Source organism: Cyprinus carpio, chromosome B2 (assembly GCF_018340385.1).
Source record: "Cyprinus carpio isolate SPL01 chromosome B2, ASM1834038v1, whole genome shotgun sequence".
In the NCBI taxonomy this organism is placed as follows: domain Eukaryota; kingdom Metazoa; phylum Chordata; class Actinopteri; order Cypriniformes; family Cyprinidae; genus Cyprinus; species Cyprinus carpio.
This window is the reverse complement of record NC_056598.1, coordinates 7,270,615-7,342,703: the sequence shown is the minus strand read 5'-3', so window position 1 is coordinate 7,342,703 and position 72,089 is coordinate 7,270,615. Positions and strand designations below refer to the sequence as shown.

The window sequence follows — 72,089 nt, the reverse complement described above, 5'->3', positions numbered from 1 at the left end:
GACTGAAAAATCACCCAAGACCTTTCGCAGCAAATTCATTAATTTTGAAATAGGCTAAAAAAATATTAAGATATAATTTATTCAGTTATATCTATATGTTCAGATGTGTACGGTTATTCCAACACGGGGGAAAAAAAAATAATCTTGATTTGTCTTTTTGTGACTAAGTCAAGTAACTAATCTGTAAGTAACCTAACTGTTCATGAATGAGGTAAAATATGCCAGATTGCTCTTGTTTTTTCAAAGCTGTCTTCATTGTCATCTACTGTAAGTTACTTGGACCACACTCACAGGTAACCAAGAAAGTATTTTTAAAAATGGATTACGTTGGTGATGCATTAAAATGAGCAGGGAACCTTACAAACCACAGTAAGATCAAAAGAAGAACAGAAATGCCCCAGAAACTCAAGTGGTTCCACTTCAACATGATTACTTGCTGTGCCAGCAATCAGACCCCACAGATTCAACTTCTTTAGTCCGCTCACACGGCAGTCAAAGTTGTCGTGATGCAGTCTTCACTTCCCATCGTTCTCCGTCAGTATCCTATTCTCCCGCCCAGGTAACATCGGATCGCACCGCTGTGACAGCACCATCTCATTAATGAGCTCCAGGCCAGGGGAAATGATAAGTGCATGGTGGCATCTGTCTGGGACACTGGGAGCTCACGGGGAGCCTCAAGGTTGTGACACCTCTGTTGTGTGTAGATCTGTCACAACTGTCATCAGAAAGAACATCTGTCAGTTTAAAACAGTGGAGATAGAAATAGAAAGAGATATTACTGTATATTCACCTTGACTATTGTATTTGGGTGATATAACTGCTGGTCATTGTTACAGGACGCAAATGAGACTTAGAAAGCTTCATTAACATGTCAACTTACAGTAAAGGAGTCCTATTATGCGTTTTCACTTTTTCAACTTTAGTTAGTCTGTAATGTTGCTGTTTTAGCATAAAAAAGATCTGCAAAGTTACAAAGCTCAAAGTCCACTTCAAAAGGAGATATTTTATTTAACAGAAATCACTTTTCAAAAACTACAACAAACGACTCATTTGGACTACAACGCATATTTTCCAGAATTTGTGATATCACAAAGATCGACGAATGGGACGAGACCTGGTTGAGCTGCACTAGAAAAGAAGTGTTATCACAATGTCGAAGACACGCTAGTTTTCCCAAGGCAGACAAACTTAGAATGGTTACAATAATCCGGGTTTAAATCGCACTCAAATAGTGTGGGGGAACTATGACGTCACTCTGTAGGTGGATCGGCTGTTAGCATGACACTAGTTCCCTCAACAAAAAGCCTATAGGATTTTTCCATAGGCTTTTGGATTATCGCAAAAAATAAGCTCTGTGTTCAACCATAGTTCATGAAACTTACACATTTTGTCCATCAAGATAATATTCACAAAATAATATAACTTTGATGAATTTTGAAGCCTAAATAAAGGCGGCAGAACTTAAAAGTTAAACTTAGGCTATAAACGAACTATAGCACTACGGTCGCTCGCCTTCAACGTTACCACCACCACACTGCCCACAACTTTTTTCAAACTTATTTTTTACGTGTTCGTGAAAAGGATTTACTCTGTATATTAATTTTAATTCACGCTAAATTAACCTTTTCATATAAACTGGAATAAATACAAAACTAGAGCCAAGTGTCTCATTTCTAAAACTGAAATGAGACATTAATAATAAATAGTATAGTGAATAAATGAAATAATCATAACTGAAGGACATATGAAAGCACGTATTTCTGTACATTTTGAAATAAGGTGCATTAAAAGTCAATAAATCCTTGATTAATATGAATATTTTAATTAAAAACGTGTCTCCACATACTATTCAATAAAATTCTAGTGCATTTAATCTATTAAATAACAGCAGAGTGAGCGAGGTTTTGGATATGGTAAGATTAAACTTATTTTAGAGAAAAAAGTATCACATTTCAGTTTTGTTGGGGTGGGTAAGTTACACAAAATGTTATTTTATCCTTGCTTCTTTGAAATCCTCATATGCTTTCTAACAGCTTTATGTGGCCATAAACATTTAAATCAGTGTGGCTTTAAGCACTATGCATCGTTAAAGTTTCACTTTCACTGTGACTAAGCCATTAAATGTGATGTTTACATGGAATAACCATAATAGTTTACCTTATGAAGCCAGAGTCTATGTATCAGCGGAAAGTATCTTGAGCCTGTGTGAACCACGGACCATTTTAGGGATTTAACCAAAATCCCATTCAAAAATCCCATCGACTCTGGGACGATGGAACCGGAAATGCTAAAATGCTAACTGGCTTCTGGGTTTTTGCCTACAAAGTGACATCATAGTTCAACCACTCTATTGATATGGTAAGGGGCGTGACATTTCCTGACCAGGTGCCGAGTGCTGCCAATCACAACACAGACTGGCCCAGCTAACCAATCACAGCACATTTCGTACAGGAACTATTCGAGCCGTTCATGCCAGACTGGGGAGAGAGGTGTTGTAATAATGTAAAATATGTGAAAAATAATGTGCTTTTTGAACAACCTAGTATAAGAGCCTTTTCTAGTACACCCCCAAAAACAAAATCAAGACTTTGTAAAAGAGCATAGGACCCCATTAAATAAAAAGTTTGCCTAAAACTGAAGTTTAGTCATAATTTGCTCACCCTTGTGTCGTTCCAAATCTCTTTAACTTTTCTTCTATATAAAACTAAAGGCTGTTCTTAAACAAAAACAACAAAATGTAGTATGTATACAAAAAAAATGTACTAGTAATAATAGTGTACTTGAAAGGGTGCTATTTCAATAGTTTTAAATTCTCCCACATTTAGTTCATAAAAGTGTGATGATTTTTTAAGTAATGTCAACAAAATCAGTCAAGTATTTATCTGTTTCTCTGTGGGTTAACAGCACTGTGTAAAAAGTTCACCCTTGTACTATTTATTGTAAACTATTCCATCCCAAAGTTGACTTGTTACTATGAATTTGAGTAAGTTTATATGTAAAAAAGAAAACAAACAAAAAAAAAAAAACAGAAAGTAAAAATACAAATATATCCCAAATATACTTATATACTCAAATATGCTTATTTTTAATGATTTTTCTTTTCTTATTATTAGTTTAAAAGAAGCAACTGAATAAACTCACAAAATGGTGCCACAAAATGGGAAAAGATAGCATAAAAGTATGTGTGCACTATATTTCAAGTTTTCTGTTACTAGATTTGTGAGGGAAAAAAAAACACTATTAGATATGCATATAGACACACAAGAACAAAAAAAAAAGTATTGTTCTAATCAATATGGCTTCAGCACACAAGTCATATACTTTTATAATACTTTATGATGATTTTATTTTATTACATTTTATTAGATGGAAAATACCATGCAGTAAGTTCTTCAACAGTCAGTAATTAAGAATATTTTTTGTTCCACAGAAGAAAGAAAGTCATGCATGTCATGAAGAATAGCTTTAAGTTTGGTAAGTATGTTTCATTTAACCGACTACAGCATGTTCTTTAGCTTTCAAATATGCATAACATAATTGTTCCCTCAACAGAAATGGCTAATTTCTCTCCACTTAGCATAAAGGTCATTACTAATTTGGCTTTGAATATAAAGATATTCAAATCTCGTTATTAGCTACTCTTTGAACATGATATTTTATTTATAATTAGCTGTCAGGATGTGTAAGAATTAGCCGCTGCTCTGTTTTCATTGAGAAGCCTCTCCGGTTCCAAACCAGAAAGTGCTTGAAGGAAACTGACAGTAACTTTAATTAGCACTCTTGTTTGGTGGCTTAGGCAAAACTCCCACCCTGCTTTGCCTGACACTGACTTCATTATGACTCCAGTGTTCCTGCGAGCAACAGGCCGTCAAAGAGCTGAGGGCCAAGGGTTTGGTGTAAGAACGACAAACTGATTTGCGTTTATACCACAAACGTTTTGTATTTTTCATGTCCGAGATGACAGTGTCAGCTTCTCTGTGATGTTGCATTACCATTTCCCGTGTTAGTTTCTCTTTTTTACAAACAAATGGATGTCCTTACATAACCTGCAAAGAGTGCTACAGCAATGAATATTTTATGAATCAATGGTGCTTTTCGTGTCTGTATTGACAGATTTACCCAAATGGTGTCAGAATCCGTTACATTGCACTTCTTAATGATCTTCAGTGGGGTTTGATGGTAAGTAAAGATGATAAAAATCCATCATGTTTGCATACTGTGAATCAAATAATTGACAGCTTCAAGGGATACTTCACCCAAAAATGTAAATTCTGTCATTAATTGCTCACCCTCATGTCATTCCAAACCCATAAGACCTTCGCTCATCTGAACGGAAGTCTTACAGGTTTGGAATGACACAAGGGTGAGCAATTAATGACAGATTTTACATTTTTGGGTGAACAATTCATTTATATTTACCAGGATAAAAACACAGATGAGGAGCTAACCAAAAAGAAACATATTCCACATTTCCCTCAACTTCAAAAATCCTACAACATTTCTAAACACCTTGCTAAAGTGTCCCATCATTCAAAGGTGTAGGCTGCATGATAAAGTAGTATATTAAACTCAGCATGAGGTAGGAGCAGCTATTGAAGTGTGTGCTTCCTCTGAGCCCGGTGGCCCAGATGTTGCTCTACAGTGAGACTGGCATGCTGAGCAGGCAGGTTGTCATCTCTGTTAGAACATGTGGTGAAGGCTCAGTGTGGGGAAATGGGTTTGGGTAAGGGCAGAGCGATGGACTTTCATGTCGGGTAAACTCCTATCAATCCCAGCCTGACTTTTTCATCACCGCATGACTGCCATGCCTCGGGGGTCTGTTTCGACTGGGGCCAATCACACAGAACTCTTGCCAGTCATTTAGGATGGACTGAAAAAAAAAAAAAAGAAAGAAAAAAAAAACAGTCTAGGATGTATGCATGCCTAAGCCAGATTTTTGACTGCTGTGTTATATAGTTCATATATATTGATTTTCTCTGTTTTTTATAATGTCTGAATTATACTATCTGAAATATATTAAAATTGCGAATTATGACATGGTAACATGATCGCAGAGCCTGTGTTCAAAACATCCTACATTTTTAATAAACAAGGTTTCATGGGTTTATTTTGTGATTTTACTGAATAAACCAGCTAGAAATGAGTCTGTGCTAAACAGTGATCCTTCTCCAAATCCAGAGCTTCTGGCAGATCATTGTTGTGCTTCTCGCAGCAAACGGGATGCAGAATTGTAATTAGAATTTCAGGAAGCAGAATTTAAGTGCAATTATATTCATAAAAATTCAGGTAACTGCTGTAACTGTAGTTTTTATTTTTCAGCATGAGTTACTCAGATACAGGTATGTTATCATATACACAATATCTGGAGAATTTCCGAAATATAGCTGTCAGGCTCCTCAATTCCCTGACACCTTCCACCTCGAGGAGAAACACTAGACTGTTGAACTGAGGCTAAATGCAGTAATTAAAGAAACATTTGCACTACTGCCAGTACTTGCCATCTTTATCAATATATGTATAATGCATTGTTTTATTAGTATTTCTTCATACTATACTGTATCAGCAAATTACTATAACAATAATTGTTACCTTAGGTATTCTTACAACATTGCTGCTACCACAGGAAAAATCACATACCACTTTATAATTCCATCGCTTGTATAATTATTATTGCATTGTACACTGTGTATTCTTCAAATGTTCAAAATAAATTAATACTTTTATTTAGCAAGGATGCATTAAATGGATGAAAAGTGACAGTGAGAAGACATTTGTAATGTTACAGAAGGTTTCTGTAACATTTGGAGTTTATTGAGGCAAACTTCACAGTTAATTGTTTGTTAAATGGACCTTAAAATAAAGTGTGACCGATGAGGTTTACATACAATATTTTGATCAATATATTTAGGATCAATAATCAGTCCAAATAAGGCATTATGGCAAGGTTGACTATCTTGTCATTTAGACACTATTTTAATTCATTCACTTGAATTCTTTCTACCTCTTTATAATTTTCTCTCTTATGTCTTATTACATGTATGTTTTCCTCTCAATCACTAATCCACAGCATTGGTGTTTGTATCCTAAATGAACTTTCCAATTAGTTAGCTTTCAGTTTTTATGTCATTTAACGACATTGCAATCATTGAGGTAGTTAATCGAATTCCCATCCTATATTAAGGGCAATGATTAAGGGCTAGATTTAGCATACCCACGTGGGAGCAACTTGATTACATAGCAGCCTTCGTGAATTAGCACCACTAGATTAGCAGGGAGGTCTGTATGTGCTCATCTAGTATCCTCAACCACACAATTATACACTGAACACACTAATTACTCATCCACGCTCTGCAGACTCCCATGATGTCATTGAGTACACTGAGATATGCACTAGGTACTTCATCTATTGGCAGATGAACTTTTTGCTACTGAATGAAGTGAAAATGTTTAATGGCCTTAATTATCTCTTACCGACCATGAAACTGTATTTTCTGTACTGCTTTCTCTTTGTTTCTAAGCCAATGGCAATATTGAGTTTTTTTTCCCTGCTGCAGGTTATTGAGTCACTCACAGCACCATAAAAGATGAGCCATTCTTTCACACATTGTGAGTTTGTTTCTATTGTTTTGGTCGCGTAATGTAAGGAATATTTGTATCGCCACTGGAGTGCTAGAAAAAAAGTCAAACTTTAGGCAAATGCCTGAGGTAGTATTCAGAGAGGTTATAACACATGCCTGAGAAATAAAAGATCAAGGGGGTCTCACAACAGAGATAAAACTATGCTAATTGCACATCAAAAACATAACTAACCATATAATTATGCAAAATAATAATAATCATCATCATCATTAACAAAATAGACTCTTGCTAAAAACTGACAAATTAGGCAGATGCCAACATGACGGACCTACATAACAGCCAGCTGAAACAAGATTGAAACTGAATACTTTACTCACCAAAGCCAGTTTATACTCTCTTGTGAAGAAGAAGTGAGCTTAAATGTACTAGTAGTGTAATTAAAATCTTAAAAGTATATCATTGTACTTGCAGATAATAGCATATAATATGAATGACATAAAAGTGTACATAAAGAGAGTTCACTTTTGTGATTGTTTCTTAACATGTTTAAGTAAAAATTTTAAAAGTACACTTTGTAATAATGTCAAATTAAAAGTTTTTTAAATCAATATGTTTTAACAATCTACTGTCATGCTTTAAAGTACTCTTATTTTGAGGTTGACTAACACAGACATAAAGTACTTGATTATAATTTTAAAGGGATAGTCCACCAAAAAAAATTTATTCTGCCATTAATTACTCACCCTCGTGTCGTTCCAAACCTGTAGGACCTTCGTTCGTCTTCAAAACACAAATTAAGATATTTTTGATGAAGTCCAAGAGCTCTCGGACCCTCCCACAGGCAGCAAGGATCCTTACACAATTAAGGCTCAGAAACGTAGCAAGGACATTGTTAAAATAATCTATGTGAAATCAGTGCTTTTAACCATAACTTTACAAAGCTACGAGAATTCTTTTTGTGCGCAAAGAAAACAAAAATAATTACTTTATTCAACAATTTGTCTCCTCGGCCTCACCCTAAAGCGCCATTTTGGAGAATATCACATACGTAAACAACGTATCCGTGCGGATACATTGTTTACATTGTTTATGCTTTGATCTGAACATAAACAACATATCCGCGTACATATGTTGCATATGTTGTTTACGTGTGTGATACTCACCAAAATGGCACTATAGGGTGAGTGGGTGAACTATCCCTGTAACTGTATTGTAATTCAAACTAAATATAAATATAAATGTACTAAAATGCCTCTTTATCATTACAAATGTGTAATTAACAATATATGTATAAATACATGCTATAAGTTTCAATAGAAATAATTTACAATACATGATTGTCAGTACATTTTAACCATATTCAAAGACAATAAATAATTCTGAACTTGCATAAAGAAACTTAAATCTTACTTAAGTGGGTCAAAAAAAGCACTCTTAAGTTCAGCTAATTGCATTTAATATGCATTTAAACTAAAATGCATTTTTATTTAATTACATGCAACATGCAATTAAGTGTCCAAAAACACGTACACTAAGTTGGCACTTAAGTATATTCATTTTTCACAAGGGCTGAGTGGTAGTTTTGGACCCTTTCTACTGGTATGATATATTAAGATGCACATATGCATCTAAAGGTACTAAAAAGGCCTCCATTCTGCAGCCCGTTATAATGCTGCAAAACGAGGGTGTTTGTAGGATGCAATTATCTTCCAACTGTTTTGTCAGTTTTAAAAGGAATCCATTGAAAAGACATAAGTCCCTTCAGCTGCCTCAGACAAAAGCTGATTCTGTTTTACTTCCCTGCCATTACCATTTTATTAACACATGAGTTAGATTTGATCGTTTTGCTTCTCTTTTTCTCACCATATCATTCGCAAATCCATACTTTGGGTCTGTTTTTTTTTTTTTTACTCTCTTTTTTTGATGAATATATTACCATAAATTTAGTCAAATCCACACATGGATGTCGCTTCTAATGAGGCCACATTACCATTTCAGACAGAGCAGGCGCTGGTTTTATCTTCTGTTCATGGAGACACGCTGCCTCAAAGAGAATGGCAGAAGCGAGCAGTAGAGGCTCTGTCATTCTCAATAAAGCGTGATGGTGTTTATCAGGGAGGATGGTTCCCTTTGACAATTGTTAGCCTTGTGAGCAGAACCCAGATCTCGCACTTTCACCGATGCATGCTGCGGTCAGCTACTGTGGGCTTTTGAGCCACGGCTAGCTGTGTTAGCATGCAGGTGGCAGCGTTTGGGACTTCAGTGTGCTGGAAACAGCAGATTTGAGTTGACCCAGGGTATTGAACACAGGTCTCACCTCAGTTTAAGGGCATTGTGGTTCAAAAGCGTTTTTAACTGTTTTCAGGGTCATCAAATTGTCTGTCAAATCAAAAGAGGGTCTGGATCTGCCCTTGGGCATGAAAAGCCTTTTATCTATATGACATAGTGTTTTGTCTATTAAAGCTTTCTCTCTGAGCACAAGTGCCGCAAAACTGACATTAAAAACATTTCCATAAAATATGCATAATAAAAAAAGACACTGTGATTGTATTTCTACTTTTCTTTTAAAGTAATAATTCATCAGAAACTGATATAGTCATCTTTTGTGAAAAAAAAGAACAAAACAAAACATACTTAGAATACTTAGAATGTAAATAATATGCTTTAAAAGAATATGCTTACATGCAAACTGAATGTAATGCTTTTGGACACTTGATGTATGCATGTTATTTACAATTAAATTAAAATGTATTATAGTTCAAATTTATATTAAATTCAATTAGTTGAACGTAAGAGTGTTATTTTTTATCTTTATATATAATTTAATAATTCTGTTGTCTTTAAAATATGGTTGAAGTGTGCAGTCATAATTCTGACAAGCATTTATGGTAAACCAAATTGTACTTTGATGTCACTTCTGAAATGTGTATGTCATGCATTTAAATGTATTTGTAATTACACATTAGTAATGATGAAGTTCCGATCAGTATATTTAATAAATATTAACTTTAAATGTAATATCAAATAACACACTACAGTTCAAATTAAAGTAAGTATTTTTTATGTGCATTTGTATGTTAGTCAACTCATCAGAATATGCATACTTCTTTAAATCATAAGAGAATATTATTAAAATGTGTTTTAAAATATATGTTTACCCTTTTACTTTTTAAGTAAAACTTTGAATTTTTACATTATTTCAAAGTGTACTAATGTATGACATCCAAAAGCTCCTTTTAGTACTAAGTGCACACTTAATACAATTAAGCACACTTCATTCTCACAAGGGATGCCATTTAATTTAAAGATTTTCAATGAATAATGAATATTCTGTTTCCTAATCAAGCTATTGTATAGAATAAGAAGATATGGAGCATTGTCATGTTGTTTTTTTAATCCTTTTTGAAGACTGAAAGGCTTTGCACTAATTCCTTGTAAATTAAATAGTGTCCAGCACATTTTTCAAAATGTATTTTTTTTGTATTCCTTTTGCAAGTCCTAACTAGTCCCTTCAAATGATTATCATTTATCTCACTACATCTTAGTTATGTAGAAAAACGAAAAACCTAAATCATCAAAATATTCCACCGAGACAAACGTCATTAGGAGCATGCGAGTTGTGACAGATGCTGACACAATGTTTTGTTTCTCATAGCCTTGTCTCAGAGGACTAGTGCCGTGAAATACCATTGCCATAACTGATGTCACCCATATGCGTAATTTAAAAGACTTGCAATATTTCGCGCTACCACAGATGGTAGACAGATGGAGGCGTAGATCAATGACGAGGTCTGTGACTAGTCTCAGATCAGAGAGTCTTGAAAAATGGGACACCTGCACGGGACTCGTTGTTTTCACCCACAGATGAAGATACTTTACACTTTATCACCTTTTAATTATCAGCAGTCTCATGAAAAGCCTCTTTGTCTGTAAATGCTCCACAGAGAACAAGGGTGGCAATGACACCGGAAGGTTCGGCTGTAAATCACTCTCTGAGAAAAGTGAGCAAAATGTCTCTTTGGTGAGATTTTAGGTTGTGAGAGGAAAAGAGGAAACGAAAGGGCAATTCTTAGTGAGGCTCTAAGTGGGCTGGAGAGTCTAGACTATTTTAGGATCAGATTTAATTTTTCATCATGGGTCAAAACCTTTCTGAAGGATAAACTAAAACACCCACTGGCCAGACCGATGGTCAAAGTGTGAATATTTTAAACTCTGTCTGAATAGTTCATACTGGAATGAAAGTTCTGTCATTATTACATTTATCTCAGATCTGTACAACATTGATTTTAAACCAAGGAATGCTTTTAAAATGACAAATTAATGTTAATGAGATAAACTGAATAAAGATAAACTTTTAGGATTGTATATTATGATAACAGTAAAAGTATATTTTACCTTGAAAATATACATTGAAACACTTTTATGATTAGTATTCAAGGTGTATGGAAAATAAGCTATTACTTTTTACTTGATGTTTACACCACATGACATGAGTTTAAATTTTATAGTACTGTTGTACTTTTCCTGGCTACTATAGTATATTCTGGCCACACGATTTTCAATTCTAAGCTTGTCACAAATGATTTTTTTTTAGTAGTCTTGTAGTGATTTTTTTTTTACAATAGTCTTATTTTGGTTTTAAAATCAATTTAAGATTTGAAAAATTGTCTATGTCACAAGATGGAAAAGGGCAGCAGAAGCAAACAATTTTTTTTTTTGTCTTCTTGATTTTTTTTTTACAATAGTCTTAGACGTTGCACTGCCATCTGTCAACATGGTTAAGCACAAGTTTTAAGTAGACGTTGCACTGCCATCTGTCAACATGGTTAAGCACAAGTTTTAAGTAAATTACACTGCTAGTGTGTTTTTGAGAGTGGTCTCCCTTACAACATAGAAAAGAAGCAGCTTGGGCGTCATACTCAAGATTTCCAGTAATCGAATCTTACCACGTGTCTACCGTACCAATGTTAGCGCTCATTTTTTGGCTTCTACAGGCATTTCCTTAGGTACTGATTTTTCATTGTCTCTGCTGGTAGAGCACAATAATAATAGTGATTCATTGTCTAATGTTTGCTCCTTGCATCACCAAAGAACACACGTCATTTCAGCAAAATGCATTGAGTGTTACGAGCATTTTATAACTACAGTACTATTTGTAGAAACTATAAGAGCAGAGTCTTGTGTAAACCAGCATGACTCTTCATAAAAACACTATTTCTTAATGTGTAATACTAGCACCAGTACCATGAAAGAAGAATCTTAAGGGAAAGGTACCCAGCAGGCACATGACGTAAATATAACTTTAGGATGGCACTGAACATGACGTTGGACAGACGTTGCATTTTGGTTGAGAATGAAAATCAGGTTGACGTCAGTAATTGACACCAATTTGACGTTGACCTAACATTGAATTTCGGTTACACAACCTAAAAACAACAAATGTCAACATTAGCTGACGTCGGTATCGGACAATCAAATTAACATTGACATTAAACGTTGAATTGACACACGACATCGCAACCGAATTTAACCAAATATTAACGTCTTATGACATTGTGTGCCTGCTGGGTATGTAAAAGTCTCTGTGAGAGAGACAATATCCACATGTTTTAATGTATTTATTATATCTCCACTATGAAGCAACCTTTTTTTGTCAATATTACAATTCTTGGCAAAACAATCATGCTGATAAAGCTTTCATTGACTCTGACTCAGATTCTGACTGTTGAAAAGTCATGAGTCAAAGAAAGAGCCGATATAAATTATAGCTTTATAAAATATTAAATATTAAAATATTAGCTAAGATATTTAGCAAATGCCAGCTAGTTCCCCTAGCAGAGCAACGACCAGTTCAGTTCATTCTTTATTGTCTCCATAAGAAGAAATGTGTCTTAAGCAATCTTCTCCTTATGGAGACAAAGACAGAAACGAATTTGCTGTCCACTGCGCTCTGTGACAGGACGAATCACTCATGATGACAGGCAGTGCAGAGTAGAGAACTTCTTTCTATATATAACATGCTCTGGTGTCAATCTCTTGCTCTCGCTGCCGGAGCCTCACGTCTAATCACTCCATAATCCCACACGCATAGACCACCTCAAGAACAAATGGCTTTTGTCACTCATTTGGCATACATCAGTTTCCTCATGACAGAATGCTTTTCCCTTAATCCTACCGCTTTGCTAAATGTACTGTAACAAGGGAAAGATGCGAGTCCTAATGCCATTACTTGTGTTCACGCGGTTACACTCACTCTTAGTCCCAGTAGCTCTTTCTAGGGCACAGGAGCCCCTTAAAGTAGTTTTATTTCCTCTACAGAAGAGAGCCAAAGCACTGCCACTAAGCTTCTTATCCCGCTGCCCTGGCCTCACCCCTCGGCTCTCATGATTAGGAGCCAGACAGGAAGTGAAGGGAGAGGGAGGAAGTTTATAAACTGTTGGAGAGAGGTCCATCTGTTAGAGCTGGAGACAGCAACCACCATATGATACCCTATCTTGGGAGAATTGCCCTTCTCTCTGTGGAGATGAGGGTAAAATAGATTATTCAAGGTGTTGTTATATCTTACCATAAAGTATGCATATCCTAAACCAAGAATATTTTAAAGTACATTTTTCACAATAATATCTTTCATTAAAAAAATGACAGAGCACCACAAATAGGTGTGTCTCTGTTGTAAAACCTATAATTAACAATTCGCCTCCTCCGCGTCACCCTTTAGTGCCATTTTGGAGAGTATCACATATGTAAACAACACATGCAACGTATGTAAGTTGATGCGTTGTTTACGTTCAGATCAACGTAAACTGCTGACACACAACAGCATACGTTGTTTGAATATGTGATTCTGTGATACTGATATATGTGTTGGAAAGTTACGGTTGAACTACTGATGTCACATGGAACATTTAAAAAATCAACAATCTACTTTCCACATCCCCGATCCTTTAACGATCCAAGCATCCTATCTGTATATCTGAGGGCTAGAGAGCTCTCGGAATGCATCTAAAATATCTTAATTTGTGTTCCGATGATGAACGAAGGTCTTACAGGTTTTGATAGACATGAGGGTGAATAATTAATGACAGATTTTTTTTATTTTTGGGTGAACTATCCCTTTAATTGCATCACAGAATTCTAATCTACATGAAACCTCATCATAAGTGACTGATTTGGAACACTCTACAAGAGCAGCAACTTCACATGGCCTGCAAAAATAACATTTTGCAGGAGACTCAACTTATTGGTAAGCTAAGCATAAAATGTATCAAATATTAGGTATGAAATGATCTGTGTTGCCAAGTATGTGGTTTTCCTCAGAATTGGGCTGCTTTTACACTGTTTCCACGGGTTGATTTTTAGTCCATGGATTTAAAGCAATCTCTCCCCACCCCCCAGAATGCAATTTTGATAGAGGGGAAATCTGTGGGGGGAAAAAATTTGATTTGGGCCCGGTGTTTTGGGCTAGTTATTATTTGGGTTGGTTTTGTTTTGTTTTGCAGACCTGGCAACCCTGGAAAAAATCCATTTTAATTATACTGTTTTTATTGATGCTTTTCTGTATTGATTGAAATATGAAGTTATTTGTAATTAAACATTTATTTTGCCTCATCAGCAATCTAGATCACTATTATTATAGCCTAGCACAATGTATTTTGTTTGTCTTCTCTGCAAATGATACATGCAATGCTTGTTTAGCAGAGTGAAACTACCAGCACTTAATATTATTATTAAAGTTTAAAATTAAGTTTAATGCATTTTAAGTTTTATACATGAATAAAAAGCTAAATAATATTATAGATATACAAATAATAACATAAGAAACAAATCATACATGTCTATAATTTATATTTATAACTAATATATATTTGACTGAGTTTTGAGTACTGTGGACTAAAAAATAATGTTTTCATTCAGATGTTTAACAAAATGAAACAGAAATATACTACATATTAATGTGTTTAAAGTCACCTGCTAAACTTTCATTTTAACATGCATTGAAATGCTTTTTTAAAAGCTATTATTAAAGTGTGTCTGTACTAAATTGTGCACCCTCCACAGATCTGCAAAAATGTCAGGGAAGAGACTGATGCGGGTCATACGGCAACGTGATCAAAGAGTCAATTTTCTCAGTTCTGAGGGGAAAAAAAAGCATTGTGCACATTGTTATTACTATGTGGAATTAGGACGTTCTGATTTGATCAAAGATGGTACCGAAGTGTAAGAACCACTGCTCATCATCTATGCTTCTACAATGAAGTAAAGCGGGATGTTCAGCACTTGTTACGCAAAGCCCCAAAGCTCTTCAAAGCTATGAAGACAAATGAGAAAAATGAGTGTAGGATTGCAATATATTGTTATTCTGAATCAAAATACACTAAATATATAGATACAATATTAAAGGATCATAGATATTGATATACTTTTGTGTTACCATGCAGATCCCTGCAGATTTCCAACAAACTGCCCACATGCACTCAAGATATTTTGTGTACAGTGTACTCCAATGCTTCACGTATTGCTGCTTGGCCACACACACACACACACACACACACACACACACACACACACACACACACACACACACACACACACACACACACACACACACACACACACAACAGAAGCAAAAAAATAATACAGTGTTTGTTCGGGTTGTTTAGTTTTAAGCTTACTATGGCATCGATAGCTTACCAACTGGATAATAATTTGCCAAAGGGGGAACTGAGCGTCTGGTAAGTCTAATCAGTGACCTGGTTAATTCTACTGTCAGTGCTTAAATCCTCGACCTCATGACATTCAATCGCCCTATATATAGGTCTACTGTTTACATAAACCAAAAAAACCTAAAAAAATGAATAATGACTAAATAAACATAAAATTAAATAAATCATGACTCACTCCTCATCCATTTTCTGGATTGTAGTTCCTTCATCTGAGATCTGGAAGTTTAAACATTTGATACTATAGTTTCAAAATCTAGTGAGCTGCCTATAATATTTTAACTTAAACACACTCCAGATGTGCAGGCTTTTCCAGTAGTGACATTACATGTACTCCTGATTTGCAGAATCACATGTGTCCTTTTTGGACAAGGCAATCACTGAATGCACTACAAGAAGCTCAGGGAAATATTTCACAGATTCGAGAGAAATCTATTACAGAATAATACAGTGTTTTTTAGTTTTAATCATACTAAAGCATACATACAGTGTTTGTTCGGGTTGTTTAGTTTTAAGCTTACTATGGCATCGATAGCTTACCAACTGGATTTTTTGTAAATAAATATTTGGGAAGACCAAATTTAAAAGTTTAAGTACTGGTAATTGAAACTGAATTTTGATCCACCAGAATCTGAAAACTGGTTGCCAAATGTGACTTTGACGTGATGGCCAATATACCAAAATCTGCAAACAACAGACAAAATGATCAATGTAAATATTTAATTTCAAATTCTTCCAAACTCTATATATCTGACCTACTTCATGCGCATTAATTTAATTGGTTTTATACTGTGCAGAAATAGTTTTTACAGTTCATAATATTCCACTGTACTTCCATTGTATGGACAAAAAAAAAATTCTCAAAATATTTTGTTTTGTTCTACAGAATAAAAAAAGTCACCAAACAACATGAGGGTAAGTGATGACAGAAAATATCCATGTATCACATAAAATTTTCAATAGAAATGACATGACAGATAAAGTTTTTTCGAACAATACAGTATTTCAAAGTCAGTAATTATGAAATTGCACATACTGTAAAGATATACTTAAGTCCCACTTAGGTGGGTCAAAGTTTAACTAACATAAATGTAAACTATGATGCAGTTTCATTTAATTGGAGTTAACATGCATTTAAGGGTTTAAAAACATTATAATCAGCTCTCTTTTTAGAAAGTATGCTGAAGTATACTTATTTTTCAAAAAAAAAAAGTTGCTTTCTTTAATGAAATACAACTGAAAATTCCATGAAATCTTTTTGAACTTTTCTTCTTGGCAGAACTACCTGTCCACATTCATTCAGGTTCTTCCTCCATCATCTTCTGGTTTTCCACCATCAACAACACTATCACCACTGCTCTTCATCCATCATCGAAATAAATATTTGGTTGGATAGACAGTTCTTACTTGGATTTAGATCCCAAAGTCCCACAGGATGTTAGCCTTGGTTTTCAACCACTTTCTGTGGAGTATCCCATTTGGAATTGAGAGTTTTCAGCAAATACCCAGCACAGATGTTCCTGTACTCAGTCCTGCTGACTTCAGTGAGCTCGTCAGTGTATGCTGTTCCTGCATCTTGCATCCTGCTCTTAGGAACTGGATTGTCCCTGGGGATTCACTGTACACTCTCCATCTCGGGTTGTTTTGTGTTGTAGACCTTTCTATTGATCGGGTACAAAGTTCTCATGCTGCTATGATTAGCACCCCTGTGCTTTTCCTCAGGCCTGACACTTACAACAGCCCATGGGATTTTGCTATAGGTTCCACTTTCTCCTCATCAGTTTCTCCAGTTGTTCCACCAAGTGTAGATTAAATAACATTTGTTAAATGTATTTGAGTGATCTGAGATAGCTTCAATAGCTGTAATTGGCATCAATCCTATATGACAGCATTATATATAAAGTGTTATTATGACAGTGAGTGGTTCCAGGGACATTTTGAATGATCTCAGCAGTGTTGAGGGTGTAAGTAAATGACTAATAAAAAAAATATATCTATATATATATATATATATATATATATATATATATATATATATATATATATATATATTTTTTTTTTTTTTTTTCATGAATGTTAAAGGCTTTAAAAAAAAAAAAATTATAAAGTCTTTATAAAAGCCTTGGTGGTCTTTAAATATTGACCTGCATTGTTTTTTTTTTTTTACATCTGTCAATGTCACATTGAAAATAAGCACTGATTGATTTAAATTAGTATCCCGATCTCTGTGTAAAACTGAGCATGCCACAATAAGCAACAGCAACACTACCATCCACCTCCTTGAATAAGGGACATGCTTATATAGCCTGAAGGAACAGATTCATTGAGACCAGTATTTAAGCTTAAAATCTACTTACCAGCATCATTTGGGTTGCTTTGCTGCCATTTAAAAAATTCTCTGTATTGTGACTTCATGGGACAGTAAATAAAATGTCCAAGAGGTGCACACTTGAGAATTTTACTCAGTAGTAGATCATCCAGAAGCTTTTGTCTACTGTTTTATGAATACTGTGAATTCGTACTTATACTACTCTTTACTATATAGTAGGGAAGTGTGAGTCATTCAGTCATTCATTTGACTGATTAATTCATTCAGGAACAAAACAAGTGACTGTAATTATGAATAATTCACTTAACCAATTTGTTCAGAAAGCCGTATTCATTAAGTTAATGCCCAGAGACATGCAATGGTCTCTCTACTCTCTCATTCGCAAAATACAGTATTGTGTCTAAAATGGAAGTCACTTTATATTCACTTTTTGTTTATTGAACTGTTGTGTAAAATCAGTATCATATTTGGGTTACACTTTATATTGATAGTTGAACATTCTACTAACTGAGAGTCACTTTGGAGCTGTTGGATGGAATTCTTTTATATTCTAGCAATAAAAGTCAATGGGGTCCAAAACAAGTGGTTTCCCAAAAGTGGCGGTCGCGAGATGATTTCTATAAAAAAAAGTGGAAAAAATATATAGGCCCTATATATTTTTGTTGCAATTAATTTAAAAACCCTTTCGCACGTACGATCAACAACGGTGTGATCAGTCTAGATGGTCCCTGGAGTGTACGATCACACCGGTCAGTATATGACGTGAAATTCAAATGTGCTCTCGTGCGTTGGCTGGCGCTGAGCCAGAGACAGGTGCGCTCAGAGCTGTCATCAGAACTTTTCAGTGTTTTCAACCACATAATGTTTATTTTAGGTTTCAGACATATACGTACTAAAAAAAAAACAATACATTTAGAGTTTGTAAAATACACACTGATGTCAAAGGACGAGGCAATAATAATCCTTTCCATTATAATTAGCGGGGCAGCAGCGCATTTATCATGGGGGTCCAAAACAATAACATCAACAACAAAAATCATCTAGGCCATGCAATAAAAGTCAATGGGGTCCAAAACAATAATATCAACAACAAAAATCAAAACCGTTTACACAGAAACATTTTCAAACTATTGAACTTAGTGCTTTAAGGTACTTTTGAAACTGCCCTCTAAACTTCAGTAAAGTTAAGTGTTGTTTCTCTCTTTTTTCTTGCCAAGTTGGAATCTGTTCGCCGTTCTAAGTGTCAGTGTCAGTTGTTTTCTCTATATGACATGTTTTTTTGTTTGTTTGTTTTTTACCCAGCAAAGTTGTTTTTAGTTCAAATTCGTCACTAAGATCTAAGTAACTAAGAGTTGTGCCAATTATTGCCAGTGATAATTTCATTCCTGGCAACCGCACACAGCTGGCTATGTTAGCTTTGATGGAGCATCCGCATATGCCCTGAGGGAACCCACTGCTTTCTGAGCTTTATTGATCATCTGCCGTCCAATCTGCCACTGACTTTTTTTGCTCAAGTGAGAATGAGAGATTGGTCAAATATTTCAGCTTTGACAGCTCACCCATTTGTTACCTTATCAGAGACACCACCTGTGTTCCCCTATTACCAAGATCACTCAAGCCTAGATGTTGAAAAATGAAGATGAATTTTCCTTAAAATAGAACAATCTTATTAGCGATGCAGTTTCTCTCCTTATAAATACAGTTTACGCCTTTGAAAGTTGTAACTCGTCTTTATGGCAGTCCAGATTTTACACCATGGCCTTAAATGACACATTAAATGTGCACCACATAAAATTTCACCAGACGAGCGCTCCACCAGATGGCTGGCCATTCAGAAAATAAACACAGACCCATTTTGAAAGCACCGAGTGAGTTTTAATGCTAGCTTTCCAAGTCTCGAAGGGAGCTCTAAGTATTTCCAACCGGGACAGGAGCCGTTGCTAAAGCATCAACATAAATGAGGAAACGCAACACATTAGCGCAGTTAGCTTTCTCCTTCGCAACGTCGGACTCGTTTTTGTTTGTGTGTCTCAGAGCGTCTGCCTCTGTTTTTCAGCAGGAAATTCACTTCGGATCAGATTTGGCTGGGTGTTATTTATGGTGGTGTGGCACTTTGATGTGTCTGAAAATAGCATCGCCTCCTGTCTCCCCTTATCTAAAATGCCATTACATGCTGGCAATGAGTGTTCAACATTTATAGAAAGCTTCCCTTGAGGAAACCACACTCATCTATTTTTCAGCATGGTTCTGCTTTTATAATTAGCACAAATTAACATCAACATTTTCCACTTACAGCACACACACTGTAAGCAAGGGAATCAGAGTCATATGGCTAGCATGGCTGATCTGTCACAATTAGACGTGAAACTTATTTAACACCCATATCAATTCACCCTAGAGAGGACGGCAATTATGTTGGTCTAATGCCTGGCCTTACGCTTGGCTTTCCACTTCTTTGGGTTTATTCAATATGCCACACGCTCGAATACTGCAAGGAATTACATACAGGGCTGCGGCTCCAGCTGGCTGCTTTGTCTTTAGTGTGATTCCCACTTAGACCTGACATGCTGAGACCACTGAGCTGTGTTAATCTCTCCCTGCTCAGACAGGCTGAATTCACAGTACAAATGCATGGTTCCTAGGGCTATACTACATCAAGTATGCCATTAGTGGATTTTCATTTATAAACGTACCAGAAATAGACAATAAGAGCCTGTTCTATTAGCCATCAAAAAGATTAATAAAGTTTTTTGGGTCTGCATTTGTAAAACTTTGCACAAAAAAGGGGCACCTCACAAAAGTAACAATTCACATCCTTAATGATGGTTAAAAAAAAGTAGGCCTAAACCTTAATTGTTTGTTCATGTGAATTCACAGTGCATTAACTAATGTTAACAGATGCTAATTAACTAATGATTATAGTTAACTAATGTAGTTAACTAATGCTAAAAAATTTAATTTTAAATCACTATTTTTGTCTTGTTTCCCAGTAAAAAAATATTTAAAAACTGTTGTATCCATTAACTTTTTTAAGCAAATTAACAAAAAATAATCTAACAAAGTGAGTTTTAAAGAAAGAAAGAAAGAAAGAAAGAAAGAAAGGCAGTGGGAAGGAGTTTATTTCAGTAAGAATTCTCAAAACTATAATGATGTGAAATATTATTACAATTTAAAATAATTGATTTCTATTGATTTTCTGATTATTTTTAAAATGTAATTTTCAGCATGTCACATGATCATTCTTATCAAAAATTATCAAAATCATTAGTAATCATTCTAACATGCTGATCCGTTGCTCATGAAACATTTCTTATCATTATCAGTGTTGAAATTAGTAGTGCTTCTTAGTATTTTTGTGGAAACCAAGATCTTTTTTCAGGATTCTTAAAAGTTTAAAAAAAAAACAGCATGTATTTGAAATGTAAAAATAACATCCTAAATGTCACCCTTGATAAGTGTCATTTCATTCATTCAAATTACATTTGTCTACAGAAGTTTGTAAGCCCCTCAATCCACATATAGTTGAAACCCAGTGACCTTTTGTAATCATCCTTGGAAGTGAGCTCACTGTGGGAGACGCATGTTGTCAACAACATGTTGCTCTGCACTGATTCGCCACTGATCTTCATCAGAGTGAAATGTTGATCAAAAGATGAAGTCCAAGCATTCCAATTTGTTGGCTCGGCACGGCGCCGTCCTGAATCACAAGCTTTGCTCTATTGATCGGCGCTGCCATGCTAAAGAGTTGCCGGCGTCTCAGAGCATCCTGAGCCTGAGTCAGCATGTCGATGCATTTGATCTGTGGATGCACCTCAGGTCTTTACTCTTCATTCATTTAATAGAGATGGAAGTCCTGGTCTGCTCTCAAAGGTGAAAATAGAAGATTCAGCACAAAAAGGCTCAACAGAGGTTTTCAAGCCCTTAGTCGAGCTTTATTGCTTAAAAAGTCAAAGATGAAGGGAGGAACTGTGGAAGGGAAATTGGACATTCATTATACTCACCACCAACAAAGTCAAATATCTCAAACGTTTAATTGTTGATGTATTTGGACACATGTTTATTCAGAGGTTGCAGAATATCTGCTCTGTTTCTTGAAGTGAAGTATTAAGTTTCCATACAAAAAAAGTAAGCAGTAACATGACTGTCAAGCTAAAAAGAATAGAAAAAAAAACACTTTAAAAGTAATATAAATGTAGCCTGCAGCAATTCTAGCATTTCACCTTTAGATGGGCTCAATCCCTTTCATAAAAAGAGTAACTCTGTGACAGAGGAGTGTTCTTTGACATTATCACATCTGCAAGAGATTGCATGTTTAAATCTTGATCATCTGACAATGTTTTAAATGAAGGTTGCAACATTTACTTCTGTTCCGCCACATCCCAAAGTTGCTCTGTTGGATTGAGATCTGGTGACTATAGAGGCCTCATATAGTGAAGTCATTATCACATTCAAGAAACCAGTTAGAGATGATTAGAGCTTTGAGAAATGGCGTGTTATCCTGCTGGAAGTAGCAATCACAAGATGGGTTCACTGTGATCATAAAGTGATGGACATGGTCAGCAACAACACTCAGGTAGGCTGTGGCATTTACTGTAAACAGTGCTTAATTGGTGCTAAGGGTCTCAAAGTGTGCCAAGAAAATATTTCCCACACCATTACACTACCAGCAGCAGCCTGAAACCCTGGTACAATGCAGGATAGATTCATGCTTTCAAATTGTTTATGCCGAATTCTGACCCAACCAGAAATCAAGACTCATCAGACCAGGTGACCTTTTTCTTTTTTGAATCTTCTGTTGTGCAATTACTGTATGGTGAACCTGTGCAAATTTTAGCCTCAGCTGCTTTTGACATGATGTGAGTTAAGAGACGCTCTTCTGCATACCGTGGTTGTAACCAGTGATTATTTGAGTTACAGTTGCTTTTCTATTAGCTCGAACCAGTCTGGCTTTTCTCCTCTGACCTCTGGCATAAACAAGTCTTTTTCGCCCACAGAACTGCTGCTTACTGGATATTTTCTCTTTTTCGGACCATTCTGTGTAAACCCTAGAGATGGTCGTGCATGAAAATCCCAGGAGATCAGCAGTTTCTGGATTACTCAGACTAGCCTGTCTGGCACCAGCAACCATGCCACATTCAAAGTCACTTATATTATAACACCACAAGTCACTTGAACAGCAGCAGATAATTTTGACCTTGTCTAAATGCATAAATGCATTGATTTGCTGCCATGTGATTGGCTGCAAATTATGTCATTAATTACTCAACCTCATGTCGAACCAGACCTGTAAGTCCTTTATTCGTCTTCTGACACAAATTAATTTTTGATGAAATCAGAGAGCTTTCTGACCCTGCATGTGTTGTGATACTCCCCTGAACGCGTGGCAAAGACTTACATGAAAGAGAAGAAATTTTTGAATAAAGTCTTTATTTTTGTTTTCTTTGTGCACAAAAAGTATTCTCGTAGCTTCATAACATTAAGGTTAAAATACTGATCTCACATGGACTATTTTATCAGTCCTTACTACCTTTCTGGGCCTTAAATGTGTCAGTTGCGTTGTTGTCTATGCACGGTCAGAGAGCTCTCAGATTTCATCAAAAATTTCAAAGATGAATGAAGGTCTTGTTTGGAATAACATGAGGTAATTAATGACAGAATTTTCATTTTTGGGTGAACTATCCCTTTAACACTGCTGCCTGAGGGTTTCTAACACAACATCTGAGGGAATAACAGCAAATTTGACTTATTTCTCTCTAATATTTTTCTCCTATCTTGTAAAGACATAGAAACGCCAGTGTGGATTTTTTTTTTTTTTAATTCCTGAAAATGTAAATGCAAAACATAATGTTTTGTTGTACTATCCATTCACCACTGTAAAAGTATAACCAACTATGATGACTTCCACTTTTGAGGTCCCTGCAAAGTTGAAATTGGTCCATAAAAATAAATATGGTCAATTTGATATTGTTTTATAAAATTCATATTTTAAATATGTGCATGTATTTACATGAAAAATATTAATATTATAATATTATTTTAAATATATAAACGTAATAAAAAAATACATTTGTCAAAATTATAATTTTAAAAAGTTCAGTTTTGTTATCTTTCCATAACAGTTTCATATTTGGTTTCGTGTTATTTTCAAATTTCACTAGAAAGGATAGCGTTTAGACGAGATATGGCAAAAGCTATAGGCAGTTCTACAATATAGGCAACAATTTTGTTATTCAGTTCCAGTCAGTTTAATGTTGATTCATTCCAGTTCAATACCAGTTTTGATGTCGTAAGATTCAGCTATAAAGCAATTCTGCAGAAAAATCATAGTGCCAACATCTAGCTTAATCTTAATCTGTGTTCTCATTGTGTCAGTCAATGCGGTCATGTCAATAAATTATTAAAAGTGTCTTTCAGACTCCAACTAAGCAAGCCAGAAGGTGATCGTGGCAAGCAACCCAAACTCCATCAGGTGACAGAAAAAAAAAAAAAGTTAGTGGACCAGTTCTCCTCATGCCCAAGTGAATGAACTTGGTGTGATACTGATCGAGATAATCATACCAGCATTAAGTGGGAAGGAAGAGTTGTATTGTGTCCAGCAGATCGAAAAACAAAGGAAGAGCTGGTCTTTAGCCAGTAATAGATGACTGGCTTATTACTGGCCTTAAGGACAACGAAAGTCCTTCTTGAAAAAACTGCATTTTGGTCCCAGCTGGTCCTGGCCCAACTCGTTCATAGCTGGCTGTAGGGATCTGTGCCGAGGGCTTGACTAGATGCCAAGGTCTTCGCTGAGGACTTGTGCAGTCACCAAGGTCTTAGCTGAAGTAGCACATATTGTACATTATATTCTACATTATATCACACACAGTTAACACTGAATTCTTAGTGATGTCAATCAAACCTGGCCTAATGCATCATTAGGTCATTAATGTTTGTGTCAATGTCTCTGATCACATGTACATGGAAAAATCCAGCATGAACGTTCTGCTTAATACCTTCTTTTGCATTCCATGAAAGAAAAAGTGCAAAACAAGTTTAGAGTGACATTATAAAGAGTAAATTTTAAAAAAAAAATGTCAGTGATTTCTGCCTTTAAATAAAACTGAGACTTTTTGAAGTTTGTGGTTAAGGACAAGAGCAATGAGAAAGAACCGAACAACACTGTGTCCTGCAGTGTTGTGTTATTTGTGCCAGTAATAGAGATGGATGGCAGCGGGGTCAGTGTGTAGTTCCACACACACACACACACACACACACACACACACACACACACACGCACAAACACTCAGAGCTGTAATCATGAGGCCAACACAGCTCTAAAAGTCCCCCAGGGGGGTGTGGATGGTGTTCTTTTTTTTTTCTTCTTCTGCTCAGGTCAATAGTAATCACATCCTATGTGTGTTCTATGGGGTGGTCATGTGGGCAGTGAGAGTAATGGGGGCACAGCTGTTCAGACGCCCCGCTGTGTTGGTTTTCCAAGCACTCTCTGTTTCTCTAACCTCAGTGCCTGTGGCCATCTCACAGGGCCACGCTGACAGAAAAGACTGTAGCTCTGTTTCAAAACCTAGTGAGCTGCCTGCATATGTACCATTTTAAGATACCACAGATGTAATCCAGATGAAAAGCTTGTTTCAAATGGTAGACAACTACATTTTGCTGCCAATCTTATTACCAAATTCATCAAACGGCAGAATCATAATGCAGGAACATACAAGGTGATGGACAAAATGTTGATTATAATTATAACTCATTAATTACTGAAAGCTAGCAATAATAACACAATTAAATAATAATGATAATGTTTGCATTAAAAACTATTTTCCCCAAAACTGTGTCTGATATACTGTATATATTTAGGTAAAGGGTTAGTTCACCCAAAAATAAAAATTCTGCCATTAATTACTCACCCTCATGTCGAAAGACCTTCGTTCATCTTCGGAACATAAATTAAGATATTTTTGATGAAATCCGAGAGCTTTCTGATCCTCCATAGACAGCAATGCAACTGACTCATTCAAGACCCAGAAACATAGTAAGGCCATTGTTAAAATAATCCATGTGACATCAGTGGTTCAACCGTTTTTTTTTTTTTTTTTTTGTGTTTGTTTTTTTTATGAAACTATGAGAATACTTTTTGTGCGCAAAGAAAACAAAAAATAACAACTTCATTCAACAATTTATTCTCATCCATTTCAGTCTTCGAAAGATATAATGTCAAGATGGTGAACTGTTATAAAAAAGCTTATAGTTCATGCAATACTGGAAATTATCAGTAAAACTTGTTTAAAATGATTAGACATTGACTATTTTACCCCCAAATTGTGTAACATATACACATTTAGCTCATAGAATAATACAAATCCAAGATGGTGGACGAAATGTGGATTATAAATTTACTTATACACATGAAGAACTATAAAATTGCTTGAAATAATTTAACTATTTATTTTACCCCAAAAAAATATAAATTCGGAAACATATCAGTAAAATAAAAACAATTTAAAAATGACTATTTTACCTCTAAAATCGTTTCCTACGTATATTTATTATCAACATTTTCTACAATTTTGGGTTTACTGTATATTGCTCACTAACCTAAAAATGCATGGCTCATTATTTGGGGCTCAAATACTTTTATTTATAATCCTATACTTTTTTTAATAAGCATGATAGTAATTCATCTTATAATTCATCTAATATTGAAAAAAATTGTGTGTGCTACATATATTTAGTTCACTTAAAATATAAATCAAAGGAGAATTATAAATACAATTAGTTTAATATTGAAAACTTTGAATAAAATGAAATTAGTTTCAAATCATTAAAAATGTACTATTTTACCTCAAAATTATCTATCCATCCATTTCACAAGCCGCTTGTCCGCTTGAGTAGGTAACATGGGATGTTGGAAACTTCTGACAAATATTGATATAAATGGTTTAAAATCATAAAAAAAATTTAAATTAAAAATAAATTAAAAAAAATACCCACAATATATCAGAAGAATGAAGATAAAGTATATTCTCACACATGACCAACTTTAATGCCTGTGCAAAGTGTCCAAATCAGTCATTTATGAGTTTATATTTATCTTACTGCAGCATGCTCTTACAGACGGCAGCTGTAGCCTATAGCTAATGTTTAGAAAGAGCTTGTGTGTTCTGATTTGAGCTCTCAGCTGACAGACAGTAGATATAGAGCAGCTTATGGTGTTGTTGGTACTGTCAGGTCAGGTGCTTGTCATTTAGAGCTCAATTGTTTTATCTTTGTTTTCACTCAGTTTCTCATTCCCGCTCAGAGAAAAAACAGTACAGTTCCCCTCCAGAAGCTGTTTATTTGCTTCTTTCCTGCTGCCCCTATTTACAGTGAAATATAGCTGTAACATCTGTGCTTACAGCTTAAAATTTCAGAAAACCACAACCATGTGGTTCTTCCGAGTACATGCTGACATTTATGATGTGATGTTTTTGTCTGCATAATCAGCAACAAAGTGGCCGCAATGTGCATAAGTTTCCCGTTGAGACTGAATAACATTATTCGCAGCTGTAAATTTGCCACTTCCAAATTGATTCATGAAGTTCACTCTGTAAACCTGACCAAACATCCAGATAATGAAACAGTTTATATAACCCCACACAGCTGGACAGTCCTCTGACCAGAACGTCCAGATGTGTTCAAATTTAGGGTCTGAACAACCATTTTCTTCTGAAGCTGCAGTCAACAGTAACTCCAGTCTCAACAGCCTGCGATGCTTCAGTTCGTATTGGCAAAGGCTGCACTGCATAGACTTTTCTTCACCATCAGATAAAAATAAAGACTCCAGCATGTTTTAAATTGTACTGTACATGACCAGTATCCTGACCTGTGCGTCTGCACACTGTCATGTCAATGAAATAATGATGGCTTCTGAACTTATGGCCATTAAGGGGCCCACGCATGACTAACCAAGGCTATGTAACAAGATCATGTCTAAAGGAAAAGTTCCTCTCTTCCTCTCTGCTTCTTTCTGCAACTAAAGAAATGGTAGAACCTTATCTGTCCTAAAAAGCTCTGCATCAGACACAGGCTGGTAATATTTAAGAACTGTCGTGCTGAGCAACGTCAAAAATTAGGACCTCAAAGTCGAAATGATATCAAAAGGGAATTTATATTTAAAATGTATATTTAAATATATAAAAAATACATATATTTAAAATATTTTTGATTTATATACATTATTATTATCATTATTCTAAAATGGTCCCTGTAGTGAAATCTTTTTTTTTTTTTTTTTTTTTAAAGAAATGAATGTTTATTCGAGAAGTGTGTATTAAATGTATATATATTAAAATACCAAGCTGCATAATTGTTTTTAATTGTCATTTTTAAATTATTTACAAATATTTTAACAAGCTTTCGGCACAAAATTATTTTGTCCACCTTCTTGGATTTTTCAACACTGATAATAATAATAATAATAAATATAGCTGCAAAATTGATATTGATGTTCTCGGCATGATCCAAGGAATCCAGCAACATCAGTCTCATTACAATATGATAATATATGCAAAAATTATTAGCATTTTTAAAAATTGCTTTATAACTTTTGACCACAAGGTGGCGCTGCGCCCAAACTTTTTTAGTACCATCAGGGCATGGTGCCGAAGACGCATATCGAGTTTTGTAGCGATACATCAATGCGTTCATAAAATATAGCATATTATGACAAAATTCATAATGTCAGATGCCCAAATTGGCTGATATGGAATCATTCGACTCAGCATGATGCACCCAATCTAAAGAGACCAGTTTTGTGATCTTTGGTCAAACCATTTAGAGGTTATTAGCAAAAATAGCCATTTTTCATATCTCCTGACCACTAGGTGGCACTGTGCCAAAACACTGCAGGTTGTCTCAGGTTATGCTTGTTATAACACACACCAAGTTTGGTCTAAATACACCAAACCATTGCAGAGATATAGCCTCACATGAATTTTTGCGCACTTTTTGTAGAATTCGTCTGCGTGTTATTCGAGAACGATTGGACAAATCAACTTTAATCCAACATGGTCTGAAGATGAGTCAGTTTTGGTGAAAATCAGACAAACTGTCTAGGACGAGTTCGAAAAAGTAGGTTTTACAAACAATTAAAATAAAAAAAAAAAAAAATAGCAAAAAAAAAAAAAAAAAAAAAACGAAACCTCGGGGTCCATTCGACTTGGAAGAAGCCAGGGAATTTTCCTTCTGTGGCTTATGGTTCAAAAGTTATTAGCACAATTTTTTTTTTTAAATTTGGACAAGTGGTGGCGTTAGAGAGCTTGAGTTAGAGACTTCAAATTTTCTATGGTTAATGTTGACACTGTCCTCTATCAGTGTGGCTAATTTCATAACTTTCCCACAAGCGGTTCTATGGGCTGCCATAAACTCAAGAACGGAAGAATAATAATAGGAATCCTAAGGGATACAATAGGTACCTAAGCACCTTCGGTGCTTGGCCCCTAATAATACATGTCATGAAGGATCATGTGACACTGAAGTAATGACTCCTTTAAAATATAAATATATAAAAAAAAAAATAAAAAAAAAAGTATTTCAAATGTTAAAAAAAATTATGATATTTCACAATATTACCGTTTCAATATATTTCAGATCATAAAGATGTCGCAAATGCAGCTTGGTTAGCATAAGAAATCTTGTAAAACATTCAAAAATCTTACTGACCTCAAACGTTAGAATGGTAACGCACGTCTTGTATATTATAATATGTACATGGTTTTAAGTAATAGCCATATTTATTAAGATTAAACATGCTTTTAAGCATTTGACAGCACAGGTAATACACTTTTATATGGCTGAAAAAAAAGTTCCCTTTAAAATCACAAAATAATTGCTTCTAAATAAAAGGTTTCTAATAAAAACATTTCTGATACTGGTACTCGTACTTTTTCCAGCCTGAAACTTTTTGGTTGTTTGGAGTTTGGCTCGATTTAGCCTGGAGTGTATGAAACGAGTGAATAATATGAATGGTTTCGGCCTGTCTGGGATATTGGATGTCTTTTTTACCCTCAATTTTTCCCTCTCCACTAGATTTGGAGAACTGTCAGAGCGGAGCGGTGCTGACTCTGTATTCTCTAATCCTTGCCATGGGTTTTGCAACCAGAGGAAGAAATCTATATTTAGATGCCATGGGTGAATGTGTTTAACTTTAGCCCAGAGTCGCTCCATTCATCACAGGAACACACTCAAAGGAGGGCAAACCTTGAATCCAGCTTCAGGCCCTGATGTTAATTACTTCTGTGGTCAACCGAACTGCAAACACTTTATATTTATTTACAGTGTACTGGCCTACAAAATAACATTTTGCCTGACAATATTTGATTATCCTGAAGCAATTCACATTCTGTTGAAGCTGAAGGACTGAAAAAAAAAGGGTTCATGTTCTGTTCAGTTCAGTTTGTCAAAGTCTTCTCACACTTCTCTCTCCTGCACAGGATATGTGTGTTGGCTTCATTCCAGATGAAACCATATGGAGGTTTTCACTCACACACACACACACACACACCTGAAGATATTTTATTACCTCAGGAATCAAAATGATGCAGCCTTAAATTGAATTTCTCATAATGGATTCAGTACTGCTGATTCAATAAAGAAAATAAATCAGAGCAGGTAAGTATAGATATACTTTAATATAATTTTATATTCTCATCCAGTCGAAAATACAACTTTTGAATGAAAGGCACAGTACGACCAGACTTTTCCTTAGTCTCAAAACAAACACGTACAGAAAGCAGACTTTTCTTACAGAATAAAACATATTTTAACAGAAACAGGTTTCAAAAGTTGGAATGCCTACAAATCAATATGAAATTTTTTAAATCACATTTTTAAAGCGATAATTCATTAGGCTCAATCAACTCCTAATATTGCTTATTACAAACATGGAAAGTGGCACATGAGTAACATTGTTAGGGGGAAAAGAAGAACATTAATATATGCACACAAAATATTAAAGGACACAAAATTGATAAGAGGGAAAATATTAAAAGGTCTATAATGGAAAACTATGATCTGACAATGTAGTGCAACTTGTCTCTGTAAACAATGCAAGTGCGAGTGAAGGAGACGGTACAGTATGTCATGGTTGCCGGCATATGAGAAATTAAAACTGCATTGGTCCAAAAAAACACTAACAGGCTCATGAATACAGAAACAGAAATAATAAGAGCTTTATTGTGGTTTCCCTTTTGAACAATCTTGGTCAAAGCACTGCTAAAAGAACAAAATGAACCACTCAAAGGTGACAATATTCTTTGGTATTTTATTCTTGCATACTTAGCTGTTTCAAATCCATTTTGTTCTCCTTTTTGTATTTTCACTTCAGGGTTGTTTTTTTAAGTTGTCCAACTATCCATCACTGGCATTGACTGCCACTTTTACAAAAAGCATCAACATCTCACCAAAACGGTTCATTGTAACAGGAAACAACTGATCAAATTTCCCTTTGATAAGAGGCATAATTTGACCAAGCACACTTACAAATTCAGTTAAGACTACACTTCCTGTTGCAAAGAAACCAGGTGGTTAATTGAATATATAGAGACTAAAAAAAACACAAATGGATGAATCTCAAAGCTTGTCAAGAACATGTCCTAGTGATATTTCACCCGAAAAATCTCATTTTGCTTAAAGAAAATGTATACCGTTTTAAATTTACATTTAAAAAATATTTAATTATACTGCTTTAAATTTATGCAGACTTAAAATCTTTTTAACAGCATTTTACTCTTTTGTTTTACAAAAAAATATATGTACAAAAACAAAACAGAATACAAAAACAAAACTAAAACAAGAAAAAAAAAACAACTAAGCAAAAAAAAAAAAAAAAAAAAAAAAACCCACAGAAAAGAGAACAGAAGATAAAAAGAAAAACAGAACACACAACAAAAAACAAGAGAACAAACAAACAAACAAACATCTTAAACATCTTGGCATTTAACATGCAAAACAAACGCCAGTCTATTTCTGCAAGATGCTTCTAAAATATAATGATATTCCGGGCCAAAACAGGAATACATTATATTCAAAATCTTTTTGTTTGTTTGTTTATTTGTTTTATTTTGGATTAAAACATGACCTGGACATGTTTTTGTTAAGATTCACCCAAACATAAACAAAGCTCCCTGTGTCACTTCAGTTATAACCCCTGCTCACGGTGCACCTACAGCACCCAATTTTTAAATTAATTAGAAACCGTATTACAGGATCCTAATCAGAACCTGTAATAGCAGCAAGGGTATTCACTGAAGCATCAGATATTACAATCAGCTCTCTCTCTCTCTCTCTCTCTCTCACACACACACACACACACACACTTACACACACAAGTGTGATCACAGCAGTTTGAGCCTGTATTCTGCTGATTTTCACACGACCCTTTAATCCATGTTCATGTGCAAACTTCTTTAATTAGCCCCGGACAGGACTGGAGCCAATGTTGGCATGATTGATAGCGGCAACCAAATAGCAACTCCCTTGAAGGTGAACAAATGTGTTACAGAATCTGGTAGCACATTTATGAAAGTACTTCAGAGGTCTTTTTTGAGTGGGGGGGTGGGTGGGGGGGGGGCACAGAACGTCCCCTGTTCTGGACACTACCTGTTAGTATTGCTCGGCTGTGTGAGTTGTGTCAGGAACTCCCGGAGTTCTTTAGCTGCCTGGAAGCGACCGTACTGTTTCTGAGGCCGGGTGCACTCGTCCAGCAGGGCTGTGAGGCGGCCGTCTTTGATGACGTCGGCAGGGGGGTCATGGAGGAGACCACCCGTGGTGCCACGCCAGGTGGCGAATCTGGAGAGCAGGTTCTGACAGACAGCGTAATAGTTGTGGTCCACGGTGACTCGAGAGCAGAGGATGTCCTTGGAGAAGGAAAGACAGGCCTCTTTGTCGCATTCCTCGTAGCGGCTCTCATACCACACGTCATAGTTCTCTGGTTTATCTGAGTGGATTACAGAAAATACAAATATAATACCTGCCAAAACAATACAAGGGAAGAAACCCCAAAATCAACATGAAACTGCATTTGCAGCTCATGTTTTTGGGTGAAAATGGATATTGGATGATACTGAAGGCTGAAGTTAAGACCCTGTAACTCAATTTACAGTATAACACACAATGTCATTGAATTTAGCAAATTTTTGATGAATAAGTCAAAAGTAGGGCTGTATGTTTAATTCAAGATGTGGACTTGTGTTTATGAATATTAAAGTGCAAAAAGACAGCTATTTAAATATTAAGTCTGTTTTTTCTGTGTGAATGAGTAGCACAGTTTTGTCTACCACGCAAACTCAAGCGATGCTTGTGGTGTATTCAGCATCTGCCGTCTCACTGTATGAGGACCTGAACACATGAACTTCATCTCCAGATATGCTCTCGGGTTCACTTCATCAGAATTGAACCTTTTCATTTGATGAAAATTATTTTCATGACACATAGGGTAGATACAGAAGCTCAAAGGTCTTCATGACAACCCATCAACCCATTAGATTTAACTTCAAGAAAATGTGACAGGAATATTACTATTACACAGTAGACTGTACTTGAAGTTATAATAACAAAATCATTAAAATTAAATATATATTTAGGAACATCAAAATTTCTCTTCCACGTCTTTCATTTTAACAGTCAACCTCAGCACTTTACCTAAAAAATTTAATTTAAAAAAATTAATGTGATTAAAATTTGGATAGTTTTTTTTTTCTTCATTTAATTACCACCATATTTGATAATAAATTTGTTTTACAACCAGAAAAAAATAACAATTAAAAATTAAAAAAGGCAACGCTAAATTTCATATATAAACAGTAATATAAACATTTCAAAGGGCATTAAAAATAATAATTTATTCAATTATTCAAGTTTTATATATTCAATTGATTAGACATAGCGGCTCCCTGGTGCCCGCAGTTTATATATAGTATAATTATCCAATGATATAACTGCAAGAGAAAGTATTGAAATATCTCATATTTATTCCTTATACACGTCATTTTCTTTCAGAACACGGTATTGGGATGCGGCCAGATTGTGGGGTGTATGGAGGGGAGGGATCACGATGCCGGCTCAACATCATGATGTCTATCAGCCATCACTGATATTGGCCCAACCCTACTAAACATGCAATTTTTGTTAAACTTGTAACAATGTGTTGTTAAACTGTGTTTTTATAAACTTTTAATCAAATGTTTTAATTACCTTTTAATTAAGTGTTGTTAAACGTTTCATAATTTTAATCAATTTTTATTACAAAAATTTCATTTAACAATTAAAATGGAATCCAAAAAAAAAAACACTAATGTTATAGGGCCCTCTGAAGTGGGACTAGAGCAGAATGAGAGTTTTCAGTGTTTTATAACACCGCTGGTGTCATAAAGAGTTAGGGCCTGTGTACAGCACTATTCGGATTGGATCCCAGGGGGCAGCTGCTCGTTACAGCTAATCAAAAGCTGTTATTGTAATATCTTGTTGTAGTTAATCAAAACATCCTAACACCTGTTATCGTTTTGTAGCTGTGGTAGATTGATGTAGCATGTAGGGCAGATAAAGTATACTTTAAGCTTCAGCAGAAACCATTAAAGAGGTCATATGATGTTGCTAAAAAGAACATTATTTTGTGTATTTGGTGTAATGCAATGTGTTTATGTGGTTTAAGTTTCAAAAAACTAATTATTTTCCATATACTGTACATTATTGTTTTTCCTCTATGCCCCGCCTTTCTGAAACGTCAATTTTTACAAAGCTCATCATTCTGAAAAGTGAGGTGTACACTGATTGGCCAGCTATCCAGTGTGTTGTGATTGGCTGAATGTTTCAAGCATGTGATGGAAATGTTACGCCCCTTAACATACTATGAAGCCATCTCCCGGAGTGACAAGACAAAAACAATAAACCCATTCCAGTGGGGACATAATTACTGATTATAATGACTTATTGTTTTTTTAAAGCGTTGCGTATCGCACTGCATAAACATAAAACCATGTCTACATTTGTGATCGGAGAAACGACACTGCTACACTGCTCAAAACTCGCATTTGAATCATCAGTGGCAAATTCTTTACGTACTTACAGGCTGTGAGTCAGAAGTGCCAGACTGTCCTTGCAAAGTTGGAATTGCCCCACTTTATAGAAACAGACACCAGCATTGTAGGCTACTCTCACAGGAAACAGACCTTGTCCTCCGCAAAATGCGCTGTGCACATCTGAATATTTGGGTTGAACTGTTCTGGAACAGTGTCGTAAATACAACTTAAACACTGATTTCTAGTCGTGTCCTCTTTTGGAAGGCCAAACAAAGAAGTTTCGCTTTCACAACAAAACACACAGCATCTCCACAACATGGAGCCGGCGGCAAAAGCAAGAATAAAAGTTACGCCTTCTTTCTTTGCGTTAACATTTGGGCTGTGTTATGCAAATTTTCACACATCATGACGTAGACATGGGGGCGTGTTAGAACAAGCTGTTTTAGGTAGGTGTGGTTGACTCTTAACTTTTATAAAGAATATCTCTTTGGCTTTGAGAGTTGTCTTTGCAACTTTACAGATCTTCTTTATGCACCAAGAGCTTGTCACACTCCAAAGAGAAAGGAACAATTGAAATCGCATCATATGACCCCTTTAAAGGGTTACAAAAGCTTTCTACTCAAAGAATCCAAAACTAATACTAATAATAACAAGAAATGTTATTTGAGCACTAAATCAGCATATTAGAATGATGAATCATGTGACACTGAGGACTGGATTGATGGCTGCTGAAAATTCAGCTTTGTCATTACTGAAAATAAATAAATGAATAAAATCGTAAAATATGTTACAAAAAGAAAACAGATTTTTAAATTACTGTATTTTGATCAAATAAACGCATCCTTGGTCAGCATATATAGTTCTTTTAAAAATAGGAAAAACTGTAATGATAAAGATATGAAATAACAGTATTGTGTGAATGATTTAGGATTTCTAATCAGGCACTGAACAGAGTATTTTTTTAGTCAGACTGCTTTGGTGTCCTAGAGAGACTGAACTCAGCAATTGGACTGAACATTTAATCTATTTCTAATTGTATGTAGTAGCAAGTAGTTTGCAGTAGATTCCATTACAATGTTAACTGCAGTTTAATTCCTCTTAATAAAACATAGAAAAGGTTGCGTTACCTAAAACATTGGTCTAAAACAATGCCTATTTGGCTATTGGTCAAAAAATAAGACCAGGAACATGTATTAAGAGAAAAACTAGGATCAATTTGATGTTTACATTCAACACAAGTTCACTATCCTTTGCAGAAGCAATGATTGAACTTCTTGTCAAGTTCTCCTCTGTGTTTCACAACATGCCTAGTTTCAGTCAGCTGACTTTTATTCAATACGGCCTAATCCTTATTCCACTGGCTCTTCCTTTTAAAAACAACTTGCTGTTGGATTCTGTATACCAGACAACATAAAACGCTCTTTATCATTACACATCGCTTTCTTGCAGCATTTCAATTTTCTTCAAAAAGCACACCCTACACTAAAATGGAACAACGACCTGCAGAATAAAGACACTAACTTGTTTCAGCTCTTCACTGTGAGAAGACAAATAAGAAATTCTTCTGAAAGCAGGTGCAGTTTGTCTCTAGCCACCTATTTTAATGCTGAACAAATCAATAAAGCCGAGGATCCTGCAGAAATAGACTGGGCTATGACATTTACTCATCAGCAAAAGTATATTAAGTCATAAAGTGACTTAAAGCGTTGGGGAACTGCTGTCTTGGTCATTTGACACACCTCAATATCACGCCAATAACTAATTAGAGAAAATGAAGTCACCGTGCTGCCAATCACTCTCATGGGAGCCAATTATGAGATCCAGAGGAGGTAATGTGCCACAGCCAATCAGAACACACACTGGCTTCGGTGCTTTTCTCTTTTGCTGTGTGTGCTGAGAAACACATCCAGAGGTTTATGGAGGAACAGCACAAAATACTGTTCAAGAACTGATGGAAATCTGAAATTAAAGGGACAGTTCATCATTTATTCACCTGTCACTTCTATGGAACAAAAAAGAACCCCATTGACTTTCAACAGATGAAACAATCTTCAAAATAGCTTTCTTTTTTGTTTCTCAGAAGAAATTCTTTCAGGTTTGGAACAACATGAGGGTGAGTAAATAATGACAACATTCGTTTTGGATTAACTGTTCAGCCACAGAATATAACTAGAACTAAATGGGTACCACTACAATAAAGTCTCGTAATGTTAGTTAATAAAACAGTTATGTAAACAAAAATCTTTTGACCTTAAAATGTAATATTAAATTCTGAGATAAATCAATTCTGTAGAAGCATCGCTAGTTTATGTTAACTAATGTAGTTACTGTAACTAATGTTAACAAATTAAACTTTATTGTAAAGTATTACCACTAAATAGTGTTTAACTTATGTAGTTATAGTAACTATAACTAATGTTAAAGGAATATTACCTTCCAAACCTGTAAGACATTCGTTCATCTTCGGGACATGATTTAAAGATATTTTTGATGCATTCCGAGAGCTCTCTGACCCTCCCATAGACAGCAAGGATCCTTACCCGATCAAGGCTCAGAAACGTAGCAAAGAGATCGTTAAAATAATCCATGTGACATCAGTGGTTCCTCCATATCACCCAATAGTGCCATTTTGGAGAGTTTCACATAAGTAAACAACGTATGCAACGTATGTACATGGATACCAAGCGGCCACCTCCCGCTCTCTCTCGTGAAGCCAACAAGGAAGTAACTTAAACTGTAATTCGTCAACTGGCCGCTTGAGGCTGGCTGCAAAAGGAAGTCAATCCCATAGACTCCCCATGTTAAAATGCCCAACCTTACAGCAGAAAAAAAAAAAAAACATGTTTACAGCCTGGTTAAAAAAACTATAAAAACCTATATAGCTAATTTTACCCGTCATGACAACTGTGAGGGGGGTGAATTTTTTTTATAACTAATCTGTTTAAATTATATTATGCCTAAAAGTTCTGCATAATTAAGGGCGTGGCCACTTGAGTGACAGATGGATTGCCACTGCTGACACTGCTGTCGAGCTACGTGGGCGTGGCTTCCAGCAGTGTAAACCAGCTCCCGCCTTTTTGCCAATTTTCGATTATCCAAGAGTGACGTGCTGCCAATATGGCGGCGGCCAGCTCCGCCTACTTTAGACTTCAAAAACGCAATTCGGAAATCTATGGGTGACCCCATGGACACTACGTCCATGTTTTTATTCAGTCTATGGTGGATACGCGGTTTATGTTGTTTCCACTTTGATCTGAATAAATTGATACTATCCAAAAATGGCACTATAGGGTGACGCGGAGGAGACGAATTGTTGAATAAAGTCATTATTTTTGTTTTCTTTGCAAACAAAAAGTATTCTCTTAGCTTCGTAAAGTTACGGTTGAACCACTGATGTCACAATTATCATTTTAACAATCTCCTTGCTTCGTTTCTGAGCCTTGATCATGTTAGGATCCTTGCTGTCTATGGAGGGTCAGAGATCTTAATTTGTGTTCTGAAGATGAACGGAGGTCTTACTGGTTTGGAACAACATGAAGATGAGTAATTAATGACAGAATTTTCATTTTTGGTTGAACTAACTTTAACAAATGAAATCTTATTATACAGTCATGGCCAAAAGTTTTGGCATTGACAAATTTTGTTTTACATAGTTTGCTGCTTCAGTATTTGTTGATTATTTTTTTCCACGTCTCTATGGTATACTGAAAAACAATGATAAGCATATAATAAGTTTTAAAGGCTTTTGTTGACCCTTGTTCTTCATAACCTTTGCAGTTCGCACTGACATGCTGAATATTAGCTTTTGGGCCAAATCCTGACTGATGGCCATCCATTCTGGCCTGATTAGTGCTCGGAGTTGCCTTTTGAGGACTGACCACAGGTTCTCTATGGGATTGAGATCCGGGGAGTAGCCTGGCCACAGATCCAAAATTTCAATGTAATGATCATTGAGCCACTTCTTTGTCACTCTTGCTTTGTGACATGGTGCTCCATCATGCTGGAAAATGCATGGATCATTACAAATTTGCTCATGGATCGTTGGAAGAAGTCGCTCTTGCAGGAAGTTTTGATACCATTCTTTATTCATGGCAGTGTTTTAGGGCAGAATTAAGAGAGAGCCCACTCCCTTGGTTGAAAAGCAACCCCACACATGGATGGTCTCAGGATGCTTCACTGTTGTCACAACACAGAACTCATGGTAGCGTTCACCTTTTCTTCTCAGAACAATCAATTTTCCAGATGTCCCAAACAGTTGGAAGGGAACTCCATCAGAAAAATAACTTTGCACCAGTCTTCTGGGGTCCAATTTTCCATGTGCGGACCCTTGTACTTCCTGCTGAATTTCAGTCTGTCCTTGACGTTTTTCTTGGAGAGAAGTGGCTTCTTTGCTGCCCTTCTTGACACCAGGCCGCTGTCCAACAGTCTTGGCATCACTGTGCATGCAGATGCTCTCACACCAACCTGCTGCCATTCCTGAGCAAGCTCTGCACTGGTGGAGACACTATTCTGTAGCTGACTCCTCAGGAGGAGATGGTCCTGGCACTTGCTGGACACTCTGGGACGTCCTGAAGACTTCTATACTGCAGTCAAACCTCTCTCCTTGAAGTTATCAATGATCCGGTAAATGGTTCTATCAGGTGCAATATTCTTTGTAGCAATTTCCTTGCATGTGAGGCCATTTTGATGCAAAGCGATGATGGCTGCACGTGTTTTTTGGAGGTAACCCTTGCTAACAAGAACACAATGATTGAAAGTGATTCTTCCCTCCTTTTATATCAGTCTGCTCTTACAATCTATTTAGTATGATAGTGATTTCACCTGACTAGTACTCATTCACACTTTCATATGTGCTTCTGACATGATTAGTCAATTAATGTTTGCTGGTCATTTTGTGTCAGGATCAAAAAACTGTTTTTTTTTTTACGTTTTTTTTACGTTTTTTTTTTTTTTATTTTTTTTTTTTTTTTTGAAAAGTTCTGTTTTTTTGGCCAATGAAGCTTTTAGCAATTATTTAAAATGCATCTGATCACTCTACACAATAATCTAGAAACAACGTGAATCAACACCACAACAGCTTAAGCAGCAAACTTTGCAAAACTTTGCAAATTTATGTCACTGCCAAAACTGTTGGCCATGACTGTAGAAAGTGTTACCATTCAATTTTATTAAATCAACAAAAATTGCCAACAGATATTCGCAATAAAAAAAACACCTCCTGTGAATAGAAATCATTTCTGAATCCATGAATGCCAATCCTTAAAAGGTTCACATTTTTAATTAATGCACTGAGATATTATAAGCAGAATTAATTAACTTTAAAAGATTAATAAAAGCCCATCTATCCAATGCCCTCTGCAAAAACACTTCCAACCTTGATGCCCACACACGTCCAGTGAAGTGGTTTGACATCATAAGCAAACATCAATTCAGAATAGAAACTCAATTAAAAAAAAAAGCTTGTGTTATCTAACATTTCAGAAAGACCCATCTGCAAGCAAACATGCACATACGAACTCCATTCACATAAATGCTGGAAGGCTGAAGCAAATAGCCATTGTTATGTAGCACACATGCTCCAAGTTCATCTGCCAGCCCAGTCTGGCCTCTCTGGATGGCAGATCCACTGGCACGAATTGTTGGTCCAGCACTGCACCCATCCATGCCAACTCACTACTGCCCAGAATCAAAAGTGCAGCTTTGGGCCACATTCATCTGTTGCAACGCAAACACTTCGATAGAAATACTTACTTAAATGTAAAACTGGAATTTAAATCCCATGCATTATCAAATTAGGGGTTCTATCAGGGCCAGAAATTAACTTTTCAATTAGGAATTAATTTTCAGGAACATTTTTTATAATTACCTTATTTAATGTATCAGTGTTGTTGTTTTTTTTTTTTATGTCAAATACTTATATTTAGCCAATTACTTTAATCAATCAGAATACTATAGACCAGGGATAGGCAACATCGGCTGGAGTGTCGATGTCCAGCAGAGTTCAGCTCCAACCCAAAAAAACTCACCTGCCTGTAGCCCTAGTAATTCTGAAGACCTCGATTAGCTTCTTCAAGTGGGTTTGATTAGGGTTGGAGCTAATACCAACACTGGTTGGTTATACAGATAGAACTAAAATATCATTCAAACGGTAAAGATTTGCAAAATAAAACTGTAAAATAAATAAAACTGTAAAGCTTTTGCAAAATAAAAAAAAACAATTTTCTGCTGTCTCGTTTTCCTTTCTGTCATCTTTGGATCGCTTCACAATAAAGCAACTCAAAGAAACTCAGCACATTTTTTTTTCTTTTGTTTCGTTAATCGGTCAATGATTTAAGTGAAATACATTTCGTGTAGACCAACATAGGCTATTCCTTTTTATGTAAGCCTATAATTTTTTTCTGTTTTCTCCGTTCACAAGTGCTACAGGTGTGCATGATCTGTTGAATCCATACACTATCCTCGGATAAACTCTAATGCATTGCCATTATATTTGAACTATAAAATTTGATTTCATTTCTGTTTCTTTCAATTTTAGTTTTCGTTCCTTGAAACGGTTCAGAGCCCTGGTATTTATACAACAACTGCATAATTTAAAGTGCCCCTTTTATGCCATTTTTAAGGTTCTTAATATTGTTTTGGGAGTCTCCTACAATAGGATTACATGCAAGGTCAAAAAAAACAAAACAAAAAAAAACGCTTTCGTTTTCTCAAAATATGCAGTTAATATCACATCAATTTCCAGCCATTCTCAAATGATTAGTTCAAAACAGTTCTAAGATTCAGTCAATCTAAACTCCTCCTTTCCATGAGCCTGCTCTGCTCTGATTGGTCAGATGGCCCAGTCTGTTGTGATTGGTCTACCGCGTACAGCGCGTGTTGCAAACAATACTTCCATTGCTATATTTCCGTATTTTGAACGCTCGATAGAAAATATAAACATCTATTATTTATCATACAGGTTGTGGTTCAGTGGAGTAGCTGCTCCAAATAAACAGGATACTGAGCCATCTTTCAATAGCAAGCATTTAGTTAATCCCGCATTGAACTTTCAGATATTTTTATTTATTTATTTAGTTATTTTTTAGATTAGAGAACCAGTCATCAGTAAAATTATGTCTTTGTGGGCTGGGGCCAAGTTGTTTGCTGCCGTAGAATTAGAACATAGACGGGGAAGTATGCAAATGTGTTACCCCATGATGTGTAGCCGTCACGGAAGTGGGATTCGAATTACTAACGACTCGTATGGCTGTAGAGAGTCGATTCTTTATTTTGGGAGACAATAGCTTTATCAAGCACTTTCGTCTTTACAACTTTGCAGATCGTTTACATTCACATGCAGCTACATTACACACTGCATGAAAGGCAATGTTGGAAATTGGGCATAATAGGGGCACTTTAAATAGCCTACATAAAGAACGTAAATGGTAAATAAATAAATATAAACACTACAAAGTGGGCAGCAATATCATGACAAAAACTATTATTGTTGATTATTGCTCTTGATATTGGAACAGCCTAATTATTAAATGTTTTGGGTTTGGGGAAACAACATAATAACCACTTTATTACTTTTTATGCATTAGAAAATCAAGACTTCACATTACTTATTTTAGTAGCATTCCATCACTGAAGCGGTACATGACTTAAGTCAAGCACAAAAAAACCAAACGTCATTTAAACTGGAAGCGGTACATGACTTAAGTCAAGTCCATCACTGAAGCGGTACATGACTTAAGTCAAGCACGGGTTATGTACTCATGCAATAACTCGTGTTATAATCACTGAAGCTGTCTACACTGCAAAATGAATCTCTTACTTGCACTGCATCTGCACTTGTTTGTGATAAGAGAATTCGTGCAAGTACAGATTCAGAATTCAGTCAGTTTTCAGCAGTGACTCATCTTGACACCTCTGATTGGTCATTGCATTCATAAGCTCAACAGAAATGTGCGTGACTGGTTATATTTAAAACTGCAAAAAATGTTAAAAGAAATCTGATGCAAAGTGAGCAGATCGAAATCTAATGTCACAATCAACACTTTACATTCATTTTCACATTTCATTTAAATCATGACATAAATAAAACAAACTTCATGCACCCATATACTCCCATCCAATTCATACCAGACCAACGATAAAGGAATCTCTCCTTTCTCATTTCAAAAGCAAATAAAATAAAAAACCAAAAAAAGAAACAGCTATGAGACTTTAATTACAAATCTGAGAGCGTGGGAGGCCCATGCGAGTTTCCACCTGGTCTGTGAGACTGTGATAATTCTTCCAAAAAGTCCTGAAATACATTTATTTTGACGGGGATGGCAAAGTACAGAAACAAACAGGCCTAAAAAAAAAACAGGTGCTCTAGCCCATCTGAGGGAAAACTGAAAGTGGGTCAGAACATATGAAAGTAGAATAGAAAAAAACACCGTCTAACCTGGATAACAGTTTCCTGCACAATTTATTAATGCTGTAGAGAAAGAGCACGGTGATACTGGAATGAAGTTATTACTTACTCTGCTTAATCAGTCTTTTGTCTGCCACTATGATGTTTTCTGCATCGACGACGATGACTTTTCCATCACGAGGTCCGACTGCAAAGTTGTCGAAGCTCACGTCTAGGAGGTAAAGGGCAAAGTCAAAGTCGTTGTTGGTCAGCTGCTCGGCGATTTCCATCAGCTGCTTGGCCAGATCCACTCTTTTCTCCCAGGGTGCATTGTAGAAGCTCCAGAGCTCCTCGCCCACGTAATTCACCGCCACCATCCGGCCACAGGCCCCCAGGTATTTGGCAAACGGCCAGCCCTCATCGGAGGGAAAACTCTGCAGAGATGAAACAGGAGGAGAGAGTCAAGGTGAGAGAAGTTCTCCATTCACACACACCATGTCCTCTCAAATCTGGAGCAAAAAATGCCAATTAAAACACAGACAAACTGCACAATCACTAGCTTGGAGCAAAGTAGCTGTACCAAACTTTTCTTAAGTGCTGCGGATATTCGATAGCCCCATTTCAAGTCGAGTCATTAAATATGGATAAGTGACCATTAAACTTTAATCATAGAGATTCAAATAATTTAGAGGACAAAACACAGCATTCGGTAACCAGTCGGAGCCTCCAACATCTGGCATCTGTGGTCTGAGCTGGAGAGGCTGAATCATGCAATGAAGGGGATGTTTCCTGCTCTTCATGACATAGGCATGGTTTCTTGTGGACTTCGGCAAAGCGAATCGGTTATTTTACTGGCTTACACTCTTAAATGTCATAAATCTGATAACTGCAGGAGGCAGTGTACAATCTGTTACACCTGTCCTGTCCTTGAGTCTTTTAGGGGTCAAGAGTGAATCAAGTGGAGACAAAACCTACAACAAGATCTGTATCTTCCTCTTGCCTTGACCAGTTCTAATTCTCATAATGATACTGACTGACAAAATCAATCATTGACTATTTCCTTTGACATTGTAATCACAATCATTAATGTAGATTAATGGAATTTTTATTAAAAATGCAATTTTGCATGAGGAATCTGACATTTGTGTAGCTACACAACCAAAACAGACAGTTTTTGAAAGTATTTATCATTATTTTTTCAGTAAATTAAAATTAAATAGTGAACTTCCCATTGGCTCTCAGAGCAGCATCAAAACAGATTATTAAAATATATATATATATGTAAGTTATAAACAAGCAAATCCACAATACACTATTATAATCACAACCTTTTGAGCTCTAAAGTTGAGTGTGAGCTCTGGTTTCTCACAAATGCTCCTATTATAATAAACAAAGCTGTCCACACTGCAGAATAAATCTGTTTTATATGCTTTGTTGATTTGAAAAGGGGTATTCTAGATTTTTTCACACTTCTTGCTTATAGTGTATGCTGGGTATAAAACATTCACGCTGAAGCTGAGTGACATGTCATTTAGAGAATGCAAAATAGTTGGAAACTACCAATAATTATTTTCAATTGATTTTTTAAGCTTTTTTCCGGCTGTCTGGCAATGTACCTTCAGCACTCTTCTACGCTTTGTGTGCCAGAACAAACAAAAGTGACATAAAAAAAACGCAACAGGGATATATCTAAATGGAATACTGTAACCAGCATAACTGTAATGGCAACCTTGATAATTATTTAGCTTTACTAAAACTACATTTTGGTTTTAGGAAATAGAGTGAATATTGAATTCAATTATTAGGCGCTAACAGACTAACTGCTCGGTCTGTGACAAATGAGTCAATTACAGAAGGGAACATTGTGTCTCTAGATTTTTTTTTTTTTTAACACGTCACCATGAAGTTTCATTCTCTGAAAGTGTCAAATGTCTGTGGAAGGCCACGTCCTGTGTGAGAGTGAGGATTTGTTCCTGGAAAAAAGCTTCACTGTGCAGAAAGTGGTTGCCCCTACATTTTGTTGTTGAACTTTATAAATAATAGATGACAACCAAAAAACCCCAATAACTTCCACCAACACTGACCCAAAAAAAAAAACATTATAGAGAAACTTTATAGAAAAAACTGCATGTTTACTCCACTTTTTTTATTTTAATATTTCATCTTTTTTAATGATTAAATGTACTAAATTTACATTCTATAGTAATTTCTAGCATTTTGCAAATCAAAAATATGACATTTTTCAACTCCAGTATACATTCCATATAAAAATAAATAATATCTAAAGGGCCCTTTCTCTTTTAGGAAACTTACCAGCCTCATTTTGTCAGAGAAACATGCACAGCCAGCTCATGACTATTTTGCAGAAACCGTGTAGTTGCACTTCAAACACTATTTTACTTGTACTAAACATTCTCTGCTTACATTTTGCATGACACTGTCAAACATCACAGTGTCAATACCGTGTCCTGTTCTGCTATCAAATTTCCAAGGATTCGCATCATTAACCTGAAGGAAAACGAAATCCAAATACAGTTATGCACTATAATAAACTGAAACGAAACCAGGTTTTGACATAAAACCTTTCCAAGAAATTCAGTGAAATAAAACAGCACCCCACACTACAAACCTGTTGAGCTGCAGTTGGCTGCTTAACACGGTCCGGAAGCAAGCTTTTTCTTCCTCTTCTCTTTTTTTTTCCCAACTTGAAGTGCTGTTCATGCTATAATTGAAACTCTGACTAACACTTACCCACAGAGCTCTGCCTTTAGTCAAGGACTCAGGAAGATGACAATGCACATAACCTTCAAAAGTGTTTTAAATCATTTCTATGCAATGGTGAAGTGCATCTCTTTAACAAGAGAGGTCAAAGAGATCCTCAATTCACAAACATGCTATTACAGCATGTGAATCAACAAACACAGCTGTAAACCGCTTAAAATGACCAATATGAAAAAGCTGCAAACACATCCAAGAGCAAATTAAATCAGAGGTGATTGTCTGTCAACTAGGGAGTCTTAGCTTTCAGAAGCAATACAATCAGACTCATTTTATCACAGTGTTGTCAGACTGGTAATGCATGGAATTGGTGACAAACACAAGCAACGCGTGCAAGATTGAGCAGACAGAACCATCTCAGGGAGGTTGGTTATTTGTTTTTCCGAGCCAGTGGAAATTCTAGCCCGTTAAGAATAGGAACTTGTTTGCACTCGACCCTTTCATAAATGACAACAATGGCCAAACGGCTGCGTGACGCACAAAATAGGTGGTTGGAGGCAGGTGAAAAGTTTGTTTTAATAAAAGCACCATCAACACCACATAATGACAGACCAGGTGCTAGCCTTGTATATCTTACAAAACCCTTCAAATCTAAACTGCTAACGGGTTAGATCTGTAGATTATAGCATTAAAAATATAAAATGAAATGAAATGGTCGACCATCTGTAGGGCCCTATGATTTCCGCGATGTGGAAAATGCGGACGGAATCACGGAATCCAGTCATAAAAACGGAATTCACAGTTTAACACAGAATTTGTCAAATTTTGAATTAATTAATCAAAAGTAGGTCATTACACATAAATCAGATTGCGATATGGACTAGTATATGTAAATATTAAGCCACAAAAGTCATTTAAACATGAATCCTGCATGTTCTGCGTGTCTCTGTTAATGAATGGTGCAGACGCACAGTTTTATTTAATTTACTACACACATACTGAAGCACGCGTGACACTCGCAGTGATATTTAGCGTCTGCTGTCTCAATGATGACGTAAACACATGAACAACATCTCCAGAACTGCTCTGAGAGTGACTTCATGAGCATTTGACCATTTGATTTGAGTAAAACTAGCATCATATCACATACACAGAACTGTAAAGGTATTCACGGCAACCCGTCAAAATAAAAGTCCGGTTTGATTTGAAGACATTGTGCATATTATTATTTTTCAGCAGAATGTACATAACCTACTACTACTACTAATACTACTACTACAATGAATCAAACATTATTTTTTAAGAAATAATCACACAACATTTAGTCAATGTTTTAATTTTAATAGAAAACCCCCTTTGTTTGCCAAAAAAATAAAGTTTGCTTAATTTTCAAGAATTAAAAAAGATAAATGAAATTATTGTTTTATGGCTTCTTTTGATAACCAGAAAAATTTAAATACACAACAGAATTTCTGAGGTGAAAAAAAAAAAATCATAAGGCTACTTTAAGAAAAAAAAAAAAAGAATAAATTAAGTTGTTTAATGCATTCAAATAATTAGACATGCTAAAACACAGAATTTGGTAATGATAAAAAATATGGTGATAAAAATAAAACATCTCATAGGGCCCTAAACATGTAATTTTCAAAAACGTTTCATGATTTTAATTGATTAGACAAGCTTTTTGATTAATACAATTTAATTTAACTATTATAAAAGAGTTGAGGAAAATTAAATTGGAAAAAACTGAATCCAGAAAAATAAAAACAGAATTTGGAAAAAAATAAATAAAACAGAATTTAGGAAAAAAATAAAACTGATTTCATAGGGCCCTATATCTGGTTATGTTGAGGTACCAATTCAGTATTGATACCAAGGGTCAATGCTAAAACCTTAATCCAAGTCAATTCCTAGTTAGTGTAGTGGCATCTTAATGAGATCTGGCCATGAAACCCAAAGCCTGGGTCCAACCTTAATAGGGTCAATTCCAGAAACAAAGTTTGTGGGATTGCCAATCGCATAGAGACTTGATAGCTTCAGAAAGATTGTTCTTGTAATATTTGCACTAAAGTTTCTTTAAATACAAACACATCTGCTTGACAACTAATAAAGAACGGCAACTTCCATTTGGGTGGCGGAGCTCCCAAGTCTACAGTTTGCTCACACTCTCCGCAATTATAGAGTCTGTCAAACTGCTGCTGAAGTGTGAGGAGGGAATATCAACTCTGCACAGATGGCTGTGCTCTAAGTGACAAACTGTAAAAAGAATACAGGAGTGCTATTTTGAAAATATTGGAATGTTGGAGCCGTAATACAACTTACAGATGCTCATGTGGGTAATGGTGGTTTAAAACCAGCCTGCAATTTTTTAGGATTCCAGCCCCAAACTCTACCAAACAAGACACAATCATTATACATATTAACACAAGACTAGTGTGATAAAACCACTAACCTTGTACTTGCAAAACTCTCTAACTTTCACCCACAGGAACTATAATGGTAATGTATAATCATCTGCCTAGCACTGAAAAGTCTGTGTAGACAACTTTATAGCTCAAGTAGCACATTTACAGAAGAATAAAGGCACTTTTACAAAAACTTTTAAAAAGGCAGCATATTTCTGCTTTTAAATCCTCCACAATGTCTCGCCCTATGGACTTCATTACTTAACACAATTCACACTAGGATGAACAAAAAGCAAATTCACACCAATACAATCCATGATGCAACATACCTGTCAGCTGCAGCTACAGAGGAAGAAAAGACAGGATACAGAAGGAAGGGAGCTGTCAGCAAAATCAACCTAATCTGAAGTTATAATTAAGACTGGATTTGTCAACATGAGTGTGTAGGATTAATTAATGTTTAATGCCATTAACACATTTATACATTTGTTTGGTGTCTTTATTCCCATTTGCATATTTCATTTAAAATGCCAAAATCAGGTGCTCTTTTCGTTATTTTAATAGCTTATATGAAATTAAATTGATCAAAAACAAAAACAAATAAATTAATTTCACAAATCAAAAACATTAAAAATAAATGCTGTTCTTTTGAACTTTCTATTCATCAAAGAATCTTGTGTGACGAAAAAATGTGTCATGCTTTCCACAAAATGGTAATATAAAGCAAAGAATTTCAGCATATTAGAATGATTTCTGAAGGCTCATATCACTAGAAACTGTAATGGCTGCTGAAAAAAAAAACAGCTTTGCCAACACAGTAATATTTTAGTACTTTTTAAACAGTTGTTTTAAATTGTAGTAATATTTCACATAGTAATAACTGTATTACAGTTACTGTATTTTTGATCAAATAAATGCAGCCTTGGTGAACATAAGACTTTTTTATTTTATTTTTTTATTATACTTATTGAAATGTGTTGCTCTTCTTCATATTCTACTGAGACTTCTCTTACAAGGATAGTTCACCAAAAAATGAAAATTCTGTCGTCATTTACTCAACCTCAAGTTTTTCCAAACCTGTGTGAGTTTCCAACATTCTTCTAAATATCTTCTTTTGTGTTTAACGGAAGAAAGAAGTTCATACAGGTTTGAAACAACATGAGGGTGAGCAAATGTTGACAGAACTTTCATTTTTGGGTGAACTATCCCTTTAATTCTGCAGTATTACATTCTATCTCTCATCTGCCAAACTTACGATGTCTGCAAATAATAAAACAGACATTTTTTTGTACTATTTAAGATATAAAACAGTCATTATATCTTTTTATGGCCTTACATTTTATGTAAGACATTATATTTTAAAAACCGGAGGGAACCTAGATTAAAACTCACCCCGGGAATCGCTTTAAACACACTTTTTTAGAGTACTACAGGTGCTATCTGGACAATTTTCTTCAACGTGAGGAGAGTTCACCAGTTTACAAGCACTAAATAATAGGCATGTCCTTGATAACAACCTTGCTGTGCTCAGTCTTGTTTTTGAAAGCCTTACATACAAACAGCAGTTGACTCCTGTCAGCTCTGGGACTGTTTAGAAAGGTGCTTGGGGCATGGCAACCTCATAATAACCTCATTGTCAGGTGAAGGGAGAGGAGGCGCACACTGGGCTGTGTGCAAGATTAATGCCGTGATGGACGTGACCCTCAGGGCTCTGCCTGTGCTATTCTCAGCCTCGCCGAGCAGATGGGCCTCCGTTCTCAATGGAAAGAAGGAGGCACGAGTAATGCAAGCACAAAGTCAAGCACAGCAGCTTTTTTTCCAGAGGACACATATTTCACAACATTCTGACACAATACCAGGCTAAGGGGAACAAATTGTGTTTCTGACCTTTACGGCTATAAATAGCAGTTAAAATGCCAGTGGGCAAAACTTAAAAAAAAAAAAAAAAACTACAGGAAGGGACATCTGAATTCTTATTACACGCTGATTTTGTAATCCTCTCAATGTCTTGCTTGTCTCCGGCTCCATAGGCTGTGTATTTTTATATTTTTTTTTATAACTTGAGAGCAGCACTCCCATCAATTCCTAACATAACCAATTAGTCCATTCTTGTTTTACTCAAACCTAAAAATACACAGACCACAAAACCTAAACTTGAGTGACTCCAGATCCATCCTACTTGGCAAACGGAAAACAGACATAAGACAGAATCTAAATTCAGCTTTCCAACATACAGAAATCCTTATATCCACTACAAGAGACCTCAGTGTCTCCTTTACGGTCAAAAAATACCTTCGCAAGCAGAATACAGAGGAAGAAAGCCAATAAAACATGTCCAAATGGAATGTTGGTTTAGAAACACGTCTACGAAGTTGCCTTCCGTCTCTGAATGCAGATTAGATGTATCCATTGTTGCCTACGATTTCCTACAATCCTGTGTGTGTGGTTCAACCATTGTTGGAATCTAGTGAATTTAATATAGTAAATATATGAAGAGTTCAGATGCAAAAGCCTCTAGGTGCTATTTAAAGTTTGCTTCTAAAATGAGCATTTTTATCAGATTCCTATGTGTAGATTCAGTAATTTCACTTTAATGGAAATGAACAGGTGCCTTTAAAATAGAAATTCATGTTTACACAACAACAATGTACATAGCAACAATTTCATAATTTTCAAACACTTGCACTTTGAAACCAGCTTTCAAAATGTTGCGTTTTCTGGCCCCCAAAACACTGTTGTTGTTTAAATGAACTGCCAAAATACGTAAAAACTCTTGTTGTGTCATTTAATAATTTATCATTTAGTATTTTTTTTTTTTTTGTGTAGCCCTATTAATCGCAACTAGGGATGTAATGATTCACGACTTTGATTTCACAATTCGATTTTCTCAATTTTTTTTTTTACAAAATGAGATTGAAAACATTATACTGTAAATGTAAAGGTGTCCTTTTAGCTATTGCTGCACGTTTCTTTGTGAAATTGAAATGTAACAAAACTAAATCTTTGACAGTAGATGGCGCTTATGAACAGCAATGATACAGTGTTTCCTTGGTTACCTCTGTAAACAAAGCAGAGCTGCGCTGATGAACACTAATACGAATCATTTAGAGCAGGCCTGGTGCCAGGACACACGACTGGGGGGGGGGGGGGGGGGGGTAATTATAATCGAAGTAATTAACTAACATTTTAATACATTAACTAACGAAACCTTATTGTAAAGTGTTAAAATTAGGCTTTTTGTTATTAAAGCATATATGTTCACAAAAAACTGTTAAATTAAACAGAAAAGCAAGCATCGTTTCATTACATCTTGCATTTCAACCAATACAAATAATTCATAACCGTTTCCTTACATAAATCCTGCATTTGGACCAGGCTCCATTGCAGAATCACATCACTTTGTGCTTCTGAAATGATCTTTTTCTATCTAGTGTAGTAGTTAGCCATCTTTGTTGTACCGCTTGTCAAGCATCAAAAAAACAAGTTTTATTTGAATTCTGAATATATTATCGCATACAGCATGCAAAGAGCATTCTCGTTACATCCCTAATAGCAACATTATGGAGGCACCTTCATACACACTGACTGACAGCAAGGCAGCTGCCTCAGGTTTCCAACAAAGTCAAAAAAATGGAAAGCAGATTTTGCCTGCCTTATGAAACTGCAAAAGGTTACTACAACTTCTGGCAAACTAGAAAAACTGGCTTTTCTTAGCTTCAGGAAGTGCGATGAATCATTTAGAGCATTCTGAGGAGACAAGCATCTGTTAGCTTTAACATCATGTTTTGAGCAGGGGAAGAAACAGCAAGCGCTGGTGAAGATCACACTTAATCGCATCTATGGATTAGGAGCCAATTCATTAGCGGCATCCACAGCAAACTAATGACATTTCATTATGCTGACCGAACCGCTGCAGAGGTTGCAGGGCAAAAGGGGGCAAAACTGTATGCTGCTAATCAAATCGAGCGTCTCACTCTCCGGAGAGAGATCAGATTGCCTTTATCACCTAGAATGCTTGAGGTGTGGCAGATGGAGTGAATGATGGGAGGTGAGAACGGATATTGGCTGCTCACACAGAGATGTCCTTTTGTTTGCCCAGGCCTTCGACAAGCTGGGTCAATCGCAAAAGAAATTGGAATAGATTAGCTGGGTCTAAAAATCAATGCTGGACCGAGGGGTGCAAAAAAAGAGAGCTGTCAAGGACTCTCATTGCTGTGAATGAAAAGCGCAGGAAAAAATACACTGGAAATAGGGGTATGTGGTATAAATTGTCTACGATAATATCGCAATTACTGTTTTAACAACCCAGGTTTAAAAAAAATTCACTTCCATTATGTACTTAAAGTGCTCTATTTTTGCACACTAATTTTGTACTTAATATACTTAAAATGATCCTTTAGTACTTCTTAAAATAACCTTCAGATCAGCTAAGTGTACTCAGCTGTGCTATTTTTGGAGACCATGAATATGAACTAAAATGCACTTTAAACATACAATCTCTGTATTTAAAAATATATTTAGTCACCACTTGTAGTACACTTGAGTGTACTAGTGTATGAAAGATGGGTTCAAGTGTACTAAATATTTTTTTTTTTTTTTTTTTTTTTAAATACAGAGACATCATAATAAAACACCATATAAACACAAATCAACAATGTTCCAAAATAGCACAGTTGAATACACTTAGATGATCTTAAGTTTATCTTAAAAAGTACTAAAGAATCATTTTTAGCATATTAAGTACAAAATTAGTGAGTGAATATAGAGCACTTTAAGTACATTATGGAAGTGCACTTTTTTTTCACCTGGGAACTCCGCTGACATTTCTGAGTATGTCACTTTCACTGTTTTTGACATAAAACTTGGTGAAAGTATTTTTGTGTGTGTTAGGGTTGGGTGACTTTTCCAATTTTATCGATTAATTAGAATTTAATGTTTTGCCACGATTTTATTTTTTAAAAAATGGAGGAATCACGATTTTGAATAGCAATATTACCAAGCGTTAGAATAAGTCACTTCGACAATATGCCGGTGATAACAGTAAAGAGAAAAGAACAATCCAAATGCATGCCGGTGCACATAATTAAACGTTCACATGTGACACTCTCATATCCTATAGGTTCCATTCTCACAGGATGTGCTTTTGTGTTGACAAAAAAAATGCGACCCGGGCAGTGGAATAGGATAAACATGCAAGACGATGGGAGTGTACTTTAACTTGAACACCACGTTTTTAGACTGCCGTTTCATGCATGAGACGCTGCAAGAGATGCGAGTGCAACAGTCATACGCGTCCATATTTACATCGAAAAAAACAATGGAAAAGCAGCGCAATTGAATAAAAAAACGTGTGAAGAACTACTAGCCTACTATATGTCTGATATTTCATGTTTGCATCATGTGGACAGGCTGAAAGCTGCTGTTGTTTTTACAGAACATTTATAGTTAATAATAGTCTATTGGTGTTATACCTTCAGTCATTTTGAATTTGAATAACCTTGACTTTTGAGATTTTTGGTAAAGCATTTTCCTTGTAATATTTCTGAACATATGTCAAGACAAGTTTGTATTGTACAAGATGTGGTTGTAGTTCATGCATCTTTACTGCAAAGATATTTAACAAGTGATTTGTTAAACCTTCACATCATGTTGAAAGCTTAATGCCTGCTGCACTTGGAATAGAATTTTCTTTAACTAGGGGTAATTAATAAAAAGTTACTTGAATCATGTTGTAGTTACATTTTCAAGCTGACTAGTTAAAATCATTAAAAAATAAATAAATAAATAAATAAATAAATAAATAAATAAAATAAATAGAAATTCGGTCATCAAGAATTGAGAAAAATTGAGAATCGGTTCTGAAAATAAATAAATAAATAAAATCAAGATTTTTTTTGCCATATTGCCCAGCCCTAGTGTGTTTATCAGTAATTGCTCATCATTTCCAGCACATTTTAACAATGCTGTGTTAATATTGATAACTGTGATGATTTTGGTCACTATAGCCAAGATCTGAAATTTTCACACCGTTTCATCTCTACTTAGAATGCCCCCAAACTTCAAGATACACAGGGCCATTTTTCCCCTCTGAGTTTTGTCTTAGATTTATATCAGATGACATTACAAGAGTGCTGTTTTCCCTGGAAATCAACATTTACAAATGTCACATTGATTTAATAAAACGGTTCAATAACAGAGAAGTTAACAATTTCAGTTACATTTTAAACACAATAGTCTGTTTTTGCTTAATTTTGTCAACAAAAAAATTAAAATTTAACTGTCTATGCAATTGCAAATGCTGTGTAAATGCATTCAGTCCACCTCCATTTGAATTAAACCATTTGTGCAAATACATCTAAATGCCACTTCAGATCCAGATTTTGTGCAACTTCTGCAGTGTGAAGATGGATTTTGCTGGTATTGATTTAATTGGATTGGTAACAGTGCTGAAAAAGCATTTTCAGTAATAATGTTTGGATTTGAAATCAAAATAACTGATAATTGTGTTTGTGGTAAAGAGCCACAGATCTGTAGCAGACTCCTGTGTTAAAGAACAAAGAGTCTGTGCTGCTGAACCACTTACACTTCACACGCACTGCAAACAAAGTATGTGAACCTGGCGTAAAAGGCTGCCTCACATACAGCTCACGAAATCAAGATGGTGCTGTGTGTAAGCTATTGTGCAATGACTGCATAATGGAAAAAATAAAAATGTACAGCATGAAAAAATGCCTACCCCTCAAATTAAAAAGCCCCACAAGAGTCACCTAAGAGGGAACTCCCCCCCCCATTTTCAAAAATGAAATTCAGCCCCTGAATTAATGTCTAAAAATCCTGATTCCCCCAAAATCCTGATTGAGGTCAGCCCCTGAATTAACCGATACATCGGCTGCCGATATTATCGGCCGATATGAGCAAATTGCATTTAAATCCGGCATCGGCGTGTCTAAAAAAGGGAGCTCTGCAACTCCTGCCGAGCCATGATCTTTTGACGTTGAGTCTGTCATCGTCATGTGAAATGATGTCACTATCAGCTAACGGTCATGTGACTCAGCCGCTAATGCAGACCAAAAAGATAATACATGTTTATCAGTGGAAGAGCGCGAAAAAAGGTCAAACTATCGTTTAACTTATTTTAAATATATCTGCACCCACATAATGACCCTACATGGCAGGGGGGCGCGTCAATGACTAGAAGTCAGCGTGCCTCGAAAAAACAACAACTGTCATTATTCTAAAAATATATTCCTTTTTAGCAGGCCCCTTAAATGGCTATTGTTTGCAGGTGGTTCTTCTCAAAATACAGCGGTTTACGTTAACGTTAACCATTCAACTTCGAATTGATCCGTAATCTTCCGGTAACAAGGCTAAATTCGCCAGCGCATGACGATGTTTGATTCAGACTGCAAGAGGAGAAGATATTTGAATGTGTCTGTGATAAGTGTAGTTACAGTTACTACAGTAGGTGCGTCAGAGATGATTAAACCAGAGGGGACAAAATAAATGTGAGCTGAACAAGCGCTTTTTTTTCTTTTTTTTTTTTTAAAAGCAGCTTCACAGAATAACAGGAAAATGTCGTAATAATATAGTTAAATATAAGTAGGTAATAGGTAATAAAGTACTATAATATATATATATATATTTCTCTATATTTCTCGTTTTTGCCTATGTAGGAGATCCATATAATTATTTATTATTATTAATAAATCTAATGATGACATGAGTAATGTACCTGTCAAAAGTATACACATAATGTCTCTTTTCTGAAAAAAAAAGGGTGAACTATCTTGGGACTGCTCATCAATGGTGTTTCTGAATTTATTTGATCAAAAATTGAGACTGTAATCGAAGGCAGAAATATTGTGGAAATATGGTTTTACAAATACAAAGTTTTCATTGATTTTAAGTGCATTATAAAATGTCTAATATCCAGTTTATTCAAAATCAAAATATGATGCGAGTTAATATCGCAGAAAAATCCATACTTCAAATAATTATTATTCACTATGATATTATAGTAAAGTTTAGAATTATTATTATTATTAAAGAAAAAGTATTCATTATCAAGGCTGAATTTATTTGACTCTCAAGAAACATTTCTGATTATTATCATTGTTGAAAACAATTTTGCTGCTTCATATTTTGTGGAAATGATGATGCAATTTACTTTTTCATGAATTTTTGATAAATATAAAGTTTAATGAAAAGCATTTATTTGCATTTATCAAATATATTAATTCAATTCGTTAATGCATTTATTAAATAGAAATCATTTTAAATGTCTTCACTCACTTTTTGTCACTTTCATGCATTATGAATAAAATTATTAATTTCGCTCTCTTTTTAAAATCTTATACAAATTATTCCACAAAAATATTAAGTAGCAAAACTGTTTCTAACATTTAAAATGAGGAAAAATGTTTCTTGAGCAGCAAATCAGCATATTAGAATGATTTCTGAAGGATTATGTGACACTGAAACTTCTTTGTAAACAACAACAGATTTACAAACGTTCCAAATGACGAATCTTGCGTTCCCAAATGCAAATTAAAGTGGCTCAAACCAAGCGCAGCACTAACAGTGAATCGAAACCAAAAACAGTACTGATACAGCAGACATGTAGCGCGTCACACTACAGCCTATTATATAATTACAGCACAACCGTTGTGAATCTTATGACAGCACTACCAATCTCAAATTCTCTACCCCATAAAAAAAAGTAACCGGGTCGAGTAACACGTTCCAGCGCCCATTCTGCTCGTGTTTAGCACTTTGAATCATTTGAACGATTTGAACTGTCCTGCAGATGGCACCACAAGCTCGTTCAGCGCTCTCAGGACCATTTCGTCCATGATGATTCTTTTCGCAGTTTATCTAGGTAATAGCTTATGGCCATTTGTGCGATTTCAATCATCAAGCAGTAACCAACCTACAACCCTCCCCCTGGGTATCAGTGATTGTATTGGCAGATACTACTTTCTGTGATCGACAATCAGTGATCGGAGCACCCAGAGTAACAATGTGTTGTTCTAACAGAATTCATTAACTAAATGTATAATTTGACACAAGATGATGCACACATGTAATAAAGTTAGAAAAAAATGCCAATATAAAGGTGGTCCAAAAGTGCACAACGCAACGATAATAAAAAATAAGCAAAATAACGAATACAACGCAGAATCAATCCACAGGACAACAGAATCCACACAACACTCCATTTCTTAGCCACTATAGAAGATGTGTTAAAGCTAAGAACTTTATACCAGAGATAATGATCTAATGAAATCCAAATTTTGGAGATTTTACTGTAGTACCAATTTAAAAATAATAATAATAATAATATATAATAAACCAAGTCACTATAAACAAGTCATTTATATAGCTATGCAAATTTAAAGTGTCATTTAAAAGCCTGGCACAGTAAAATCAGTTTTAAAATTAATTAATTTTATTAGAGAATTAACTCTAGTACAAAGCCCAAATTTTAGTTTTAAAGCGTCATTTACGTGGCTCCAAGAAACAGCATTGTGAAATGATTTCAACGATAATAATATGTGCAAGAGTCCACAAAAAAAGTAATATGATATAGGTATGGTAAAAATGACCTCCTCACCACAGTATTGTTGTACAATAAGAGGATACAATTGTAACGCAGAGTGCATTTTCTTAATTGAAAGTATATTGCGTCAAATGGTACAGAAGTACCATGTGCCTTACTCTCAACACCACTTCAGCTGTTACATGGCGGGCGTCATTTTTAATTTTGTGATGCCAAACCTGATATTGGTGGGCGGAGTTAGGGTAGCCTATATGTCAACAAGGAGGGTTATTTGCCCAATGTAAATAGACACTCCATTATAGAAACAGCATTATGAATTGGCCTGATATATAATGTCCCATAGAAACGTCAAGGGTTCAGAAAAAATATATTGGATATCAAAATTGGGATTTCGTTAGATCATTAGACCCTGCATTAAATCCCTTGCCTCATTCAATTCCAAAAGCACTTAAGAAGACAAAGTGCTGCATTTATTAAAGAGAAGCTTGATGTGTAGGCCCCATTTGTGTCCAAGCATAGGACCATTTCTGTTGTGGCTTGTTTATGGTGTGTTATGGCAATTTCGTTGAGTTGCGGCGACTTCATTGTGTAGTCTAAAATTTGCTGTGCACTGCTGGGCCAGTCCGTAAGTATCAGTCCTTAATGGGAAAAATTCATTTTTGTTAGTGCTGTGAACTAACCACCACACAATATTTTACACCCTTAAGTGGAAAATGTTTATCATACTGAAAACAAGTTTTGGACAAAACTTTCGGAACAATACGCAACCTCTGTGTTTTTATACTTTGCTTGTGGAATAACAAATGCTTTATGATTTATGTCTGAAGGAACTCTTCATGACAAGCACGCTGTTGCCCAAAGCAGAGAAATCTCTAAGTGACCACCGACAGACACAAAGTATCTATTATTTACATAGCCTTGTGCAGAACTTTCAAATATGCAAAGATGCACCGTTAATCCCTTTAACTTCCAAGCAGGCATCAGACACAGCGCTTCAGCATCAAAAGAAAGGTTCAGCAACTTGAAATGCATTTAAATTAGACATTTTATCGGCTAGTGTGTGGATACCTGCAGCACAAGCGGCTCAGGGTTGAACGCCAACGTCATCAGCAGCTGCATTCGTTCCGTGTCCTTAAGGTTCTTCAGCAGGAAGCTTCCAGAGTCCTTGGTCTCCGCGTACCTCCTGACCACGCGGTCCAGAAGCCTCTGCGAGGGGCAGTGCACCAGATCCGACCAGCCCTCCACCACCTCCGGGGTCAGCAGCCTTACGTCCCCGTTAAGCCGGGCGAACTCAGTTTTGTACATACCCTGAATGAGATCACAGCGAGGCCTTCCAGTGGCCCGTTTGCAGATCTTCTGATCGATCTCTGCGAGCTCTTGGTTGGAGCCCAGGCGTTTGAGCACGACCCTGCGTGTTCCTTCCCTGGGTTCTCCGTATTGAGCGAAATAAACGTTCTTTACGTTGAAAAAGTCTAGGAAGCGCAGGCGACCCCACATCTCGAAGGTCACCTGGCCATTCATGAACTTGCGGCACCAGCTAGTGCCAAAGCAGGCCGGACACTTGTTGAGGCCGATGAATCGCCGGTCAGTGAGCTCGTTCCTCTGGAAAGAGGCGAAGAGGTTGTGAGTGTTCATCAGCAGGATCACAAAAAGAGCTACGATGAAGAGGAACTTGCCACACCGGTAGACGCGGCCAAATTTGAGCGACAGTATCCGCAGCATGCTGATTGGCAGCAGTGCACTGAGAGTGAGTGCAGTTAATCTTTGTCAATGCGGCTGTTCCATCATTGCTATATGTAATATCATCATCCCCATCACGTTAGTTAGAGTGTTGCCTGGTAAGCTCATTGGTTTCAAGAGCCCCTCTCACCATGTTTTACAAGAAGGGATTTATGGTTTTACGCCGAGTTGGCATTAAGCTGCCACATCAGAAATCCCTCTACCTGAAACAGATAAATGAAATCAGATTAATAAAACCATACACTGAAGTTGTAAGTGTAATGATGACATTATCGGTTGGCATTTCAGAGCTATCTGCATAGTTCACCCCAAAATTAAAATCCTTTCATAAGTTACATACCCTCACCCAAACATGTATGACTTTCATTCTTCTTTGTAAAACATCTGTAGAACATTTGCAACCAAACAGTTCTGGTCACTATTGATTTTCATTAACACTGACTTCAACTACTAAACATTGACATTGACTTCTAACAGTAAATACAGGCTTGGAACAACATGAGAGAGAGTAAATGATTTAATTTTTCAAAGTGGACTATCCTTTTAAGATAACAGATAGTACGAGATAAAAAAAAAAAAAAAAAGTGGGAGATGTTCAAATAAAAAAAAAAAAAATCAATCCACATTAGTAATAAATATATATGTTATAACATAACATGCCTTGTGGGGACGGCAACAGGAAGTGGGATATGTTAAAATATTTAAAAGTCAAAGCTTACTCTATAGCACTGTTTAATGTGACCTATTATTAATGCTTCAAATGCAGTGATGTATATTTCTAAACATTAAACTTTAGCAGACAGCTTAGACAAAAACAGATTGCACAGAGTGGTTAAGCAGCGTGTTAGAATACATTCAAATGTTTACAATTAGCAAGAGTTGATAATATAAATATCCATTGATGTAAAGCAGAGGCTGTTGCTAATAATCTTTCCAGAAGAATGTGGGATAAGGCTCCTATAAAAATTTAGGTTCATGGTTTTGTTCATCATCTTTAACCTCATAAAAGATCCATCCAGCACAAACCAATAAATTGCAGGGAGTGCACTTAGCGTCACCACCTTTTTTAATTAATTCAGCTAAATGAATACATAAAAGAAACCAGAAAATCACACCTGTACGATCCTTCAAAATATGTTCAACTAAGGAGTAATAATTGTGAAATCCTACAGTATAATACTATACATAATTACATAAAATAACAAACATGACTCGTAAAGAAAAAAACATACCTCAGTTACAATCGCAAAAATATGGAGCTCAGTGTGAAACTGCTTGCTTTCAATTTTTAGCTCACAGAGAACAGTAGAAAACAGCACACAATTTGCAGATAATGCGGACAAGATCAGGCTAGTCAAATGTGTCCGAGTCAAACTAGATATGACTCAGAGATTACATCACTAACTTGAACTCAAAAGACTGTTTCAAACAAGGCATACTTTGAATATTGTGTTTGACTAAATACTGGGTAACGAAGGGTAAAGCTATTTTAATGATATTACAACCCCTTTGTACACAAAGTCTTTTATATTTAATAAATGTGTTTGTATGTGTTAAACAGTGTTTGGCACATAGTACTAGTAGCCTCAACACATCAGCATATAGTGTGGTTCACGCTGCAGCTTATTCCGGTAAAGAGGAACCCAATTAGACATGAAGAGACCAGCATCTAATGCACTCAACCACAGCTTGTTTTGTTATTACGTGTCATTTAGGTCTGGTTTATCTGAAATGCCTGATAACACAATAATGGGGGAAGGCAATAGGGTCAAAAAACTGTGTAAGGTTTGCCGGTAAATTTAAGACCCTTTTTAAGACTAAGTTAAAGAAACTTTGATTTTAGGGAACAGTCATTTGTATTAGCAACATTACCAAGCCATCTCCATTACTAAGTGATTTTACAGGCTTGAATATAGTGGTTCCCAACCACTACATAAAAATAACTTCTTGTACTTCACACTGATCACACTGCAAAAAAAGTGATGTTCTTCCTTAGTATTTTTCTCTTGTTTTCAGTGCAAATGTCAAAAGATACATTTACTTAAGAAGCAAAATTAAATGACATAAAAAAGAAGTTGTCTTGTTTTCTGTGGAATTGATCAAAATGTGTCTGCCAATCAAATTAATTAAATGGGAAAATATATTTTAATACCCCATTCACAGATATTTGTTCTTGTTTTTAGAATAAAATAAATTATGTAAAATTTTTAAAGACTTTTTCATTTTACTTTTGCATCCTAAGTAGTGCATGCCTTGATAAGGATATTTAGATATTTGTATAGAAATATAAATTTTTTGCAAAGCATGCAACTTTTGATTCCATGACTTATTGAATTTAAGGTTTTCTGGTCTGATGCAAGACGTTTTAAAGACTTGTAGAGTAGCACTGACTTCCGTTCTCCCATAAAGTTAATGGCTACCGTCAAGTGTTCGGTTACCAACTTTCTTCAAAATATTTTAATTTATATTCAGCAGAAGAAAGAAACTCGTACAACTGGAACTTGAGTGTAAGTAAATGATGACAATTTAAATTTTTGGGTGAACTGTCCCTTAAATTTGTGGAAGGGCAAATTAAGACTCTAAGACCCACAGAAACCCTGTAGAAAACACCTAAAAATGTGTGTGTGTGGGGGGGGGGGGGGGGGTGCATAGTTTATTTTGTACACATTTTTTCTTCACAAGGTTAATAAATACAGATGGTTTTATTTTATTTTATTATTATTTTGACATAACTGGACACGCCACATTAAAACCACAATGCTTATGGCAGCTTTGCTAAATAATTACTGTACTCTGCAGGATGTCTTGTCACATAATGGCAAAACATTTTAAAACTTTTTAATAATGAATGTGTGTGTGTGTGTGTGTGTGTGTGTGTATATATATATATATATATATATATATACATATATATATATATATATATAAACAAAAAACAAACAGTGAGACACAATCCAAAAACCAAAGAGGTATGTCTGACACATACATTGATTTGCATGCTGCAAAAGAAAAAATAAATTAGATTTTGAAAATGGCATAAAAAAAGCAATAGTAGTGGAAATCAAAACACTTTCACATCTATGCAGCCAAATTAGCGTGAAAACTGAGAACTCTAGAACGTATGCTTATAGTTTTTCATGGTGTTCTTTGAGTCGGATGTGAGTAAAGCTGTACTCATTTTCTGCCTCTCCCTCAGCACTTTACGAGCAGGGGAAAAGGTCCAATAAAAACCACACCTCATTATGAAGAAAGAGCTCAGATAACTAAACAGCCTGCTCACCGGACACGTTTTCCATACAGAAAAAGACACAAAGCTTTTTGTGTAGAGTGTAAAACTCCTTCTGAAAGGATATGGCACATGAACGAGGGGTAGACAGACCTGGAAAACGTCTGGCAGATGGTGACGGCTTTCAAGATGATTCATCAACACCAGTTTCAAAGCTTCACAACAAACCTGGGCTCCAACACCGCGAAACAAATCCAGTTTCTAGTTAAAACGTTCAACATATACCCTCACAAATGAATTTAAACGATGTTTGAGAATTCCAATGAGCCCGGTTACACTATGCAAACTTTTCTCCTCTCTCTCATCATATTTTAACAAAATTCCATCGTGTTGGACTCCAAAAAGTCATATGAAAAGGCAAAAAACTGCTTTTTATACTTAATAATGTTTCCAAAGTATCTCTTCAGTATCAAACACACTTAAGTGCTAAAATAAGCCAACACTGACTAATTAAGAATGTAAAAGGGTCCACCATAACCTTGATCTGAAGACATGAGCAGGTGCAAATTATACGTTACTGTCCTCAAAGGATCAGCTCTCTTCTCTATAAATGCTTAAATGATGTGTGCTGGGCCATTCATTGTGTTGCATGCTGCTGTTAGTCGCACTTATCTGTGATACTGAGAATGAAAAACCACAGCTGTCACAGTTATTGACTGTTAAAGTCAATAATGTTTGATCACACGACGTGACCGTGCCGTTATGCTGCGAGTACAACAGTCACTAACCCAACTAGTTAAAGAGCTATAAATTAACCATGCTGTGCATGTGAGAAGCCACACAGAACAGGAACCAACTGCAAATGTGAGGGGGGCAGATGTCAGCTTGCACTTTACACTCTTATGATTGATGGCTGTACTGTGTGAAAGCAAGTGGGTGACCTACATGAACCACCCTTAAAGGGACAGTTCACCAAAAAAAAATAATAATAATTAAAGCGCTGTCATTATTTATAAAGCCTCATGTCAGTCCAAACTCAATTTCGTTTACACAACATTTTCAACCAAAAATGGGAAACTTTTTATGCATTTTGCCTGTTCATTTACAGGACAACTGTGTTTGGGGGACTGAAAACGCGTTTCAAAGTGCAAGTTTTTGAAAACGCCACCATTATCGTTTCCGTGTAAACACCCAAAACGGGAATTTTTTAAAACGGTGATGTCATACACATGTGTAGTATGTGTTAGGTATGTAGACATGCGCAGTACGTGTCGATTTTAAAGGCAAGCGCGAACAAACATACACAACAACGCCAATGGTGTTGCTGCTCAACAGTTTGCTAACGCTTCTTCAGCAAAGTGTGGATTTACTTCACCAGTATTACAAGCAACAGCGGAGACCATAGACTGTATAAAAACATGGACGTAGTGTGTGTCCGTGATGTCACCCGTAGTTTTCTGAAGAGCGATTTTGAAGCTCAAAGTGGGCGGAGCGGGCCGTCGCCATCTTGGCAGCACGTCTCCGCACATCACAAGGCTTAATATAATTTAAACTTATAAGTGTCAGCAATCCATCTGTCACTCAAGTGGCCACGCCCTTAATTATGCAGAACTTTAAGGCTTAATATAATTTAAACTTATAAGTTATAAAAATAATAATAATAATAAAACAATAATATTAAAAAAGAATTCACCCCCCTCACAGTTGTCATGAAGGGCAAAATTAGCTATAAAGACCAAAATAATTTTTTGTACCAGGCTGTAAACATGTTTTTTTCTGCTGTAGAGTTGGGCATTTTAATATGGGGAGCTCCCTTTTGGAGCCAGCCTCTAGCGGCCAGTTGATGAATTGCAGTTTTAGTCACTTCCTTGTTGGCTTCACAAGAGGAAGCGGGAGGTTGCCGCTTTGCGGAGATGCATCATATACAACAAATAATCGTCACTTCCCTAAATGTACTGTTTACTAACAAGGTGAGAGCGCCAACTACTGGCCTGGCATACATAATACAGCGCTTTTGGTCAATTTCGAGGATGTGTGTAAACGCGAATCGTTTTGAAAACGTTGTCGTGTATATGTGAAACTTCTTAAAAACGCAAGGGATATTAATATTGCTCACCTCCATACAAAAGGACTATCAAACCAAAAAGGACAAAACAACACTGTAAAAGCATAATCAAAATAGTCTATTCGGATCATGCAACGTATTCCTAGTCTTCTAAAGGAATAGGATAGTGTTTTTGGGAAAAACAAACTAAAATGATTCATCAATACGATGCTGTCAACATATGGGAGATAATACTATAAAGTTACTAGTTACTATAAATCAAAGAAAGACATAAACATCTCATTCTTTGTTCCAGAGATGAAAGAGAGTTTTAAAAAAAAACACGAAGGTAAGTAGAAAATGTTTATTTTTTGGTGAACTCTCTCTTTAACACAACTTATCCCTAAAATACAGAAAAAAGTTGGACTTCTCATGTGGTGTGTCACCCACTTCCGTAGTGACTCTAATATAAGAAATTGCTGATAGGCTTCCGGAACTGGACCGCGAAACAGCTCTCTGAGAAACTTGACTTGAGCTTTGTTTGAAAGCTGCGCTTCAACCACCCGAGTATTTTAGTGCTGTGTAGCTCAGCTTTCAACTTAAACATTACATACATTATTATTATTATTACAACTAAATATTACAATCACTTGAGATTTCTGAACGTAACATAAAAAGAACATAACTGGTTTAAGTTCTCATTACAAGTGAATTATAGTCAGAAAACCCTTTACAGGTTTTGCTTTAAACACAACACAAACAAAAAACACAAACTATGACCAGCTTGACCGCTGAAGACAACAATCACCTCGGCACGTCAATCAGAAACGCGCACGCTTTAATCGCGTCAAATCTGTAATGACGCCTCATACTGCGGATAAGAGAGCACAACAGCAGGTAAACAATAGAAACGAGACTAAGTTAAGTAATGCACTCAGGAACTTTGTTTGTTAGCGCAATCGTTATATATAAACCACAGACGTGTGTAACTTATGTGAAATAAGTTACTATAAGGTACACAATCCCAAAACCTGTTAACGAAAACATGTTGTTTATCTAATCATTTTAACCGCTGGTGGTCAATAAGAATAACATGATAGCTATATCTGCATGTTAACTGTAATAATAACAACAACAACAATAATAATAATAATAATAATAAACATGCTTGAGCAACGTGTGATCCATTATCTCCGGTCCAAAATTGCAAACTTTCTCGATTCATTCGCTGTAACTTACTGGAGAACAGCAATCAACTGAAGTTACTTTCGCCGCCTCGATGCAAAGTTCGTAAATTCATAAAAAATTCATGGTTGAAATCACTGCAAATATGAAAATGAGCACATGAAATGATGACATGCAAATCCCAAAACCTACCGAATAAAAATGAGTGAAATTCCCGGTTTATTCCAGTCGCTCGAGGAAGCTTCCGTTGTCTATTTAGGAACTCCTGTCTCGCGCGCATCGATGCTTTCCCACGTTGTCCGTATGTTGCGTGCACACTGCTATAGTTTTTTCTTTATTTCTATAAAAATTTGCAGGGGTTGTCTTCTCAATCTCGATACAAGTTCAGTCTGCGAGCGTTGAAGCAGCTGCACAAAAGATCCGACTTCGCGGATCGGGTTTCGTATTTACGACCCTTCTGGTCAGTTTACGTTACTGGTTACTAAGGTGATCGTGTTGTAACTCCTCCCCCGATCTCTAGAGCGCTGCAGCTTTCACGTCCTCATGTAGGAGTGCATCCTCAGGTGAAGAGCAGACTGTCCAACATGACCCTGACCTGTGTAAAAAAAAACCTGTTTCGTGGTGGACAGCTGCTACATTTGAACACTGTGTCAGATTGTAGGTGAATGAAAATCAGTGAATATCATTTGAGTTGAACGCCCACATTACTCAATAAAGAGTTTCATACAGTTCCACGTAAGCGAAATTGCAATTGATGAGAGTGGAGAGATTGAAAGCCACTTTTGTCTATCGCTTTTTTCCCCCACGCAATTATTTTGAGTTCCCATGAGGACGTGAACATTCATTTCCTTTTATTTATGCGTAGGAAATCAAACAATAACGCAGGGAAATCACATAAGCAAACACATTTTGGGATTTTATACAATTTAGTATTATTATTTTTCACAGTTTATGACTTGACTTTGAATGAATATGCAGATAGCTTTATTTTGGCTCCGGATAAACTTTATATCAAATTATTCAATGAAAGTATTACGCTGATTACATAAGCAAACACATTTTTGGATTTTATACAATTTAGTATTATTATTTTCCACGATATATGACTAGACTGTGAATGAACAGAACATGCAAATATAGCTTCGAAAAACTGGCTCGGTTTAACCTTATATTAAATTTTTTAATGAAAGCACGATGATTAATACAAATCAATTAAAACAGAAATATATGTATATCATTTTCAAAGGAGTTAGCCTTGAAACAAAACCGTGGATCGCTCTTCATTACAAAATACAACCAGATATCAGTACTCTGGTGACATCTAGTGGTTTCTGACTTTATTTTACGAACCTTATTCACTGGCTCTAAAAGACAATTGTGGGACATGTCCAGTTGCATTTTTTGTATTTTTTTTTTTTTCAAAGCCATGTCAGTATTTATTTTAATACATGTTTAAAAAAAAATTACATTACTTTTTTTTTTTTTTTTTTTTTTTTTTAAAACAGAACACGTTAATGTGAACATGCTCAGTTACTTCTACCCTGTTCTCGACCAAGTAAGTAACACGTATATTTAATTTGTGATCCATATTGCTGGAGTTTTCTAAAATGACAGATTTTTTATTTTCATTTTTATTTTTTAATGCTTTTATTATAATGATTTCTGAAGAATCATGTGACATTGAAGACTGGCGCAATGGCTGGTGAAAATTCAGCTGTGCCATTAGAGGCATAAACTTCAACATATATTAAAATAGAATATAGTATTTAAATAGAATATTAAAATAGAAAACAGTTATTTGTAATAACATTTCATGATATTACTGTTATAACTTAAACTTTGTTTGTCTTTTTTGTGACAATGTTGTCAAAAATAAACATATTGACAAGGCTTGCTGGTATTTTTTACTTCAAGATGTTATAAAAACCAGGCAAAAAAAATAGAGGTAAAATATTAATATTATTAAATAATGTAAAAATACTGATGAAAGTAAAATTTTATTGAAAAAGTTATTTTTAACACTTTTAAGGTTCTATAGCACTTTTAAAGTATGGTTCTTTAAAGAACCTTATAAAAAAATTGGTTCTATTTAGCACCAAAAAGGTTTCTGCTGTTATAAGAAGCTGAAAAACCCAGTGAATCTGGTACTGTTTAGAACCATTTTTATTAAGAGTCTACCTTTTAACTGCATACAAATTTATAAGACTCAATGACCTTTTTAATGAATTGTTATTTTCTTTCAATTATTTCTTTTAATGGTACATCATATACCATATTCATAAGTTGTTATTTGTTCTTTCTGTATATTTGTGATTATTATTTTGCCTGAATGTTGAAGATTGAAACACTGAGAAAAGAATGCAGCCAACTGAAGATGCTGCCAATATGGTGATCCTGCATCCAAATCCTAACCCCTAAAACCTTTCACGAAATATATCTTTTGAGTATGAGTGAGTTCTCCAGAGGCCGTCTGGTGAACCTCTGTGGCCACGAACCAATCAGAGTCATTAACCTGATGTTCCAGATGAGCAGAGACAAGAATGATAAGAATATCATCCCATTATTGAGTCCATTAAGAGAGCCAGAGGAGGGAGAAGATCCATGCCGTCTGCAGTCAGATTTCATTCACCACCAGCGCAGAGATAATTAGCCGACAGATGAGACAAACCACTCATACACACACTCACAGAGCTTCGGCTCATTATCCTGGGTGACTTTGACTGTTAAGTAGCTGCTCCCTTGTGTTTTATTTGTTGACCATATGCCATTACATCAAAACTGATCTTTGCCTTTAAGGTTACTTAAAGCCAAACCAAAGCCATTAAGCAAACTACTGTACATATATATATATATATATATATATATATATATATATATATTAGTGCCCTCCACTAATATTGGCACCCTTTGTAAATATGAGCAAAGGCGGCTTTGAAAATAAGTCTGCATTGTTTATCCTTTTGATCTTTCATTAAAAAAAAAAAAAACAAAAAAAAAAAACACAAAATTCTAAACTGTCATTGAAGTAAAGCAATTGAAAGTGCTAGGAAAGTCTCACTGTGAAATAAATGCTTTCTCTAATTCATGTTAACCACAATTATTGGCTCCCAATTATTGCAATGTCCTTTTCCCAAGATAACAGCTCTGGGTTTTTTCCTATAATGCCTGAAGAGTTTGGAGAACACCTGACAAGAGATCAGAGACCATTCCTTCATCCAGAATCTCTCCAGATGCTTCAGATTCACAGCTCCATGTTGGTGCTTCTTCTCTTCAGTTCACCACACTCATTTTCTATGAGGGTTCAGGTCAGAGGACTGGGATGGCCATGGCAAAAGTTTGTATTGGAACTCTTAGACATTGGCTTACTTGTCCTTTTGTTATTTCTGTTTGTTTCATTTGTTGAGATTGTATTTTTCTTGTTTGTAGTATTTGATTATTTGTTGTAAATTCCTGTGAATAATAGCTTATTGGGATGTAGGGTTTAGATGCCAATTTTTTTCTTATAATTATGTAATTTCTTTTTCTTTTCTTTTGATGACGTTAGAAAGAGGGATGGTTGAGATTGGGGTTTTGGTTATTGCTTTGGCCTTGTCGGAATGTGAGGTTTTCCCAATCTTTTCTTTCTATCTTTATTGTAATAAACTCCCTGAAACAAAGCCTATGTCTAAGAATAGTTTCTATGCTGCCCCTAGATGGGCCGTAAGAATTATTATCCTGATGGAAGATCCAACCACGGCCCATTTTAAGATTTCTAACAGAGGCAGTCAGGTTTAGATTTTTTATCTGTTGGTATTTGATAGAATGTATGATGCCAAGAATCTCCGGCAGAAAACCAGGCACTACAACATTAAAGATCCAGCAGTATATTTAAACATAGACATGGGGTACGTTTTATCCCTGTTTGTACTAAACCCATCTGGTGGTTTTGCTGCCAAAAGCTCTTTTTTAAGTTTCATCTGACAATAGAAGCCAGTGCCATTTGGTTGTGTCTGACAACTGAATATGCTGGAGTTTGTTTTTGGATGAGCAAGGAGTTTTTTTCTTGAAATGCTTTCGAACAACATGTGGTGATTGTTTGATGGCTGTTTTATTGTTTTTATTTTTTTAGGCTTTCTGACCATAAGACTCAACTACTCTCTGCAGTTCTCAAGCTGTGATGCTTGGAGAGTCTTTGGCCACTCAAACTCTCCTCCTCACCGTGCATTAGGACGCTATAGACACACGTCCTCTTCCAGGTAGATTTGTAACATCTTTAGTTGATTAGAACTTCTTAATTATTGCCCTGATGGTGGAAATGGGGATTTCAATGCTTTAGCTCTTTTCTTACGGCCACTTTCTATTTTGAGGAGCTCAGCAATCTTGTTCTGCACATCAGAGCATATATTCTTTGGTTTAACTCCTTGTGATGGATGATTAAAGAAATTTGGCCTTTGTTTTCCTCATATTTATAATACTGTGGAGCAGGAAGTCATTGCTGGACAATTTAATGTTCCTAGTCACCCTGGTGTGCTAAAAAAAAAAAATACCCTTGTAAATATGAATGGGAATATAATTCAGAGATTTATGCATTTATATGCATTTATTTAAAAACATTTATTTCATCATGAGATATTTCAATTGTTTACTTCAATGAAAGGTTAAAATTTCTTTGAATTGATTTTAATGAAAATTTATATATATATTTTATTATTAGTCTATTGTGTTCTCCAAGGCTGCCCTTATCAAAATATTTTAAATCGTATTCAAACATATATATATATATATATATATATATATATATATATAAAAACATTGTTATATTTGAATGTATTTAATATTTATTCCTGTGATGCAAAGCTGAATTTTCAGCATCATTACTCCAGTCTTCAGTGTCACATGATCCTTCAGAAATCATTATAATATGTTGAATTGCTGCTCAAGGAACATTTCTTATTATTATCAATGTTGAAAACTCTTGCGCTGCTTCATATTTTTGTGAAAACCATAATACACTACCATCCAAAAGTTTGGGGTAAGTAAGATTTTCTTAAAGAAAGAAGAGAAATTAATAATAATAAGAGATTTCATTCAAGAACGTAAAAAAAAAAAAAAAACTTAATTTCTCAAACATTTGACCAGTAATGAATAACAGATTTATTGTCAGCAACTTATGATTTTAGAGTCCGCTGAAGAGTGTACTCAATAAGTTTATTCTATAATGATATTTTACATTTTATATGAAAGAGCACAGAACAGGCAATAAAGCTCATGAATATCAAAACTCTGACATTTTGTGTTCCCTTACTTTTATATACATATTTATGTGACAGAAATCAGTACCAAGATGCAGTACCAAGTTACAAGATGTTACAAAAATAGGAGTTGAATATCATTGAATATTGTGGTGTTGAATTTGAATGTGCTTTGTAAAGTAGTTCATTGTTTTATGGCTCATTCTGAAATGCTCTTTATGCTATAAGCCAAAGGTTTATAGCAGGTACAAACAGTCAATAACAATAATTAATCTGAAGGGGTCAAAACCGGTTCACACCCCCATCTCACAGAACACACTACACCACAGCTACCATCTGGAGCACTATACACTCTCAGAAAAAAAAGAAAGAAAACCCTTTGTACCTAAAGGGTTCATATTGGTACCTTAAGGTATAAAAGTGTATCTTTTCAAAAAGTACCACTCCATGACAGTTTTTGGACCTTTTTTTCCCTTACATTTTTTTCCCCTGCTCATCACAACCCTGGCAGAGGGGCCCAAGTAACTTACAGCTTCATGTGAAGCCAAGTGCCAATGTAAACCCTTCCGGTCAGCAGGTACCCCACCGTGTCTAACCAAATTTACGGGTCCGGGCCCACAATCCACAAGAAGTGCAGAGAAGAGTCTGAAGAACACATAACCAGAGTCAGATGTGCGATATTCAGAACAGACAATGCACTGCATGACAAGAAGAATACATTTATTGCATAATGAGGCACCATATTTTATATTAGCAAAGAATTAATAAATGAATACTAACATAATTACAAATGTATAGATTCAGCTGTAGGCACACAAATACATGAACGAAAAAAAAAAAATTCCTGCCATTTTTTCCTCTTGTAACTCACATCATTATTGATATTCTTAACTTTATTATTGTAACTTTAAGTAACAGA

At 35.7% G+C, this 72,089-nt stretch overlaps 1 protein-coding gene across 2 annotated transcripts; it reads right to left on the bottom strand.

The window, feature by feature from the left end:
- Positions 1-32,215: 32,215 nt before the first annotated feature.
- LOC109077241 (divergent protein kinase domain 2A-like) lies at positions 32,216-66,462 on the bottom strand. 2 transcript variants are annotated; one of them, XM_042717925.1, is made up of 4 exons: positions 66,132-66,461; positions 58,813-59,687; positions 43,193-43,496; positions 32,216-32,599 (listed from the first exon to the last, which is right to left on the bottom strand). In XM_042717925.1, the coding sequence occupies exons 2-4, from the start codon at positions 59,464-59,466 to the stop codon at positions 32,259-32,261; spliced, it is 1,299 nt and encodes a 432-aa protein (XP_042573859.1). In that variant the 5' UTR covers positions 59,467-59,687; positions 66,132-66,461; the 3' UTR covers positions 32,216-32,258. The 2 variants fall into 2 exon arrangements, with proteins under 2 accessions (XP_042573859.1, XP_042573860.1); XM_042717926.1 differs by lacking the exon at positions 58,813-59,687 and having other exon boundaries at positions 66,132-66,462.
- Between the last annotated feature and the right edge of the window lie 5,627 nt (positions 66,463-72,089).

Excerpts from the sequence above, each read along its gene's own strand:
- LOC109077241 (XM_042717925.1), bottom strand. The coding sequence starts at position 59,466 with ATGCTGCGGATACTGTCGCTCAAATTTGGCCGCGTCTACCGGTGTGGC. Across the intron at positions 43,497-58,812 it reads CTGAGCCGCTTGTGCTGCAG|AGTTTTCCCTCCGATGAGGG; the intron begins GTATCCACACAC and ends TCATCTCTGCAG. Across the intron at positions 32,600-43,192 it reads CAAAAGACTGATTAAGCAGA|ATAAACCAGAGAACTATGAC; the intron begins GTAAGTAATAAC and ends TAATCCACTCAG.